This window comes from Heptranchias perlo, chromosome 14, assembly GCF_035084215.1.
Source record: "Heptranchias perlo isolate sHepPer1 chromosome 14, sHepPer1.hap1, whole genome shotgun sequence".
Lineage (NCBI taxonomy): Eukaryota > Metazoa > Chordata > Chondrichthyes > Hexanchiformes > Hexanchidae > Heptranchias > Heptranchias perlo.
This window is the reverse complement of record NC_090338.1, coordinates 13800917-13873005: the sequence shown is the minus strand read 5'-3', so window position 1 is coordinate 13873005 and position 72089 is coordinate 13800917.

Here is a 72089-nt window from a genome sequence, read left to right as displayed (position 1 = left end):
TCTTGACCAGTCTCCTGTGGGGGACTTTATCGAAGGCCTTACTGAAATCCATGTATACCACATCCACTGCGTTACCCTCATCCACACGCCTAGTCACCCCCTCAAAAAATTCAATCAAATTAGTCAGACATGATCTTCCCTTGACAAAGCCATGTTGACTATCCCTGATTAATCCTTGCTTCTCCAAGTGGAGACTAATTTTGTCCTTCAGAATTTTTTCCAATAATTTTCCTACCACTGATGTTAGGCTCACTGGCCTGTAGTTCCCCGGTTTTTCCCTACTCCCCTTCTTGAATAATGGTACTACATTAGCGGTTCTCCAGTCCTCTGGCACATCCCCTGTGGCCAGAGAGGTTCTGAATATCTGTGTTAGAGCCCCCGCAATCTCCTCCTTTGCCTCACACAGTAGCCTGGGATACATTTCGTCCGGGCCTGGGGATTTATCCATTTTTAGGCCTGCTAAAACCGCCAATACCTCCTCCCGCTCGATGTTAATATGTTCGAGTATATCACAGTCCCCCTGTCGTATTTCTATGTCTACGTCGTCCTTCTCCATAGTGAAAACAGATGCAAAAAATTCATTTAGAACCCCTCCTACATCTGCCGGCTCCACACACAGATTGCCATTTTTGTCCCGAATGGGCCCTATTTTTTCCCGAGTCATCCTCTTACCCTTTATATACTTATAAAACATCTTAGGATTTTCCTTTATTTTGCTCGCCAGTGTTATTTCATGGCCCCTCCTTGATCTCCTAATTTCTTTTTTAAGTATCCCCCTGCACTTTTTGTACTCGTCTAGGGCTTCCTCCGTCTTTAGCCTTTTGTATCTGCCAAAAGCCCTCTTTTTTTTCCGAATCCATTCTCGTATATCCCCTGACATCCAAGGTTCCCTGGAGTTCTTGGAACCACCCTTGACCTTTACGGGAACATGTTGCCATTTTATGGTCTCAATCTCCCTTCTGAAAGACTCCCATTGCTCCGATGCGGATTTTCCTACAAGCAGCTGATCCCAGTCCATTTTGGCCAGATCCTGCCTTATCCTATTAAAATCGGCCTTCCCCCAATTTAGAACCTCTATTTCCGGCCCCTCCCTATCCTTTTCCATGACCACCTTAAATCTCACCGAATTATGGTCACTGTCACCAAAGTGCTCACCTACTAGCACTTCTTCCACTTGGCCGGCCACATTCCCTAGAATTAGGTCCAGAACCGCCCCCTCTCTTGTAGGACTTTCTACATGCTGGCTCAAAAAGCTCTCCTGGATGCACGTTAAGAATTTTGTACCCTCTAAGCCTTTTACACTCTGAGTATCCCAGTTAATATTGGGGAAGTTGAAATCCCCCACTATTATTACCCTATTATTTGCACAATTTTCTGAGATTTGCCTACATATCTGTTCCTCTATCTCCCCCTGACTGTTTGGGGGCCGATAGTACACTCCCATCAAAGTGCTTGCCCCCTTTTTGTTTTTAAGCTCCACCCATATGGCCTCATTAGAGGAACCTGCTAATATATCATCCCTCCTTATGGCAGTAATTGATTCTTTAATTAATATTGCGACCCCCCCTCCTCTTATACCTCCCCCTCTGTCTCGCCTGAAGATTCTGTACCCTGGAATATTGAGCTGCCAGTCTTGCCCCTCCCTCAACCATGTCTCTGTGACAGCAACAATACTATACTCCCATGTGTTTATCAACACCTTCAGTTCATCCACCTTATTCGCAAGACTCCTTGCATTAAAATAGATGCCATCCAGCCTTGCCCTCACATATTTGCCCTGTCTTCCAAGCTGACTTGTTTTTTTCTCTATATTTGGCTGCACATCACCCCCTATTGTAGCTCCACTCTGTATCCCATCCCCCTGCCAAGTTAGTTTAAACCCCCCCCAACAGTGCTAGCAAACCTCCCCGCAAGGATATTTGTCCCGCTCTGGTTCAGGTGCAACCCGTCCGACTTGTACAAGTCCCACCTTCCCCAGAAGCAGGCCCAGTGATCCAGGAAACTGAAACCCTCCCTCCTGCACCAACTCTTTAGCCACGCATTCATCTGTTCTATCCTCCTATTTCTATACTCACTAGCCCGTGGCACTGGGAGTAATCCAGAGATTACAACCTTTGAGGTCCTGCTCTTTAATCTGCTACCTAGCTCCCTAAATTCTTGATGCAGGACCTCATCTCCCTTCCTACCTATGTCGTTAGAATTGTTGCAAAGTGGGTTTGTGCTTCACGCCTGTGCTATATTTGTAGTAATGCACCCTAAAGTAGTTATTCTTTTAAATCAAGGAAAGTCCAGCTTATAGCTCAGAAGAAAGTAACAATCATGGGCTCGATTTTCAAAGCAAAAAAAATGGGTGGGTTGGGGGCAGTGGGGGGCATTGAAAATTGCCATGATTTCAGACCCGCCTGCAACCCACCTCCAACCCACTCATTTCCAGTTTGCACCGGGGTGGGACCAGGGGCGGGCGGCCATCCCACACCCAGGAGGCAGGTTGGGCCTTAATACCTTTCAAGGAGGCTTCAAGCTTCCATTTTTAATTAATTCCCCATTTCAACCCCGGGGAGCCGAGATTCCCGGGCCTTCTGTCTTACGCCACGAAAAGGCCTGAGACTGCAGGTAAGTGCCTAGAAAGGCACAGCTTGTGGGCCCGGAGGAGCAGGAGCGCTTTCCCCAGGCCCAATAAGCCTACCTGCACCGACCCCCCCACCCCGATCACGGACCCCCCCCCCCCGCCGATCGCAGACCCCCCTCGATCGCGGACCCTCAACCCCCGACCCCAATCCTCCCCCTCTGACCCCAATCCTCCCCCTCCGATCTAGGCCCTGATTCTCCGACCCCCGACCCGCCTCCTCAACGATCGCGGACCCCCGTGATGATCCCCGATCCCGCCACCCCGTGACTGACCCCCAATCCCATCCCCCGTGCTCACCTACGCCCACCCGTCCCACCCTTGCCCACCCGTGCCCCTTGCCCACCCATGCCCTTTGCCCATCCATGCCCCCCTCCCCCCCCCCCCCCCCCCGCCCCATCCATGCAACCAAAGATTTACCTGCAGACTTATCTGCAGACATCCTCTCCCTGGCTGGTCTCCCGTCCGACTGAGACCAGCCTGACAATCAGCTGGTCAGTCGGACGGGAAAATAATAAAAGACGTCCTTACGTCAAAATCTTAAGGACGTCCGGGAAACCCGAACTAATGGGTTTCCCGACCTCAAATTGAACCCCCCGGCCCCCTTCCTGGCTCCGTTTGAACATTGTCTCTCCCCGCTGATTAAATGATCCAGTGGTTTCAGAGATCTCACCCTGAACCATGCACATTATCTTCCTCTCACTTTCTTGAAATTCCTTGGACTGAGCAAAATCCTGCCCTCACCCGCTATCAATTTCATGCCCTTGCCTACTCAAGCGTGGGAGCCTTGCTTTGATTTTTTTTTACCCCTCTCTACCCTGAGAGCATTGAGTGTTCCACTTTTACTAGAGCTGAGATCAGTTAACTCAACTACGTCTGCAGATTGAGCCTGACACATTGCTGATCCGTATACCATGGTTATACACCAAACAGTGTCGTTACCCACTGAGCATTGGAGTGCTTCACAACTTATTATTTTTAATGTAATTTTTATCTACCTTCATTTTTCCAACAAGTAGCTATTAAAAAATTTAATTATTTAATTTTTACTTTATGTTCAAGGAGTTAGTTAATTAAATAATTTGCATTTATATAGCATCTTTTGCACCCTCAGTTCATCACAAAGCACTTTACAGCCAATGAATTACATCACTTGGCACTTAAATTAATTACTTTTGAAGTGTAATCACTGTTATATTGTAGACAAACACGACAGACAATTTGCTTAGAGCGAGCTCCTATCAACAGCAATGAGATGAAGCACAGACACGATGGGCTGAATGGTTTCCTTCTGTGCTGGATGATTCCATGCACGGCCAGTTCATCTGTTTTTCTCGTTTGCAGGATGAATGTTGGTCAGGGTGAACCCCCTGCTGTTCTTTAAAAAACAAGTGCCATGGGATCTCTTACATTCAGCTGAGCAGGAAGACAGGGCCTTGGTTTAACAACTCATCCAAAATAATAGTACCTTCAACAATGAAACAATCCCTCAGTGCTGCACTGAAATGTTAGCCTCGGTTATATGCTCAAGTCCTGGGGTGGAGCTTGAACCCACATACTTCTGACTCAGAATTGTGCCTTTTACGACCACAGGATATCCCAAAGCACTTTACAGCCAATGAAGTACTTTCAAAGTGTAGTCAATTTCGAAATGTAGGAAACATAGCAAACAATTTGCACACAGCAAGGTCCCACAAACAGTAATGTGATAATGACCAGATAATGTTTTTTAGTGATGTTGGTTGAGGGATAAATATTGGCCAGGACACCGGGGAGAACTCCCCTGCTCTTCTTCGAAATAGTGCCATGGGATCATAGAATCATAGAATCATAGAAGTTTACAACATGGAAACAGGCCCTTCGGCCCAACATGTCCATGTCGCCCAGTTTATACCACTAAGCTAGTCCCAATTGCCTGCACTTGGCCCATATCCCTCTATACCCATCTTACCCATGAAACTGTCCAAATGCTTTTTAAAAGACAAAATTGTACCCGCCTCTACTACTGCCTCTGGCAGCTCGTTCCAGACACTCACCACCCTTTGAGTGAAAAAATTGCCCCTCTGGACCCTTTTGTATCTCTCCCCTCTCACCTTAAATCTATGTCCCCTCGTTATAGACTCCCCTACCTTTTGGGAAAAGATTTTGACTATCTACCTTATCTATGCCCCTCATTATTTTATAGACTTCTATAAGATCACCCCTTAACCTCCTACTCTCCAGGGAAAAAAGTCCATCTTTTATGTCCACCTGAGAGGGCCTTGGTTTAAAGTCTCATCCGAAAGGCAGCACCTCCGGCAGTGCAGCACTCCCTCAATACTGCACTGGGAGTATCAGCCTAGATTTTGTGCTCGAGCCCCTAGAGCGAGGACTTGAACCCATAACCTTCTGACTCAGAGGCGAGAGCACAACAAAACAGAGCCACGGCTGACAGAGGCAACCAGCCCGGCATTCAGTGATAAATCCCCTAATTCAATCCACGCTTGCTCCCTCCATGGTGTTGGTGAGCGTGTTTTTACCATCGCTGAATCATGCATTACGCGGGAAACAGGGTCAAGATGCTTAATCCACCGATGACTAAAATCACGATACCAAAGAGCTACTACACTTGTGAAAAAGTGTATATTTATTTGATGTCTCTTACTATTGATTGCTGCAAATTACAGTGCAATCTTGAATTTTGTAGGCTAATGGTAAGGAAGCTCTCACTCATAGTTGGTATTGAAATTCTATGGATAACTGAGAGCCCCCTATAATTAATCTGACACAGTGAGGTTTAAGTTTCTGATTGATCTATCTAAATTACCTCATCAAGTTCCCAGCATGTACAGCAAAAGCCCACTGTCAAATCTCATGATTTTTGATCTTTTTTTCCCTGCACAGTAAGGATTGAATTATATTTAAGTGTTGAGTTTTATGAAGAGAGATATTGGGAGAAATTTTTACGCAGAGGGTTGTTAGGACTTGGAATGTACTACCAGAAACATTGATGGAAGCAAAATCTATAATAGCTTTTAAAAGGGAAATGAACAAATGTTTGAAAAATTAAAAAAAAGGGTTGGGGAAAAGGCAGAGGAATGGGATTAAGTGGATGACTCTTTCAGAGATCTGGCACAGGAACAATGGGCCAAATTACCTCCGTGCTGTAAAATTCTACGATTTAATGCTTCTATGACTGCTGCTGGTCTCCTGGATCTGAAGTTCTGACTCCTACTAGTCTTCCAGACCTGAAGCTCTGAATCCTGCTAGTTTCCTGGATCTGAAGATAAATAAGTACTAGACGTGCAGGTAAAAACCTACTTATCCTGCTGAATCAAGAGCCCAGAGTTTGTGAAAAATCAATTAAAAAGATACAATCGCATTTTACCTGGTTTATGTTAAATTAAACTCCCAACTCCCACAACAGTTCTCGCAGATAATCAAATGTGTGGATAATGGGACTGTAGATAATTAATGTTCCACTATAAGAATATTGTTTATTTTACAGTATTCAATTTCAACCTTACATTGTGTTTCATCCAGCATCTTTCCTCATTCAAATGGACCTTCAGTTAAATGCAGCTGAGCTCCTTTTGCTTGCTCATATAACGTATCTTAACTCCAAGATAAGAATGGAGCCGTACAACAGCAGTATGACACTTAAGTCACATAGCAACCAAGCATGGTCGCTCTTGGTCAATTAGTGCTGAATTATAGGTTGCTATGGGTTGATACTGCCCAATCTCATTTTACCTTGGACACTCAACAACCAACCAATGGAGAGAGACTGTCATCCTCTCTGCCAAGCCTTGAGTTCTCACTATGGTCCAGAGGTGAAACAATGATGAAGTTCTAAAATCCTGTGCTCCTTATCTCACAAAGAAGTTGTTCATCATTTCTTTCTGGGTTGCTACATAGTGCATTCCACTTATGGCCCGTAATTGGATAAGCCAATCAAACTGCGCCTGCCAACGCAAACACAGGAATACCCAATTATTTTTCTGGACAGGATTATCAGTTTGTACAGAGAAACCTTAGGAATGAACTCAAACCCAGCAGTGCTGGCTGGGGCATTTAAAGGCTTTTTTTAAATGATGGTAGCATAGTGGTAGCAAAGTGGTTATGTTACTGGACTAGTAATCCAGAGGCCTGGACTAATAATCCGGAGTCATGAGATCAAATCCCACCATGGCAGCTGGGGAATTTAAATTCAATTAATTAAATAAAATCTGGAACTAAAAAAACTAGAATCAGTAATGGTGGCCATGAAACTACCGGATTGTGGTAAAAACCCATCTGTTTCTCTAATGCCCTTTAGGGGAGGAAACCTGCCGTCCTTACCCGGTCTGGCCTCTATGTGACTCCAGACCCACAGCAATGCGGTTGATTCTTAATTGCCCTCTGAAATGGCCTAGCAAGCCACTTAGTTGTAAAATCTCACTAAAGAAAGTCATAATAAGAATAAAACTGGACGGATCACTTGGCATCGGACCAGTAGGCACCGGACACGACAACGGCAAACCAAGCCCAGTCGACCCTGCAAATTCCTCCTCATTAACATCGGGGGACTGGTGCCAAAATTGGGAGAGTTGTCCCACAGACTAGTCAAGCAACAGCCTGACATAGCCATACTCACAGAATCATACCTTTCAGCCAACGTCCCAGACTCTTCCATCACCATCCCTGGGTATGTCCTGTCCCACCGGCAGGACAGACCGGTACCAGAGGTGGCAGTACAGTGATATACAGCCAGGAGGGAGTGGCCCTGGGAGTCCTCAACATTGACTCTGGATCTCATGGAATCAGGTCAAACATGGGCAAGGAAACCTCCTGCTGATTACCACCTACCGTCCTCCCTCAACTGATGTTGAGCACCACTTGGAGGAAGCACTTAGGGTAGCAAGGTCACAAAAAGTATTCTGGGTGGGGGACTTGAATGTCCATCACTAAGAGTGGTTTGGTAGCACCAATACTGATCGAACTGGCGGAGTCCTGAAGGAAAAAGCTTCTAGACTGGGCCTGCAGCAGGTAGTGAGCGAAACAGCATGAGGGAAAAACTTACTTGACCTCGTCCTCACCAATCTACCTGTCGCAGATTCATCTGTCCATGACAGTATTGGTAGGAGTGACCAAAGCACAGTCCTCATGGAGATGAAGTCCCGTCTTCGCACTGAGGACACCATCCAACATGTTGTGTGGCACTATCACCGTGCTAAATGGGATAGATTCAGAACAGATCCAGCAGCTCAAAACTGGGCATCCATGAGGCGCTGTGGGCCATCAGCAGCAGCAGAATTGTATTCGAGCACAATCTGTAACCTCATGGCCCGGCATATTCCTTACTCTAACGTTACCAACAAGCCAGGGGATCAACCCTGGTTCAATGAGGAGTGTAGAAGAGCATGCCAGGAGCAGCACCAGGCGTACCTCAAAATGAGGTGCCAACCTGGTGAAGCTACAACTCAGGACTACATGCATGCTAAACAGCAGAAGCAACATGTTATGGACAGAGCTAAGCGATTCCACAACCAATGGATCAGATCAAAGCTCCACAGTCCTGCCACATCCAGTCGTGAATGGTGGTGGACAATTAAACAATTAACAGGAGGAGGAGGCTCTGTAAACATCCCCATCCTCAATGATGGCAGAGTCCAGCACGTGAGTGCAAAAGACAAGGCTGAAGCGTTTACAACCATCTTCAGCCAGAAGTGCCAAGTGGATGATCCATCTCGGCCTCCTCCCGATATCCCCACCATCACAGAAGCCGGTCTTCAGCCAATTCGATTCACTCCATGTGATATCAAAAAACGGCTGAGTGCACTGGATACAACAAAGGCTATGGGCCCCGACAACATCCCGGCTGTAGTGCTGAAGACTTGTGCTCCAGAACTAGCCGCGCCTCTAGCCAAACTGTTCCAGCACAGCTACAACACTTGCATCTACCAGATATGTGGAAAATTGCCCAGGTATGTCCTGTCCACAAAAAGCAGGACAAATCAAACCCAGCCAATTACCACCCGATCAGCCGACTGTCAATCATCAGCAAAGTGATGGAAAGTGTCGTCGACAGTGCTATCAAGCGGCACTTACTCACCAATAACCTGCTCTCCGATGCTCAGTTTGGGTTCCATCAGGACCACTCGGCTCCAGACCTCATTACAGCCTTGGTCCAAACATGGACAAAAGAGCTGAATTCTAGAGGTGAGGTGAGAGTGACTGCCCTTGACATCAAGGCAGCATTTGACCGAGTGTGACACCAAGGAGCCCTAGTAAAATTGAAGTCAATGGGAACCTGGTGGAAAACTCTCCAGTGGCTGGAGTCGTACCTAACACAAAGAAAGATGGTAATGGTTGTTGGAAGCCAATCATCTCAGCTCCAGGACATTGCTGCAGGAGTTGCTCAGGACAGTGTCCTAGGCCCAACCATCTCCAGCTAGTTCATCAATGACCTTCCCTACATCATAAGGTCAGAAAGGGGGATGTTTGCTGATGATTGCACAGTGTTCAGTTCCATTCGCAACCCCTCAAATAATGAAGCAGTCCGTGCCCGGATGCAGCAAGACCTGGACAACATCCAGGCTTGGGCTGATAAGTGGCAAGTAACATTCGCGCCAGACAAGTGCCAGGCAATGACCATCTCCAACAAGAGAGAATTTAACCACCTCCCCTTGACATTCAACGGCATTTCCATCGCCGAATCCCCCACCATCAACATCCTGGGGATCACCATTGACCGGAAACTTAACTGGACCAGACAATAAATACTGTGGCTACAAGAGCAGGTCAGAGGCTGGGTATTCTGCGGCGAGTGACTCACCTCCTCACTCCCCAAAGCCTTTCCACCATCTACAAGGCACAAGTCAGGAGTGTGATGGAATACTCTCCACTTGCTTGGATGAGTGCAGCTCCAACAACACTCAAGAAGCTCGACACCATCCAGGACAAAGTAGACCGCTTGATTGGCACCCCATCCACCACCCTAAACATTCACTCCCTTCACCACCGGCACACTGTGGCTGCAGTGTGTACCATCCACAGGATGCACTGCAGCTACTTGCCAAGGATTCTTCGACAGCACCTCCAAACCCACGACCTCTACCACCTAGAAGGTCAAGGGTAGCAGGCACATGGGAACAACACCACCTGCACGTTCCCCTCCAAGTCACACACCATCCCGACTTGGAAACATATCGCCGTTCCTTCATCGTCGCTGGGTCAAAATCCTGGAACTCCCTTCCTAACAGCACTGTGGGAGAACCTTCACCACACGGACTGCAGCGGTTCAAGAAGGCAGCTCACCACCACCTTCTCAGGGCAATAAGGGATGGGCAATAAATGCCGGCCTCGCCAGCGAAGCCCACATCCCATGAACGAATAAAAAAGAGGCCGGGTTGAAGTGATTAAAATAAATCTCGGACTTGCCAACATCTGGGAAATACCAGGTAGTGAGACTGGGAGAGTAAGGGCTGCTACTGTGTGTAGGAGAGTGTTGAGATGAGAACGAGTGGGATGCAGAGGCTTGCAGTTCCAGGTCCACAACCAAGCTGATTTGTCTAACTTAAAGAGGACATCAGGTCAACTGGACGGATCAAGTCTCCATCGATAAATCCATAAGTAGACTTCACTGCACTACTATTTTGGGTTGAGCAAACTTTGCAAGAGATGGCACATATTAATGGCCCTCATCTGTAGTGTTACCCCCTCCCCCTGGACGAACATTATGTTTTCCAATTGGTTCTGAACAGTAGGTAATAAAACACCTTCACAACCATTATCAGCATCAAGTATTTGCTGGTCACAAATAGTACTAAGTGGATGTTTTTCAATGTTCCCTAACCACTTTCGGCACTATGTACCGTAACCTCATTGTGCACATCACTCCCCATTAGCAACAGTTGCAGACAACCTTTCTGGCTGAAATCGTCCTCTTAATGCTGTGGACGTATGTCCACCAGGAACTTGATTAAGATTATGGATGTCAGCCTTGCTCAGTGGTAGCCTCTGAACCAGAAGATCATGGCTTTATCCCCACTTCACAGACATGGGCACATAAAAGGCTGACACTCCAGTGCAGTAGTGAGAGAGTGCTGCACTATCGGAGGTGCCATCTTTCAGATGAGGTATTAAACTGAGGCCCCATCTGCCCACTCAGGTCGATGTAAAAGATTCAATGGCACTGTTTCAAAGGAGAGCGGGGGAGTTCTCCTAGTATCCTGGCCAATATTTATCCCTCAACCAACATCACTAAAAGAGATTCTCTGCTTATTTATCTCATTGCTGTTTGTGGGACCTTGCTGTGCGCAAATTGGCTGCTCTATTTCCGTACATTACAACAGTGACAACACTTCAAAAATACTTCATTGTCTGTGAAGTGCTCTGGGGGTGTTCTATATAAATGCAAGTTGTTTCTCTTCTTTATAAAACCAAAAACAGCCGATTGAGAGACACTCATTATGTCTACCTGCTTGAATTCAAATTAGATGCAAAACTATAACATTCTGGCGTCTTGTAAACTGTTGGAACTCTGTTCTTTGTGTTGATGTATTCAGTTTCTATTGAACAGTTTCTACAGTCTATACACTGTAGCAACCAGGCCTTCAGCTCAATGTCTGAAGCTTAACATTCTTGTACCCTTAAGTAGCTGCAGCCTTATTTATTTAACACAATGTCATGCAATCCCCATTCAAATGCTGTATGTTACTGAATGGCTGATAGAAGGTCAAAGATTCCTGTAGCAAGCATTCTGTGAACAGATGTTGCCGTTCAGGTGGGACAGAGTTGGCAGGTGGTATTCGCAGGTAAAAAGAGTGTATCATCACATTCCTATGAACAGCTGATCCAACAGCTACCTGACCCAGCATTTTACATCTTGCTAATACATCATTGCACAAAGACACCAGAACCAGAGCAGACAGCCTTTCAAGCTGAAATTCTCTGAATACGAGGAAAAAAAATCCTACTGACGCAGTCCAGGAGAACTCTCAGCTGATTTTAATGAGTACGTTTTGTCACAAATTGCTGATTATGGGATGTTGAGTAGAACCAGCCGGTTGAATGTTAAAAGAGCCCGTCTTCCCAAAACTGTATGCGGTATTCCAGGTGCGGTCTCACCAATACCTTATATAACTGCAGCAATACCTCCCTGTTTTTATATTCTATCCCCCTAGCAATGAAAGCTGAGAAGGTCAGATATTGGAGGACCATGCAAATTATGATATCCTCCTGAATTGCTGCAAAGGACACAATAACCCTATATGGTGCTGGAATGCATTTACAATATGTACAGATAGCAAAAATATTTTTTTAAAAAGATCTGAGATCTGTTTTAGGTATTGGTTGAGGGATAAATATTGGCCAGGAAAGCAACATGCATTCACCATAAATATATGAATCAAATTGTATTTGAAAATAAAGCTCCTGCTATTGAATTGTCTATGTCATTTGCATTCTGTGACATTTAAAAACAAATATTTTGTACTAAATATTTGGGATGTTTGTTGGTAATTTTACCAGACGAATGCAGGTAAGACCACACTTGGAGTATTGTGCGCAGCTCTGGTCTCCATATTATATAAAGGATGTGGAGGCATTGGAGAGGGTACAGAAGATATCCACGAGAGGATATCCTTACATAAGAACATAAGAAATAGGAGCAGGAGTAGGCCAATTGGCCCCTCGAGTCTGCTCCGCCATTCAATAAGATCATGGCTGATCTGATCCTAACCTCAAATCTAAATTCATGTCCAATTTCCTGCCCGCTCCCCGTAACCCCTAATTCCCTTTACTTCTACTTCTATCCTTATTAGGAAAGGCTGAACAGGCTAGGACTCTTTTCTCTGGAAAGGAGAAGGCTGAGGGGTGACCTCATAGAGGCCGTTAGAATAATGATAGGGTTTGATAGGGTAGACGTAGAGAAAATGTTTCCACCTGTTGGGGCGTCCAAAACTAGAGGTTGTAAATATAAAATAGTCGCTAATAAATCCAATAGGGAATTCAGGAGAAACTTCTTTACCCAAAGAGTGGTAAGAATATGGAATGCGCTACCGTAAGGAGTAGTTGAGGCAAATAACATAGATGCATTTAAGGGGAAGCTAGGTAACCACATGAGGGAGAAAGGAATAGAAGGGTATCCTGATAGGGTTAGATGAATTAGAGAGGGAGGAGGCTCATGTGGAACATAAACACCAGCATAGACGAAGTTGAGTCGAATGGCTCGTTTCTGTGCTGTAGTTTCGATGTAAGAGACTAGAGAAATTAAAGCTTGTTTCATTAGAACAGAGAAGATTAAGGGGCGATCTGTAAATGGTGGTTTAAAAATATTAAGGGTTAGATGAAATAGGGTGGGAGGAGGCTCGTTTGAAGCATAAACACCGACACAGAGCAGTTGGGCTGATTGGCCTGTTTCTGTGCTGTAACTTCTTCCACATAAGCTATTTCTGCTGACTGGTGATTCAGTAAATGGAGGGCAGAAATTGAAGATCAACACCAAGAGGGCGAAGGGAAAGCTTAGGACAATTAAGTCTTTTCCTGTCGGTCTCCCTGGACCCAAAATCCTGCATGAAGAAAGGGACTGGGAGAAACTTTTACGCAGAGGGTTGTTACCGTATGGAATATCCAACCAGAATCTGCAATAACTTCGAGAAGAGAAGTAGATATATATATTTTTTTAAATTCAAAAGCATGGGGAAAGGGATGGGGAATTGGAATGGCACGATGGGCGAATGGCCTTCTTCTGTCCTACAGAATTCTCTGATTCTATGTTCCCAGGTGCAGTTTAACAAGACTGATTGGGTCGAGTGGTGAAATAGTTCCAGAAGGTTATGGTCAGTGTCAGTTGTAGGATTTTTCCTCTACAGGGAAAGGTTTGACTTAATCTTTTCTTTCCCCCTCTATCCCCACTAAATATTTGTTAAACACAGCAAAGCACTGTTTGGGTGCATAAAGCCAGTTTATAGTGCCGACCCTGATGAAATTGAATGGAGGAGCTCTGAGACACTAGGTTGTGGTGTAGACAAGTTGCATAGCAAAATTGGAGGCAAAATAATATTTGGTAGGGCAACTTGCAATTGTACCAGATTAGTGATCCAGAGGCTGTAAATTGGAAAAGTGAATTCAATAAATCAGTTAGTATGAGAGCTGGCATCAAGAAGAGCATGAAAACTGCTGTATTCCTGCAAAGATCCAAATGGTTCACTAATATGCTTTAGGGAAAGGAACATGCTCTGGCCAAAATGTGACTCAATCCACACAATGCGGTTGAATCTTAATGGCCTCAGAGCATCTAGAGATAGGCAGTAAATATGGCCTTACCAATGTTGCCCACATCCCAGGAACAAAAATAAATATACTCCAGGGTTTTCCACTCGTGTACTCAGCAGCTTATCGTTCCCTCAATCGTTTTAATAGGAAAATCGGGAGCTGTCGAGCACAGAAGCAGAAAGTTAAGAGGCAGGTTGGAGGAGTACTTTGTACAAAAAATTCTCTGCATCATCTCCCGCAACCCCACCCCCCCTCACCACCGAGCCCTCTTTTCCCCTCATAACAATGATAGCTCACAGTTGGCACGGGAACGCCATTATTGACACCATCAGGCTGATTAATAAGGAGGATCAAAGCACACACAAAGAGAAATACCCATGTTCTCCCTTCCTGTCTCACCGCCCAAGTTCAGGGTCATCAGCCCCACATCTCCGGTCTTACCATTACAAGGATCTTGTTGTGCTTCACGCTTTTTTCTGAAAAGTCTTCTTTTAAGATATGGGACCGAAATTGGGGAAAGTGCAGTTTTATTTTTTCTGCATTGTGTGGTGTGCAGGTTTTAGTCAAGGTCACTGCTAATGCAGGTTGGGCTGCTGTATAAATAAATCACTATGAAACGCTGGCATTCAACAATACAGGCTGTTTATGAGCTATTTTGCAGAATTGCTTTTTTTCTCCGTCATTGATGGTACAAATAAAAACCCAGCAACAATTATGCTCCATTGGTCAGCATTCTCCTTCAATATATTGCTGCAATACTGATATCTTTTATCCATTGAATGGAAAAGCCTCTTATTGTACGAGGAACCACATTTGAAATAAGGGGACTTTTTCCATCCATGAAATTATTCATTTACCAGTCTCAAAAAAAAAATTCAGAATGTGCTGTTTCTTTTCCTTGCGTTCCCAAATGCAATTTGATCAGAGTACTCATAAGCATTCTTTTCTATGGTGCCAGCTGTGGCTCAGTGGTAGCACACTTGCCTCTGATGTTAGAAGGGTGTGGGTTCCAGGACCTGGTCCAGAGATTTGAGCCTAAAATCTACTTTGAGGGAGTGCTGCACTGTCGGAGATGCCATCTTTTTGACGAGGCGTTAAACCGAGACCCGTCTGCCACCCCCCCCCAACCAGGTAGAAGTGAAAGATCCCACTGTACTATTTCGAAGAAGAACAGGGGAGTTCTTCCCGGTGTCCTGGCCAATATTTATCCCTCATATAAAAAACAGAAAACACTCAGCAGGTCAGTTAGCATCTGCAGAGGGAGAATTAGAGTTGACGTTTCAGGTTAATGACCTTTCATCAGAACTGATACAGCCTGACCTGCTGAGTGTTTCCAGCATTTTCTGTTTTTATTTCAGATTTCCAACATGTGCAGTCATTTGCTTTTGTTTTAATATTTATCCCTCACCCAACAGAACTAAAACAGGTTAGCTGGTCATTATCTCATTGCTGCCTGTGGGGCCTTGCTGTGCGCAAATTGGCTGCCACATTTCCAACATTACCACAGCGACTGCACTTTGAAAGTACTGTGCTGTAAAGCGCTTTGGGACGTTGTGAGGTCGTGGAAGGCACTATAGAAATGCAACTTCTTTCTTTCAAAACAATTTTTGAAACAAATATCCTGACAGAACTTAAAATGCGAGAGCAACGTATGTGCTCGTTTCTTTGTCCTCCACCCCCCTGCCCACCCCTGTCCCCCGCCGCCCAATGACTTGCACCAAGGCAGAAGGGGTTATGAAAAGAATTCCAGAGTGAAGGGCTTATTATCGATGGTGGAGCAGTGGGGATGCACTCAGAAGAAGGTGAAGATGTAAACTGGAACATAGTCCTGTGATCACTGTTTTTTTAGTGATGTCCATTTCAATCTCCGCTGCAAGAGACGTGTATTGTTCCACCTTCATCTCTTTCTTTCTGCAACTTAGCCTTTTTAAAACCTTCCCTCTTAGTGAGGGTGGAGCAAGGGATTTTTAAACAAGAACCAAAATAGCAGCTGCATCTCTACAGATATCTAGATAAAGGGAGAACTTTTTGCATGCACAGCATCTAGAAAACATTCGATACTGGCGCCAGATATCATCCACCTTTTAAAGATCACATATCTCTGTCACTAGCCACTGAAACAGGTACCCACAGGAGATAAAGCACCTTCTCACTTCTCAGAAATATCTGAAAGTGCTTCAGGTACAATGAATTACTTCAAAGTGCAGAGGCTGTAGTTGTGTAGGTAATTATGACATCCTTTTTGTGCATAGTAAGAGTGCCTGTTTCTGCGAGCAGCAACCTTGGCTCAGTGGGTAGCACTCTCGCCTCTGAGTCAGAAGGTTGTGGATTCAAGTCTCACCCTGGAGACTTGAGCACAAAATCTAGGCTGACACTCCTGTGCAGTACTGAGGGAGTTCTGCACTGTCAGAGGTGTTGTCTTTCAAATAAGATGTTAAAATTGAGGCCTTGCCTTCCTTCTCAGTATAGGACATAAAAGATCCCATGGCACTTTTCAGAGAAGAACACTCAAGTTCTCCCAGTGTCCTGGCCAATATTTATCAATCAACATCATTAGAACTGGTTATTTGCCTTCATACAATTTGTGGGGCCATGATGAGAGCAAATTTGCTGCTATATTTTCCGACATGACAACAATGACGACACTTCAAAAGTATTTCATTAGCTGTAAAGCACTTTGGGACGTCCTGAGGTCGTGAAGGGTGCTATATAAATGCAAGATCTTCTTTCTTTCTTTCCCCGAATCTGCTCACCTCAGAATCCTTTTCAGCAAGATTCACTAGCTAACGATTGGAAGCGGGAAGACTTTGTGAATTTTTCCCCCCCATCCTTAGCCAGGAGCGCTGAATATAATTATAGCACTCTATCACCACCCTGGATGAGGTCAAGCAGACCAATCATCAGCCCTGAGACCCTCCTCCCCTGTATCACACTGAGTAGTGCATTTACCCAGTGAGCTAAACTGGAAGCTGCTCTTAAAAGGGGAATAGAAACAGAAAATGTGGGAAACACTCAGCAGGTCAGGCAGTATCTGTGGCGAGAGAAACAGAGTTCACGTTTCAGGTCGATGACGTTTCTTCAGTGTAAGTGGTTTTCTCGGGCGTACCGAAAACACACTCTTACTATAAGTTCTGGAACGATAGGGATTATAAGGACCAATCAGACTCGGACACATGTTTTTGGGCTCAACCGTATTGTGTTTAATAAGATTAACATTGACACTAGTAAACTGTACAAACAGTACAACCCTGGCTTGTCCAATAAGCCCTACCGTGCTAAATTACCACGGCCTAATAAGAGAACCCTCCCATGAAATAAACTAACACTGGACCCCGCCATCCCAAGCACTAAAACCCTCTAAGGTTTGGTTGGGACTTACAACCACCCCCTCACACAGCTAAGTGGTCTTGTGGATGTGTAGGCGCACGCAATATGCTCACTCCGATTGCCCATTGTTGCTTGCAGCTTCTTCCTGCACGTCTCGCTCCTGGTTCCGTACCGCCGACGCAGTATCCAAGTTCCAGTTTGAGTCGAGGTCCGTTGATGAGGGATGAAGAGCAGCGCTCAGCTTCTGGTGGTGTTCCGTTGAATCGAGCGGAACCCCAATCGGGAGACTCGCTGTAGATTGATGCTGAGGAGAAGAGAGAAGACACCAGAGCGCAGAGCAGAGAGCAGAGCCCAGCACAGAGCCGAGCTAGGAACCATTGCCAAATGGCTCCTTATATCCTCAAAACCCATCACCTTTACTCCCGCCAATACTGCTCAATGTATTGACTCAGGTGATCTGTCTGGACCCTGTGGCCTGGAGTGACTTATAACCTTTGAAATCTTTGTGAAAAATGCTATTTCGTTTTTCCGCTCCCAGGCCTTACACCTGGAGAGACAAAGGGTGCTGGTTACTGGGTGTCTGTCGTTTCCTGAGTTGATGGCCCCCATTAGCAGGTAATGGGTTTCGATCTCAAACCGATCTTGCTTAACTGGCTTCTCTCCTGGAAGACAATGGCCCGGCCATATCCTGCCTTCCATCAGGAGACTGAGTGTCTCTGAGTTACCTCTCGGGGTATTGATTCCAGTAATCATGTTAAATGGTGATGACGTCAATCGGCCTGGGTTCCCTTCCACCCAGCCTGTCAGTGTGAAATGTCCGTTTGTATATGAATGCACCTTAGTCAGGTTGGCCTGGCTCGAAACTCCTGCCAGTCAATCCTGTTCTCTGACCCACTCCCACAAGCTTGCCAAACAGTACAGTTCTTGCTTGGGGATAATGGATTTAAAATATGATTCATAAAAATGGCCAGAACGTTGGTGCTACATCAGAAAAGGGAAGTTGCCTCACAAATTTAGTTCCAAAGTTGATTAACTAACTGGGACAAAAAGTTCTAATAGATAGAGGATAGTTTGTTTCTAACTGCAGAACGAAAGTGTCTGGGGGAAAAATTTGATAGGGCCTAATATTGGGTGTAGGCGGCGTGATCTGCTATTAACCCAGGCCCAACGGCCCGTGCGCAGGCAGGAAGAGAACTTCGTCCAGCCTGAGTACTCACTGTCAATCTGTGTTGAAATCCAGGCCTTGCATGTTGATTCAATGCAATTCGCACTTTCCTCCAGCAGGGGGAGCCCCAACCTCTTAAAGGGAGGATGTCGTAGCCAGTACCTGTTATTTATTAAAAATAACAGTCTGCTGTCTGCACAGAGTCTGAACAGAGATCAGACATTGCACACATAAAACTCAGATGCAGGTCCCGTTCCTGTGTTTACACACTGATGAGCTATGTTAAAACATTGAATAAGGGTTGCGCACTACTAAATCCCACATCCTCCAATCTGCATGCCAGAACTCACCAATCTGCCAATCTGAGTTTGCACCAGGCCTGCGAGAGACCGTGCACCAAGGTTCTCTGCTGATGCACTCCAGGCCTTGGTGCATGAGGTGGACCGAAGGAGGAACATCCTATATCCGTGCGGGGGTGGGGGGAGGGGGCAAGAGGCCCTCCAGACGTATGGCCAAAAGGCAGTGGGAGGCAGCGGGGGTCAAAGTCAATACGAAGCACACAGCACGACGAACATGGATGCAGTGCAGGAAGAAGTTCAATGCTTTGACATGAGTGGTCAAGGTGAGTGAGGTCAACTGTCAAGTGGTGTCTCCTACCAACTGCACCACTAGCCGCATCCACTGCTCCACGCACTACACCCCCCCATTACCCACATACCAACCAACTCTTTCAATTAGTACTCAATTCTTCCAATCGGATGCTTCCTCTCACCCTCACACATTACCACTGTTGCAAGCCACCCACCCACAACTCACAGGCCACATACACTGGCAGCTATTCAACCATGACAGGCACATCACCCAGACACATGTCCCGCTTTCTTGCAGAAGAAGGTGGCGTATAACAGGAGGCAGCAAGTGGCAGTGGCATTTAGCCTCTCAAGCCTGTTCTGCCATTCAATGAGATCATGCTGGACCTGTGACCTAACTCCATATTCCCGCCTTAGTCCCATATTACTTAATACCCTCGGTTCACATAAATCTATCAATCTCAGATTTAGAATTCACAATTGAGCGAGTATCAACTGCCGTTTGCAAAAGAGCGTTCCAAACTTCTCCCACCCTTTGCGTGTAGAAGCGTTTCCTAACTTCACTCCTGCACGTCCTGGCTCTAAATGTTAGTCTATGTCCCTGCGTCCTAGTATTCAAGTATAGGAGACCTCCCAAAACAGTTACAAATGTATCAGCAGCCAGAAGCAATAATCCAGCCACTAACCTGTAAATCCTGCATGGTCCCTTTAAATAGTGAGGGTGGGGATCCTCCAGACACTCAGATGGTGGTGGTTGAGACTGTGCGTTGAGTTGAGGGTTAAGTGCCAAAATGGTGTCTATCACTTTAAATCAGCATTGCACACTGATTGGATCCATTTTCTGCTTACTTAACATGCTTCCGGCGTTCGGTATTTGCGCCTGCGCTAACTCCTATACCAAGATGGCATCCGGCGCAAGCCACGCTGGAAATGTGCGTGCGCAGCCAAGACGCCATCGTGGATGTTCGAGAGGCCGCGTAGCGCAGTAACAACGGGTGCTACACGGCCCAATTTAGCGCCCTCTATGTGTAAAGTGTGAGGGACGTAAGATATTATGGAAGCCCTTTGTGTTTATAGGTTAATGTTCTTTAAAACAAAAATTCATATGAAATGACTATAACTCCTCCACCAAACAGAAGCACTACATTTAATTAAATGTCACTTCTGATGTAAAAAAAACCCAAAGGATTTTAATGCTATAGAATTGATAAGACTCCATGATGCAAATGTAAGTTAGTGCATGTGTGGGAGTGTGGTGGGTGTTTGTATTTTGTGCAGTGTTCAGGAAATAGGACAATGATTCAAATCCTTCATTTTCTGTTTGACATAAAGATATTTATACTTCATATCTAATGCATCTGGTTTTCAGACAATAGGATAACTTCACTGCAGTCCTTTATCTCAGCCAACGTCAAGCAAGTAAAACTCCAAATGTCTAATTTTAATAACCAGCAACAAATCTTTACTGTAAAATTGAATAACCGTTGAATTAGAAGGCAATGTAGCAATATTATTTCAGTGGGCAGTAATCATTGCGAACTCAAATGAAGCGCGTCCAGTAATGAAATGTTTAGGAATGAGAATGGCTATAATGCCTATACCAAATGACATCCATTATCAGCCTCAGAACTGCATCATTTTCTGTCATTTGAATTATTGGTCATCAGTTCTTTGTAAATAGAGAGAGACTTGCATTTTTATATTGCGCCTTTTACGACCTCAGGACGTCCCAAAACGCTTTACAGCCAATGAAGTACTTTTGAAGTGTAGTCACTTGTTCTAATGCAGAAGACGCGGCAGCCAATTTGCACACAGCAAGGTCCCACAAACAGCTATGTGATAATGACCAGAGAATCTGTTGTTAGTGATGTTGGTTGAGGGATAAGTATTGACCAGTATAGTGGTGTAGAGATCCAGTTTCAACATGTGTAGGTCCAGTTAAGTCACTTGCACATTGTCACCACAATGACTCAATGGGCAGCATTTTAGCACCCACTATCGGGTGCGTTCCTGGCGGGGGGGCCCCTAAAATCGGGAAATCCCGGAGCGGGACCGGAGCCCGCCTCGAACCCGCGCACTTCCGGGTTCCCCGCTGATGCGCTGGCATGCGCGCGCAGCCCCCGCTGGTGGGAATCCCGCAGGCAATTAAAGCCAGCGGGATGCCACTTGAAGGTATTTATTTGGCTTGTTCAGGTCATGAACTGACCTGATGAAGGGATTATGTGAGGAGGGGTGGGATTTTAGAGCAAACTGGGACTGTTTCCCACACTGGGGGAAACACTCCCAGTTCAAATGGACCCGTTGCAGCCATCAGCCTGTGGCAGCTGCAAAGGTCAATTTGACAGTTGTGGGGGGAGACCCTCACTCATTGCAGGAGGCCACTCTGTCACTTGGGACAAAGTTTGGGCTCCACCACCCTCCTCCTGACAATCAAAGTCACCAACTTGCACACTTACCCCAGGGTCCAGCGACATGTACCTACTTTGCGGACCCCCTCAGATGTACATCTTCTGGATGGGGGCCACCGTAGCTGCAGTCATGACCTCCTCGGAGGGCGAACAGCATCACCAGCCTCACCAGCCTCGCCATCCATGCCGTCCTCCTCTGACACGTGGAGCTCCGCAACAGAGTGCTGTAACACATCCACCTGCACAGCAGGAGGGAGGGCAACCGCAGAGAGAGATGCGTCGCAGAGGGCTCTACCCTTGCCACAGGGTCCACAGACCGAGGCTCAGCTTCCTGGACCTCTCTGAGCAGCAGTGCACACAGAGGCTCAGATTCACTCGACATGTAGTCGTGGACATCTGCAGCCTCCTTCATGCCAAGCTACTCCTGGCTGGCCCGAGCACCATCTTCTTACCTGTCACTGTCAAAGTCACCACTGCCCTCTACAACCTCTCCTCCGCATCCTTCCAGGGTGCAACCGGGGACATCGCCGACGTCTCTCAGTCGTCTGCACAGAAGAGCCCTGCAAATACACCTACACCCACTCTGCAGTGACACAATGGGTGGCATCAGTTGTGGGTCTTCATTGTGATCCTCAGGAAAGGGCATTATTGCACAGACCAGACAAGATTCGCGAAGACATGGCAGTAGTGGTGCCAATATAATATGTAATGTGAGTTGGTCAGAAATTCAATATAAGTAACAACCATGACAAACCCTCAAACACCCTTGTGCATCCCCTTCATGCTCACGACACGTTTGCCTTACGCTTCCTACTGCACATATGTGATGCATGCTCTGTGGCTGCAGCACAGGTAGTGGCAGGTTGAGTGAGGCTGGCCATGAAAGAGATGCACGAGAGGGTGAGTATGAGATAGAGCCATGAGATTGTATGAGGATTGGGTTGAGTGGTAGTGGTGGGATGAGAACTGGCGAGGTGAGTAAGTGCAGGTAAGATGAGGATGAGGTTTGAGTGGGTGTGAGGGGTGACGTGACAGAGTAGTGTTGGCAGTGCAGAAGGAGATGTGGGGTGGGGGCGGTGATGTGGCAGATGGAGTGTAGGGGAAAGAGTAAGTGTACTCACTTTGGCTGACCTACTTAGGTCATTGGAGCGCCTCCTGCACTGTATGCAGGTGGGCGATATGTTGGTGGTGCTGGTGACCTCCTCTGCCACCTCGAGCCAGGCCTTCCTGGTGGCAGAGGCAGGCCGCTTCCTCCCGCCCGTCGGGGGGAAGATCTCTGTCCTCCCCCCCTCCTCACCCCATGTATTGATACCTGGAGTGAGGCATCATTAAACTGGGAGCAGCCTTCCCCCTGGGCTGCTCCATGCCATGATTTTTTCTGTTTGTTGCAGCATCTGTCAGTGGAGGACTGCCCCTTTAAATAGAGCTCCTCCAGCTGACAGATCTTACTGCGCATGCTCAGCCCGCCCGCCGCGCAGATCAGCAGTGGGGAACCCGGAGGAGTAGGTAAGTGGATCCAATTATGCTACGATCGCGCGGGGAGCTGACTGATTTCGCCAGGCGCGTTACCCACGCGCCCGATAGCACCCCCGCCGAGAACCCGCAGCCCTGGTAACATCGGGCCCAATGAGTTTATCCAGTGTGGAGCTGAGCCAAAGAGATCAGGTGAGAGCCCAGGTTCAATGCCTGATCCTTGATGAGTTAGTTAACCTCAAAGCCTTTAAAGGTTCAGCAGCTGGCCTTGGGGAAGGGGGTTAATTCAGCCTCAGCTCCCTCTTTTGATTGAAATTAGGGACCCCTGCTGGCAGTGAACTGGAGTGTGGACAGATTCAAGTGCTGCTGGAATACCCCTTGCAGGCAAAGAACCCACTGATATTTCCAAGACTCAGGTATTAATGAGCGCCACTGTGGATGAAGTACCAGAGAATAACAGGCATCTGCAAAACCCCGGCAGAGCATCATTGTCATCAGGAAAATAGGAAGAGGTGGAGGAAACGAGTAAGAAAAGTCACCGGTATGTGTTCCCACCAGAAATATGTGTTCAACCTCTGTTGTGCTAAAGCTCTCAACAACCCGTGAAGCCAAAGTCATACATTTTGCTGCCCATTCACATCCTCTACGGACCGATAGACAATGTATGTAGACTAAACAAGGAATATAAAGGAGAGGCGAGAGGGGTGGAACAGGGTGAGGTGCTTGAAAGAGGAGAGGGTGCCAGAGGAGTAGGTCGTTTGTTTTACCATTGTAAGTAGAAAGCAGTCAAAACTGTAGTTCTGCCATAACTGCTACTTCTTAGATAGAAGTACTTAGAATCATACAGCACAGAAGGAGGCCGGTTGAAAGAGCTATCCGATTAGTGCCACTCCCCCTGCTCTTTCCCCATTGCCCTGCAAATTTTTCCTTTTCAAGTATTGATCCAATTCCTTTTTGAAAGTTATTATTGAATCTGTTTCCACCACCCTTTCAGGCAGTGCATTCCAGATCATAACAACTCGCCGCACAAAAAAAACATTCTCCTCATCTCCCCTCTGGCTCATTTGCCTCTTACTTTGGTGAGGATTTCCTCCCTTTCCCCCAAATTTCTATCCTCCCCTCCTGAAGATGTTGAGGCACTGGCTGCCCTCTGGTAACTCACACAAGGGGCTTAGCCAGTGAATGATCATCCACTCGCTGTAGGAGTTATCACACCAGGCCTAGGCCTGTCTCCGCTCCGCATCCATAAATGCACTTCCCAGCAAAACTCACTGGATAACAATCATTAGCAGGCACTGGGCTCAATTATAGCTCCTCTGCTACTACTGTGGTTGAGGTGAGTTAGCTCAACACAAACTGGGGACTGAACCCTGGTCTGAGTGCCTCAATTCCACAATGGACAGCACACCGAGCATTTGAGGCAATAGGGAAGCTTAGGGGGAGGATTTCTACAGGGTTTTTTAGCTCGGTTAGAAACAATTTTATATATGGGCCATTTTAATAAAAAGAAAATCAGCTGGATTCTCTTTCTGAAGCGCACTTCAAATGCTGGTGAAGCCTGATTGCTTCTCCGTAGTGATGTTACAGAACCAACTAACACTCTCTCTTGTGATTTCACTCATTCTTATTCTATTAAAAAACCCAAATGCAGCCTCATGAAAAGTTGATGCTTTGCCCAAGATAAGTACAGCCAATCGCTTGTTAAAAGCTAGTGAGTATTAAGTATGGTGGCTTTTATTTGATATTCAGTTATACACTGTTATTCATTAATGTCGAAAGGAGTAGATAAGAGGTTTGTTGTTCTGAATCCATTCGATTTTCGTTGCTTGTGCAAATTGAGGAAATTTAATTTAATAAAAGTAAGGAAACCATTATTAGATACTTGGCAGCTTGACATCTCATCACAGTCTGTGCTATTTTAAAACAGCTTTTAATCATAAGGAAGAAATGGATGGAATTGTGCAATGTGATTTCAAAACAATATCAGGAATCCCATGTAGCAAAAACGGAATTTGACTTATTCGGTCCCCATTATCCAGTGTGCTTGATTATACGGTTCAGTGGTCTCTTTGCATATTACTAGCAGATCATTGTATTACAATTTTCATGGGAAATTGGACAGAATCCTGGAATCCCATATAATAAAAATGAAATTCAGTCACTGTAAATCAGTAGTCTTGACAGTAAGCCATTAACACATCTGTAGGCTTTTATATGGCCAAAGGGATAATGGATGTCTAATAGCACATAAATGTTAAGGTTTGCCATCAGCAGCACTTATGAAGTCAACAGCAGACTCAGAAAGTAATTAAAGAAACATTTCTGTTACAAAAGGCAGTGCTCATCACTAAAGCCAGTGTAAATACTGCCAGTGAAGGCAGAGGCAGACAGAAATCATGGCTGCCAGCAGCCGAGTGAGTGAAACTCTCTCGCCCAACCGATTCAGTGCAGCAAAGTGCTTTCCTCTTGCTCATCCCCGCTCATCCATCGCTCCTCCATTGGCGGCTGTGCCTTCAACTGTCTAGGCCCTAATCTCTGGAATTCCCTCCCTCTCCGCCATTAAGTCGCTCCTTAAAGCCTATCTCTTTGAGCAAGCTTTTGGTCACCTGTCCTAATATCCACTTATGTGATTCGGTATCAAACTTTGTCTGATAACGCTCCTGTGACGCGCTTCGGGATGTTTTACTATTTAAAAGGCGCTATATAAATGTAAGTTGTTGTTCTGTTGTCATTCGCATTTGTGAGTCACTCACAAGTTTTATGTCATTAAGTCCCTGAGGTGAGACTATGACAGAGACCAACATAAACTTAAACACGCTGATTTATTCAATTATCAAACAACAATATTATACAGTCGATGTGCTTATGCTTACGACTGCAAAGTACAATCCAGAACATGGGCAGATCAGGCCTTTGTTCTGAGAGAATCGAATGACTACCTTCCTTGTACGACGATGTTGCTTGCAGATCGTTCTCAGCATCGAGCAGTTAGTTACTCCGAGTCGACATTATTTTGTTCTCCCCCCATCTTCCCAGCTCATCCTCCATCTATACCGTAAGTTATTACCAAATAAGGCAATGTTCTTTGCTACCATATAAGGAGTTGTTTTTCTCCGCTCTGTCCTTGAGATTAAGGGTTCTGCTTTTGTGATTATGGGGACGCTAGATAGGTACATGAAGGAGAAAGGAATAGAAGGATGTGTTGATAGGGTGAGATGAAGTAAATTGTGTTGGGGGAGGCTCGTGTGAAGCATAAACACCGTCATGGACCAGTAGGGCCGAATGGCCTGTTTCTGTGCTGTGCATTCTATGTAATTCTATCTAAATTCTGAGTGAACTGCCAGTTCAGCAGTGCTCTAACATTGTTCACTATTGTAATTTTACAATACCATCATCGAGTTCCTACAGTATCAACATTGCTCGTTATCGTGATAAATCCGTGTTCTTACACAGTTTCAACAGCTCTGCCATTTTAGTTTAGTCCTGGTTCTTACACAGCTATTGGGAAAGATGCTGATACCAACAAGTTGCATACAGAAAACAACTTAAAATAAAAATGTTTGTCCTCAAGCACACACGTATGCAGTTGGTTTGGATGCAATAGAAACTGTGCTTCAACATAAAGGCAGCAGATTGCATCGTATGAGTGTAGAGGACTGAGTTTTGAATAAAACGGAAAAGAAATTTAGTCCAATTACAAGACTACTATGTTGGTTTTATTCCCTCAGCAGTACATGTCCTTACTTATTGATCCTCTTCATCTCATCCAAAAGTCTTACCAAATAAGTAACAGAATTGTAGTTATGGTACTGGACTAGCATCCGAAAGGTCATGAGTTCAAATTCCACCATAGCAAGTTGTAAAAGTGAATGTAAAAGCTCTAACAATTTGCCAGCTGGCCCCAGATTGTCATTAAAACCCAACTTGTTCACTAATGTCCTGCAGGGAAGGGAACTTGCCACCTCTACCTGATCTGGTCAACATGTGAATCCATTTCCAGACTATGGAGGTGATTTTTGTCTTGCTAACTTCCTGATTTCCCGATGGTGGAGGAATGAAAATTCTGCGGAAATCAGGTCCACCGGCTTCCTGCTTGTTAACGGCTCTACTCGATCTTCAGGTCAGGCCCGGGGCGGGGGTCTGAAGCTCCAACCTGAAGCAGGCAGGAGCTTCATTAAGGTATGCAGAAGGGATTTTGGAAGGGCTCCAGGCTATTTTTGGCCCCGGGGGTAGGCTGGATGGCGAGTCTCCAGAACACCAAGGAAACCTAGCAGGGGACAAGGCTGCAGGCAGCAAGGCGTTTAACAGGCCCACACACTTTCAAGTCGAGTGCATTAGGCCTTTTAAAGGCACTTCTTGTAGTTTTATTTTGTTTCCAGATGGTACTTCGGCTTTCATGAGCCTCAGTGCCAGATGGAGTTATTTATTTCATAGAGTCATACAGCCATTCGGCCCATCGTGCCTGTGCCGGCTCTTTGAAAGAGCTATCCAATTAGTCCCAATACCCTGCTCTTTCCCCATAGCCCTGCAAATTTCTCCTTTTCAAGTATTTATCCAATTCCCTTTTGAAAGTTACTATTGAATCTGCTTCCACCACCCTTTCAGGCAGCGCATTCCAGATCTTAACAACTCGCTGCGTAAATAAACTTCTCCTCATCTCCCCTCTGGTTCTTTTGCCAATTATCTTAAATCTGTGTCCTCTGGTTACCGACCCTTCTTCCAGTGGAAATAGTTTCTCCTTATCCACTCTATCGATTTATTTTGCCTCAAGTTCCTTTTATTGGTACCAGGAGGTTTACCACCAGGAATCCTTCGGGATGATGTGTTTGGAGGAATAGAGGACTATCCAATGAATCCCAGGCAGGACAGGCTGTCCAAGAGGTGATTTGTGCCCTCACCCGCACCTCAACATCTGAGGGGAGAGGTTGGCAAACGTCACTTTGGCAGATGTTGTTGGTGGAAGCTCTGCTGCCCAATGACAGCTGTGTGCCAGCAAATCCCCTCCCCCACAGTGAGATGTGACTGTCTGCCTTACCGTTACTCTGGAAGTTTCTTCAGAATCCTTCTATTCACGACATGTAATGCCTTACATGGGATTGCATGGAAGAAGATGTGCCAGGATGATCAGGAACCAGAATTGCCCATTTGGCTACACCTGGCTAGATGCCACCAACCACATCCGTGGACCGTGGCAAAGCCACCTGGGAATGAATGTGATAACTTTGTCTTCTCCGAGTCTGGATCAGAAGAGAGGAAGTTGCCAAGCTCTGCAACCTTCTGCAAAAACACCCGAGGCTACCTTGCAGCATAGAGCTTGCACATGTGCGGGGACAGCAGCTGAATGAAACAAAAAAGGAGAGGGGAGAACAACACGCAAAGTTCAGCTGATCAAATATGCTAAATATCAGTGGAAAGGAGAAGATGCTAATGGCTTTAATAGCTTGGGAATGGATTTTTTCTTTTGAACTGGAAAGCGATAAATACCAGGTGCGACTCAAAAGTCAACTTTGTCAAGCTGTGATAAGGCGTGAGAAAGACAAGAGGTACATAAAACAGTTCCAAAATGGAAAGCAGTAAAGTGGAATCCAATTGGAAGAAACAGTCAAGAAAATGAGGCGGCAGTTCTGACAGGTGTTGTTGGTGGGAGAGGATGAAAGAAGAAAGGAATAGAATTGTTTCTGCACCAGATATTGCTATCTTAGATTCGTGTTCACATTTACCAGATCAAACAATGACCAAATAATTGCCTGGTTAAGGCAATAATTAAAGGATATATATTAATTAAAAGTTTCCTTATCACCCACATGGGAAATCCTCAGGCTAGTCTGCACAGATGTTCGGGAACATCTTTCATTTTAGAAAGTTGCAACTAAGATTAAATATTTATTTGGTTTTATTACAAATTGTGATGAATTATTAAGAAAGATTGTCATATTCATATTGCAGCTTTACAAATATGCAGATTTTAAATAGGCCAAAGTGTAACAAAAAACGAGATACTTTAGCATCCATCATACACCGAGATATTTGCCCTGATGGTGATACTACAAAAACTTCTTTACTAGGTGATAAAGCGCTGAATGGCAGGCTGATGATTTTTTTCTCTCAACTCCACCTGCACAGCCTCTCTGTTTCTAAGCAAGATAATATTTATGGCTAACTAGTCTCAGAGACAAGTGAGCCAAACACAACAAGGACATGCAATATATATATATATATATAAAACACCTTTAATGTAGAGAAATAGCTCAAAGTGCTTGACAGAGGTGTGATCAAAAAATGGACACGAAGGCAAAGAGGGAGATATTAGGAGGGGTGACCAAAAACTTGACCAAAGAGGTATGTTTTAAGGAGGGTCTTAAATGAAATGAAGAGGCAGAGGGATTTAGAAAGGGAAATGGAGGAAATGCACAAGAGGCTGGAATCGGGAGTTCGGAGAGCTATAGGGCTGAAGGAGGTGACAGAGATATGGAGGGGTGAGGCCATGAAAAAATTTAAACCACAGGATGAGAATTTTAAATCTGAGGTGTTGAGGTACTGAGAGCCAAGGTAGATCAGCGAGGACAGGGGTGAGTAGGGCATGGTGCTGGATAGAATATGGGCAGTAATGTTTTGAATTGGCTGAAGTTTATAGAGGAAGCAAGATGGTATGGCCAGCCAGGTGAATAAGGGCTGCTGGTTAGGCTGCTCACTGCCCGGTACAATTGGGCAGAGTGTACACTGTGCATGCTCTGCCCATTGGAACTGAAAATTACAATCATGGTCCGAGCTAGGATTTTGATTTGAATATTGCAAGTAGCCTCGCACATGAAACAGGCTGGTGCTCCATCCGTCTATCTCAGGACACGACCCAAGATGACGGTGGCCAGAGCAGCAGTGTAAAAGCGGCAGTAAATGACCTGATGCCAATTTCAGTCCGTTACCACTGGGGGGAGTTAAAATCGGCCCTACAAATGCAATGTTCTGCTCAAAATTAATACAAATTATAATAACTTACACTGAGTGGGAATCAGTCTAAGCCTTACCTCCAATCAACAAATAAGCAGACTGATTGATTAGGTTAGAGGATGAGTTTTTATATTAAGAAAAGAAACCCTGACTTGAGAAAATATTAAACTAACTTTTAGGTTTCCGATTTCACCAAACATCTTTGCAACATGACATATTGTTATTAAAGAGCTCCTGCTTCTACACCATGTCGAAATTTAGAATTTCCCATTCAGACCTCTCTTCTTTACTCAAATGAAGGTACAGTACTTCTAGGGTTTCTCTCCTTTATGTTAACCCTTTCTCTGTTGTTTTTGTTTCTGTATTGTCTCTTAGCTACAGACAGACATACAAAATAGCAATTCAACCACGCGAACCACAAAGAACATTTTAATGAGTAAATACGTGATTCAAAAATTTCACTTGTCACATGACCTCAGGCATGTTGCAAGAGTTCGGATTCAGGGGAGGGAATGAATGAGAGAGAGAGGGAGTGACAATTGAGCAAACCGCTGCTTGAGATTGTGGCTAGTGACTTATAAGAAAGGTAAATTTGAAACTCTACTCTCACCATTTGTGGAACTAATGTGAATTCCTTATTAAACACAGAGCTCAAAAGCAGATGAAGACAATGACCTCTGTCAAATTGTTCCTTAAAACAGCAACATTAAACAAGGTCTTTCCCTAGACTTTTCCTTTATTTGCCTAACAAGCACAGGCTACCTTCCAGTACTGGATAGTTTAGTTGCTTTTATGTGCAGCTTCAGGCTATTGTTGGTACATCAATTTCTATGATGTTCTGGGTGCCCTCAGTCAACCTGTAGTAATATGTCATGTTTATGTAATAGGTACATACGAACACTGGGAACAGGAGTAGGCCATTCAGCTGCTCGAGCCTGTTCAACCATTCAATTAGATCAAGGCTGATCTGTACCTCAACTCCATTTTCGAGCCTTCGCTTCATATCCCATGATACCCTCACCTAACAAAAATCTATCTAGCTCAGTCTTGAAAGTTTCCATTGTCCCAGTATCCACAGACTTTTGGAGCAGAGAATTCCAGATTTTGTGAAAAAGTGCTTCCTGATTTCACTCCTGAACGGCCTAGCTCTAATTTTAAGATTATGTCCCCTCGTTCTTGATTCTCCCATCAGAGACAATAGTTTCTCTATGTCTACCCTATGGAATCCTTTTAACATTTTAAACACCCCAATCGGATCACTCCTCAATCTTCTATACTCAAGGGAATACAGGCCAAGTTCATGCAACCTGTCCTCATAATTTAACCCTTTTAGCCCCGGTATCATTCTGCACCTCCACCCAAAGCCTCTTTATCCTTACTGAGGTGTGGTGCCCAAAACTAAACGCAATACTCCACATGGTGTCTGACCAAGGCTCTATACAACTGAAGTGTAACTTTCTCCCCTTAGTAATGCAGCCCCCTTGAGTACATTTCACTTTCTTGTTCCATTACATAGGGGACGATGAGACTAACAAGTATAGAAATTGAGGGTTTTCCAGTTCCTTTTAAAAACCATAGAATAATAGCAGGTACAGCACAGGAGGAGGCCATTTGGCCCATCGTGCCTGTGCCGGCTCTTTGAAAGAGCTATCCAATTAGTCCCATTCCTCTGCTCTTTCCCCATAGCCCTGTAAATTTTTTCTCTTCAAGTATTTATCCAATTCCCTTTTGAAAGTCACTATTGAATCTGTTTCCACCGCTCTTTCAGGCAGTGCATTCCAGATCATTACAACTCGCCTCATAAAAATGTTCCCTCATGTCGCCTCTGGCTCTTTTGCCAATCACCTTAAATCTGTGTCCTCTGGTTACCGACCCTTCTGCCTTTGGAAACAGTTTCCCCTTATTTACTCTATCAAAACCGTTCATGATCTTGAATACCTCTATCAAATCTCCCCTTAACCTTCTCTGCTCTAAGGAGAACAACCCCAGCTTCTCCAGTTTATCCATATAACTGAAGTCCCCCATCCCTGGTCCCATTCTAGTAAATCTCTTCTGCACCCTCTCTAAGACCTTGACATTCTTCCTAAAGTGTGGTGCCCAGAATTGAACACAATACTCCAGCTGAGGCCGAACCATTGTTTTATAAAGGGTTAGTATAACTTCCTTGCTTTTGTACTCTATGCCTCTATTTATAAAGCCAAGGATCCTGTATGCCTTTTTAACAGCCTTCTCAACTTGTCCTGCCACCATCAAAGATTTGTGTACGTAAACCCCCAGGTCTCTCTATTCCTGCACCCCCTATAAAATTGAACCGTATAGTTTATATTGCCTCTACTCATTCTTCCTGCCAAAATGCATCACTTCACACTTGTCTGCATTAAATTTCATCTGTCATGTGTCCGCCCATTTCACCAGTCTGTTTATGTCCTCCTGAAGACTGTTACTATCCTCCACATTGATTACTACATTTCCAAGTTTTGTGTCATCAGCAGCTTTGAAATTATGCCGTCCATACCCAAGTGCAGGTCAAAAATATCTATCAAAAATGTTCTCAACAATTCCCTGTTCTTATCAAGACATCCATTCTTCCCTTGGGTATGGTTTCACGGGCACTAGCTGAGCTCCTGTACTTCACCCTTGGCCATTATACATATACACATATAGATACTGAGAGGGGAAATCACAGTTGAGATTGATCACGTCTTCGACCAACGTTTCACATTTACATTGAATAACTCGGGTGGTACCCTGGTCGATTTTTCCTTGCCTAGCTGTAGCTGTGCAATGCTGTCCTGACTAAAATCGGCTCACTCAGCACAGACCGGAGGATGAATCTTGGGAACATGCTGATTTGTAAGCTCAGCTACTAATTACTGGATAACCTCCCTAAGCCATCTCGGATCCTCAATTTTTCTCGTTTCACACAGCTGACAATGTGTATCGGTATCTGAAAAACAGATATTGAGCTCAACTTGTTTAACTAGTGATAGTTTGTTATAAAAGCAGCCTTTCTATGTATGTGCAGATCACCATTCATCCAAATTGGTGAGTGGCAACCTAGGGTGGCAAATCTAGCTTTGAATCCATCTGATTTTTCTTTAATTTAAGTGGCAAGATCCAGGCAGAAGTTATTATAATAATAACAGATGTTTCCTGTATGGGACATAGTGGTTGATAAGAACACACAAAGACCTGTAGAAAATCTACTGGGGTGTCAATCGGCAAGTCATAGACTTCTTATAGATTAATCTATCATCCCAGAACCTTGGTTCAGCAAATATTGGCTCAGAAATCCAGGTGCGAACACTCAGGTGGAGGAGAGTGAAGTGAATTCTTCCTTTAGTATGCAAGGCTTCATCAGTACACATTTGTATTTTTGATGGGTATTGTTGCTCTGTGGATTAAGATCTAAAATGTTGAGGTGCAGTTATAGCAGCCCCTGCGTTCCTAGCGTAAGGTTCTAAGCACTCACAACTTTGTTGGCATCTCTCTGGAAATGATCTTACCAAGTACTGACAGTCTGGCAACATCTCTGAAGTTGCTAACAATGTAAGGAATCTTACAACACCAGGTTATAGTCCAACAGTTTTATTAGAAAATCACAAGCTTTCAGAGGCTTTCTCCTTTGTCAGGTCAGTGTGGGATTCCATGAGAGGTACTGCATATATAGTCAGAGAACAATGCCTGGTGATTACAGATAATCTTTCCAACTGCCCATTATCAAGGCAATCAAAGGAATTGAATAGTGTTCAGACAGAGAGACATTACATACAGGACTACTGAATATACAAACGGTCAGAACCTAAAGACAGAGAGAGAGAGAGAGAGAGAGAGAAACATCTGAAAGGAAGAGAAAGAGAGAGAATGACCAGTTGTATTAAAAACAGATAACTCTTTTTTCGCTGGTGGGGTTAAGTGTAGCGTGACATGAACCCAAGATCCCGGTTGAGGCCGTCCACATGGGTGCGGAACTTGGCTATCAATTTCTGCTCGACGATTTTGCGTTGTCGTGTGTCTCGAAGGCCACCTTGGAGAACGCTTACCCGAAGATCGGTAGCTGAATGTCCTTGACCGCTGAAGTGTTCCCCGACTGGAAGGGAACCCTCCTGTCTGGCGATTGTTGCGCGGTGTCTGTTCATCCGTTGTCACAGTGTCTGCATGGTCTCGCCAAATGTACAATGCTCCGGAGCATCCTTTCTTACAACTTATGAGGTAGACAACGTTGGCCGAGTCACAGGAGTATGAACCATGTACCTGGTGGGTGGTGTCCTCTCGTGTGATGGTGGTATCTGTGTCGATGATCTGGCATGTCTTGCAGAGGTTGCCGTGGCAGGGTTGTGTGGTGTCATGGACGCTGTTCTCCTGAAAGCTGGGTAATTTGCTGCGAACGATGGTCTGTTTGAGGTTAGGTGGCTGTTTGAAGGCGAGTAGTGGAGGCGTGGGGATGGCCTTAGCGAGGTGTTCGTCGTCATCGATGACATGTTGAAGGCTGCGGAGGACATGACGTAGTTTCTCCGCTCCAGGGAAATACTGGACGACGAAGGATACTCTGTTGGTTGCGTCCCGTGTTTGTCCTCTGAAGAGGTCTATGCAATTTTTCGCTGTGGCCCGTCGGAACTGTCGATCGATGAGTCGAGCGTCATATCCCGTTCTTACGAGGGCGTCTTTCAGCGTCTGTAGGTGTCCATCATGTTCCTCCTCGTCTGAGCAGATCCTGTGTATTCGCAGTGCCTGTCCATAGGGGTTGGCCTCTTTGATGTGGTTAGGGTGGAAGCTGGAAAAGTGGAGCATCGTGAGGTTGTCCGTGGGCTTGCGGTAGAGTGAGGTGCTGAGGTGCCCGTTCTTGATGGAGATTCGTGTGTCCAAGAAAGAAACCGATTCTGAGGAGTAGTCCATGGTGAGTTTGATGGTGGGATAGAGCTTGTTGATGTTATTGTGTAGTCTCTTCAGTGATTCTTCGATGTGGGTCCATAGGAAGAAAATGTCGTCGATGTATCTGGTGTATAGCGTTGGTTGGAGGTCCTGTGCAGTGAAAAAGTCCTGCTCGAACTTGTGTTGGCGTATTTGGGTGCAACCAACCAACAGAGTACCCTTCGTCGTCCAGTACTTCCCCGGAGCGGAGAAACTACACCATGTTCTCCGCAGCCTTCAACATGTCATCGATGACGATGAACACCTTGCTAAGGCCATCCCCACACCTCCACTACTCGCCTTCAAACAGCCACCCAACCTCAAACAGACCATTGTTCGCAGCAAATTACTCAGCTTTCAGGAGAACAGCATCCACGACACCACACAACCCTGCCACGGCAACCTCTGCAAGACATGCCAGATCATCGACACAGATACCACCATCACACGGGAGGACACCACCCACCGGGTACATGGTTCATACTCCTGTGACTCGGCCAACGTTGTCTACCTCATACGTTGCAGGAAAGGATGCCCCGGAGCATGGTACATTGGCGAGACCATGCAGACACTGCGACAACGGATGAATGGACACCGCGTAACAATCGCCAGACAGGAGGATTCCCTTCCAGTCGGGGAACACTTCAGCAGTCAGGGAACACATCAGCAGTCAAGGACATTCAGCCACCGATCTTCGGGTAAGCGTTCTCCAAGGCGGCCTTCGAGACACATGACAATGCAAAATCGTCGAGCAGAAATTGATAGCCAAGTTCCGCACCCATGAGGACGGTCTCAACCAGGATCTTGGGTTCATGTCACGCTACACGTAACCCCACCAACGAAAAAAGAGTTATCTGTTTTTAATACAACTGGTCATTCTCTCTCTTTCTCTTCCTTTCAGATGTTTCTCTCTCTCTCTCTCATTCTCTGTCTTTAGGTTCTGACCGTTTGTATATTTAGTAATCCTGTGTGTAATGTCTCTCTGTCTGAACACTATTCAATTCCTTTGATTGCCTTGATAACGGGCAGTTGGAAAGATTATCTGTAATCACCAGGCATTGTTCTCTGACTATATATGCGGTACCTCTCATGGAATCCCACACTGACCTGACAAAGGAGAAAGCCTCCGAAAGCTTGTGATTTTCAAATAAAACTGTTGGACTGTAACCTGGTGTTGTAAGATTCCTTACATTTGTGCACCCCAGTGCATCACTAGCATCTCCACATCATTGCTAACAATGGGCTGTGGAACATCTTCATCCAGTGCACAAATTTACATAGCTTTGAACTGAACTGAGTGCAGGAGTAGTCTGTTGCCTGCCAAACAATGCTTTGTTTGCACTTATGAATGTATTTCATCAATAGGCAGATATAATCTTAGTAGGATACTGAAGTTGTTTAAGTGTGATGAGTAGCGCCGAGCTCTTACAGTTCTCTTTTGTTCTCACTTGTTTCTCCTAACATGGTTCGACTTTGATAACCAAAGAAAATAGTGAAAATTTGTGAATGAAAAGGGCTTGGACCATGCATGAGAGGGATATGTAGACAATGTACCTGTCAATCTTCTTTCTGACTTAGTCTTCTTAGCACTGAAGTTCAGATTATATCATGCGCACAATTGTTCAAATGCAAAAGGGTGATACAGCCTTCTCTCTTAACTCTCTCCAGCTGCCATTGAAGAAATGTAAGTAAAATGAAATTAGTGAGTTGTGCATGTGTACCTTTGAGGTACAACGTGTTCTAATTTAGTTACAGACATTCCAAGAATACTGCACTAAGAATAATGAAAAAGAGCTAAAGGTTGAGTATAATCAAGGCTGTGTCACCCTTTCATGTTTAGATGACTGTACAGATGAAATCAGCGGAAATCATTGGAACCCCTTGAGTTTATTGCAGCCTCGTAACAGTTGCTTGGATACTGTTTATTCCCTATTTAGTGAAGAAGGTTATAAACAGGACGGGGTGCTTAAACATCGCATCATAGAAGCTTTAGGTCATCTCTCTCCAGAAGCAACAAACCGTTATTTTGAAAATGGTTTTAATGTGGATTGAATATTAAATTCCTAAGATCTCAAATAGAGTCATGAAAATGATATGTAAAAAGGCAAAAAATAAATATATTGAAGTGTTCATATTGTCGACTGTATGGAAGGAGAATAAAATCGACCTGAACTCTGCACAACTATCTATAAATGTAATACTGTGCCACTTGATAGTACATTTCTGTGGATTATAGAGAGGTTTAAGCTTTATAGTCAAGAAAGGAAAAGGTTAAGTCTGGTCCTCCTTGAGGTATATGAAGTAATTTAATGGTATAGATAAGGTGAACGGCAATGCTACAGGCGATCGTGGTTGATGTTATATATTTTGATTAGGTATTGGGCAAGGTCTGTCATAAAAGACGTACAGAAAGGGTGAATGGCGGTGGATTCAAAGACAAAGTGGCCAATTAGACAGAAAATTGACTTGATAATAGGAACTCAAATTATAGCCATGAAAGAGAGCAGTAAAAGGGTGGAAAACATGACTTGAAGAATCTCAAAGGGATATGCCCTTAGACATCTGTTGTTAGAACATAAGAACATAAGAAATAGGAGCAGGAGTAGGCCAATCGGCCCCTCGAGCCTGCTCCGCCATTCAATAAGATCATGGCTGATCTGATCCTAATCTCAATTCTAAATTCATGTCCAATTTCCTGCCCGCTCCCCGTAACACCTAATTCCTTTTACTCCTAGGAAACTGTCTATTTCTGTTTTAAATTTATTTAATGATGTAGCTTCCACAGCTTCCTGGGGCAGCAAATTCCACAGACCTACTACCCTCTGAGTGAAGAAGTTTCTCCTCATCTCAGTTTTGAAAGAGCAGCCCCTTATTCTAAGATTATGCCACCTAGTTCTAATTTCACCCATCCTTGGGAACATCCTTATCGCACCCACCCGATCAAGCCCCTTCACAATCTTATATGTTTCAATAAGATCGCCTCTCATTCTTCTGAACTCCAATGAGTAGAGTCCCAATCTACTCAACCTCTCCTCATATGGCTGCCCCCTCATCCCCGGGATTAACCGAGTGAACCTTCTTTGTACTGCCTCGAGAGCAAGTATGTATTTTCTTAAGTATGGAGACCAAAACTGTATGCAGTATTCCAGGTGCGGTCTCACCAATACCTTATATAACTGCAGCAAAACCTCCCTCTTTTTATATTCTATCCCCCGAGCAATAAAAGCCAACATTCTGTTGGCCTTCTTGATCACCTGCTGCACCTGCATACTAACTTTTTGATCTTCTTGCACTAGGACCCCCAGATCCCTTTGTACTGCAGTACTTTCCAGTTTCTCGCCTTTAAGATAATAACTTGCTCTCTGATTTTTCCTGCCAAAGTGCATAACCTCACATTTTCCAATATTGTATTGCATCTGCCAAATCTCCGCCCACTCACCCAGCCTGTCTATATCCTCCTGTAGGTTTTTTATGTCCTCCTCACTCTCCACTTTCCCTCCCATCTTTGTATCATCTGCAAACTTTGATACGTTACACTCGGTCCCCTCCTCCAAATCGTTAATATAGATTGTAAAGAGTTGGGGACCCAGCACCGACCCCTGCGGAACACCACTGGCCACTAGTTGCCAGTCCGAGAATAAACCATTTATCCCAACTCTCTGCTTCCTGTTAGATAACCAATCCTCCACCCATGCCAGAATATTACCCCCAATCCAGTGATTCTTTATCTTGAGCAATAATCTTTTATGTGGCACCTTGTCGAATGCCTTCTGGAAGTCTAAATACACTACGTCCACTGGTTCCCCTTTATCCACCCTGTACGTTATGTCCTCAAAGAACTCAAGCAAATTTGTCAGACATGTCTTCCACTTCGTAAAACCATGCTGACTTTGTCGAATTAAATTATGTTTATCCAAATGTTCTGCTACTGTGTCCTTAATAATAGATTCCAAAATTTTACCCACCACAGATGTTAGGCTAACTGATTTATAATTTCCAGCCTTCTGCCTACTACCCTTTTTAAATAAGGGTGTTACGTTAGCAGTTTTCCAATCTGCCGGGACCTTTGCCGAGTCCAGAGAATTTTGGAAAATTATTACCAAAGCATCCACAATCCCTACTGCCACTTCCCTCAAGACCCTCGGATGTAAGCCATCAGGTCCAGGGGATTTATCCGCCTTGAGTCCCATTAATTTACTGAGTACCAATTCCTTAGTGATTTTAATCGTATTAAGCTCCTCCCCCACTCGAGCCCCCTGTTTGTCCAGTGTTGGGATATTCTTAGTGTCCTCTACCGTAAAGACTGAAACAAAATATTTGTTCAGCATTTTTGCCATTTTCATGTTTCCCACCATTAATTTCCCGGTCTCATCCTCCAAGGGACCTATTTTTGCCTTTGCCACCCTTTTTCTTTTTATACAACTGTAGAAACTCTTGCTATCTGTTTTTATATTTTTTGCTAATTTATTTTCATAATCTATCTTCCCTTTCTTAATCAATCCTTTCGTTACTTTTTGCTGTCTTTTGAAGACTTCCCAATCTTCTATCCTCCCACTAAGTTTGGCAACCTTATATGTCCTTGTTTTTAGTCGGATACTATCCTTAATTTCTTTACTTAGCCACGGATGGCTGTCATTTCTTTTACACCCTTTTTTCCTCAGTGGAATATATATTTTTTGAAAGTTGTAAAATAACTCCTTGAATGAACACCACTGCTCATGTACCGTCTTACACTTTAATCTATTTTCCCAGTCCACTTTAATCAATTCCGCTCTCATACCATCATAGTCTCCTTTATTCAAGCTCAGTACGTTTGTTTGAGAACCAACCTCTCACCCTCTAATTGGATATGGAATGTAACCATGTTATGGTCACCCATTCCAAGGGGATCCTTAACTAGGACATTATTAATTAATCCTGGCTCATTACACAGGTTCAGATCCAAGTTTTCTTGTCCCCTTGTAGTATCAGTTACATACTGCTCAAGAAATCCACTCCTAATACACTCAATAAACTCTTCCTCAAGGCTGTCCTGCCCAATTTGATTTGTCCAGTTAATATGATAGTTAAAATCATAATTATAGCTATTTCCTTATTACATGCCCCGACTATTTCCTGATTAATACTTCTTCCAGCAGAGTTGCAACTATTAGGAGGCCCATATACTACGCCCACTAGTGTTTTTATTCCCCTTATTATTCCTGATCTCTACCCAAACTGTTTCATTATCCTGATCCTTTGTCCCAATAACATTTCTCTGTATTACAGTGATTCCTTCCTTTATTAACATCGCCACCCCACCTCCCCTTCCTTCCTGCCTGTCCTTCCTGATTGTTAAATACCCTGGCATATTTAATTCCCAGTCGTTGTCACCCTGCAGCCATGTTTCTGTAATGGCCACAAGATCATACCCATACGTAGTTATTTGTGCCATTAACTCGTCCATTTTGTTACGAATGCTACGTGCATTCAGATAAAGAACTTTCAGATATGTTTTGTGACACTTAGTTCCTGCTTTTTCCTTTTTTAACACTTTACCTTTTACTCCATACCTTCTGTCCCTTCCTGACACGCTTTCCTCTGTCTCCCTGCTCAGGATCCCAACCCCCTGCCACAGCTTTGATGCTGGGTTAATCACCTTACGCCTTCTAGTTTTTATTTTTTCTGTCGTGCCTAAAGTACACTTTCTTTCCACTGCTCTACGCTTTTCCCTTTCACTTGTTCTTGAACAACTGTTTGTACTATTTGTATTGTAGATTTCCCCTGGGTCTTCCCCTCTCTTGCTGCTCTCAATTTTATTCCCTTCTGACTCCCCGCTCAGGTTCCCATCCCCCTGCCACTCTAGTTTAAACCTTCCCCCCGCGAGGACATCGGTCCCGGTCCTGCTCGGGTGTAACCCGTCACGCTTGTACAGGTCCCACCTTCCCCAGAACCGGTCCCAATGTCCCAGGAATCTAAATCCCTCCCTCCTACACCATCCCTGCAGCCACGCATTCATCCTGTCTATTCTCCTGTTCCTATGCTCACTAGCACGTGGCACCGGTAGTAATCCTGAGACCACTACCTTTGAAGTCCTGCTTTTTAATTTATCTCCTAACTCCTTAAATTCGCCTTGCAGGACCTCATCCCTTTTTTTACCTGTGTCGTTGGTACCAATATGGACCACGACTACTGGCTGTTCACCCTCCCCCTCCAGAATGCCCTGCATACTATGTATCGACGGTGTCTGTGAACATAGTATAATTAAAACTTTTAGGATATCAAATTGTGTAGAAAAATGACATGCTGAGGAAATAAGATATAATTAGATGAATTCGTGAAGACTTAGCACCTGTGCAGATTACTGGCAAATGACATTCAGTGATGATAACGCATACAGGTGCTAAAAATAATAAATGAGTACTTAATGTGGACTATAGATAATGGAGAACAAGAAGACTTGATGTTATAATTAGCTGATCATTGCAAATGCATCCACATTGTGATTCAGGGTTTAACCATGGAGCATGGATTGAAAACAAAAGTAATGTTAACGTGGGAATACAGCATCCGATTCTACTCACAGGCGATGCTGAAAGTTTGATTTACTTTGGCATTTAACATCAAAGTCAACTTTTGGCAAGCTCAAAGCTGAAGTTAAGAACGTAAGAAAAGATCAAGGATGAGAAAAGGCCATTCAGCCCAACGAATCTCATTCCACTCGTCTGCCAACTCACTCAGCCAATTTCCCAACTGCATTTTGGACTCCCCCAATATTTTTCATTCCACTATAGTACCTCGTATTCCAAATGTTTATACCACTTTTTTCTATGACCTGTTTTAAATTCACTTTTCACTAATTCAAATTTATATCCTCTTATCCTACTGGCCGAACTCTAGGTTCACCTCATCTATACCATTAAATTACTTCATTCATCTCAAAAAGGACCAGACTTAACCTTTTCCTTTTATAGTCCTAAATGAACTGCAATTCCCTCCAACATTGGGAAGACCGAAGCCATTCACTTCAGCCCATGCCACAAACTCCATTCCTTAGCCATTGATTCCATCCCCCTCCTTCATCACTGTCTCAGGCTGAACCAGACTGTTTGTTACCTCGGAATTTTATTTGACACTGAGCTGAGATTCCGACCCTATTTCCTCTCCAACATCATGACGGCCTACTTCTACTTCTCTACTATCACCTGTCTCTGCCCTTGCCTCAGTCCATCTGCTGATGAAACCATCATCCATGTTTTTGTTACGTCCAGACACAACTATTCCAATCTCTTCTGGCCAGCTTACCATCATCCACTCACCATAAACTTGAACTTATCCAAAACTGGATTGGCCTAAATTGGCTCCCGGTCCGCCACTGCCCCAACTTAAAACTTTCATTTTCATGTTCAAATTCCTCTATGTCCTCATCCCTCCCTTTCTCTGTTACCTCCTCCAATCTACAACCCTCTAAGAACTCTGCGTTATTCCAACTCTGGACTCTTATGCGTCCCCCACTTCCTACGCCCCACCATTGGTGGCCTTGCCTTCAGCTGTAGAGGCCCTAAGTTCTGGCATGCCCTCCACAAACCTCTTTGCCTCTTCACCTCTCTCTCCTCCTTTAAGACTCTCCTTAAAACATACCTTTTTGACCAAGCTTACCCCATTTAATAACTCCTTCTTTGGCTCGGTGTCAATCTTTGTCTGATTACACTCCATTGAAACACCTCAGGATATTTTTCTACGTTAAATGCGCCGTATAAATGCAAGTTGTTGTTATTTTTTCCTCAGTGCTCGATGCCGTACACTTGGAATCATTCTTGTTCTTTTTTTCACCCTCTCCAACGTATTTGTGCTTCTTTTCTCCTTAGGTAGCCCAGTGTGTAGCACTGGAAGTAATACTGAAATTACTACCCTTTCACTTTAGCTTAGATCACAGCTCATCAAAGTCCCTCTTACAAGGTCTGGTATTGTATTCTTTCTTTTGCCATTGGTTACAATATGAACCATGACTTCTAGCTTATTGTGCTCCCTTTTCAAAAGCTTTTCCGCCCATTCTGTTATGTCCCTTGGCCTGGCACCAACCAAGAATCCCAGTGGTGGATGCTAAAAAATGGCCATCCATTCCCCCTATTTCTGGAAAGCCTCACAGCCAACTGCTCTCCTCATTACTGTATAACCTTACAGAAGAGGCCCACACACGCTGAAGAGCATTGATAAGAATTGGTGTTACTTTTGAGTTATTTTCTTGAGATTGGATGGATGTGCCACTCCAACATGTTCACCCACCATAGAGCGCCAAGGAACAAGCAAATTCACTGCTATTGGATGAATTCATATCTGTATATTAGACTACCTACATTAATCTTTCAGACGACACGTTAAACTGAGGCCCTATCTGCCTGTTCAGGCCGACGTAAAATGTCCCAAGGCACTATTTGAAGAAGAACAAGGGAGTCCTAGGGCATAATTTTAACATGGCGGTGAGAAGTTAGCAGGAGTGGGGGAGGGGGTTGAATAGTCGCACGGGAAACCCAGAAAACTTTTCTGCGCGTCGGCTCGAGCGATCGCGCCTCAATTGAAGGCCCTTAATGTAACTTCCGGGTTTCACATTTCCAACCTGCGCAGCGGGCGTACCGCGCACCCGAATGATGTGCTGTGGACCAGAGTATTTAAAAGGCCATTGCAACCATGGATTTTGAAGGAGAAAGGAGGAAGGTTGAAAAATGCAGCATCACAGGTCTAAGGCAGCACCCCGTTTTAGCGACTCCTCTCTTGAGTTGCAACTGGCTAATGTCAGGAACAGGAGGGAAATACTATATCCTGCTGACTGGAGGAAGTGCCCTGCTTCTGCCACCAAGCAGGCGTGGCTGGAGGTGGCAGAGGAAATTAGCATCAGGAACATGGTGGCAAGGTCATGGGTGCAGTGCAGGAAATGCTTTAATGACCTAACCAGGTCAGAAAAAGCGAGTACAGTTACTGATTCACCTACATCCTGTGGTGTACAATACCCCCCTCCCACTCTGTCCTGCCAAGCCTACTCCATCACATCACTCCTCATACCCACCTAAGTCTCATCATCAACTTACCTTCACTTTCTGTGCACTTCCTCACCTCCCCATTTGTGAACCCACCATTCCCACTCACCCCTGATGCAATGTGATGAATCTGTCTGATACTCACGCTCTGATGTATCTCCTTCGTTGTCAGCCTCGTCCAAAGCAATGCATCCATCGGAAAATGCAAGAAAGAGGAGTAGGACTGGAGGGGGGCCCACCACAAATAGTGCCACTGTCAGACGCAGAGGAGGTAGCCTTGGAGCTCAGCCGCACGGTTCAATGCCTGGCCGTCGGAGATGGCAACCCGCAGACGGCTGGTGACAGAACTTTAACATCCTTCACACACATCATGAATTGACGTTATCAATGATTCACCTGTTGCACACCTCAGTATGCTCATTGCAAACTAATTTCTGCGATGATTTTTTAAATATTGCTTTATGTTCTCTTCCAGGGCCTTCAAGGATTGATGAGGAAGCAGCCGCCATGGAAGGTAGGGCAATTCCTCAGAGGAGCCCAATCCTTCTGAGGAATCACATCCAGCCATGCACCAGCGCAGATACTGGCACTTCGATGGGTCCAGTTAGGCAGATAGTTGGGTTGTCAACCGGTGCTTCACCACTCACAAGTGAGCATGAGCAGACACTGGTGGCAGGGGCAGCTGTGGAGAGTCCGTGTTGGGGGGGGGCACACTCCTCTCCAAGCTCTGCTCAGCTGGACGCAGATGATGAACCCCGTGGGACATCATTGAGAGTGAGAATGATTGAGGTACAGCTCCACCTTTGCGAGGTAATGGAAAAGGTGTCACGCAGACTCTCCACAATAGCGGAGAGGATGGAAGAGTTCAACTCCATCGCTAGTGGATTGGTGACGCAGGTAATTGCGGAAATGTCTTCAATGGAGAGAGAGGCAGCCTCCATTGAGCTTCAGGCACGGCTCCCCAATGAGTCCATGCAGGCCATGACAGCGGCCATACGGACTCTAGATGCCAACATGTCTGCTACCTTAAATAGGCAGACAGAAATTTCATCCTTGGCCTTATAACACGGCACATGTGCTCACCAGGCTGCTGTCCAGCAGAGTGGCAGGAGTGATGTTGTGCCGGCCCGAGAGAAGGATGATGACGAAAGGGGACATGGAAGTGATTACTCCACTCAAAGTGCTCCCATGTTTCACCTGGTTTCCCCCCCCCCCCCCCCCATCCAATCAGTACCCGCAATGTTGCCTCCTTTCCCGATGGCCGAGTCTGCTCCTGTACAGGTGCAGGTGGAGCAGTCTTTGGCGGGGCCTTCATAGGCTCCAAAACCCATAGGTCAAAGGCCGTGAGCATCTCAGCAGTCAGGGCATGAATCTGAGGAGCCTGCCACTGCCTCTGCTGAAGCCATAGGGGATGCACCACGTAGAAGTGGTAGGAAAAGGAAGGCTAAGGTTTTGTAATCACCAAGGGTAAGCACATGGGTGTCTGACGGAATGTCATGTTTTTCATTCATATTTGTTTTTAGTTAAATGCACATTACATGTTATAATTCTCACCATCACTGCCACGTCTTACCCATTGTTGAGTCCCTTTTGTGCTAACGCCCTTTCATGTGCTTGATCATGAATGCCAAGATATGATGCCACCCATTGGGCGCGTTTACAATGGGTGTATGCATGGTTGAAGAACTGTTTTGTGCAAACGGAGGGGGATAGCTGGTGTTGGTGGTGGTGGTGGTTGTTCCAGGCGGTCTGAGTAGTTCATTATCTTCAGTTTGCAGATCTCCCTTATGAGAACCTGTTAGATATGAGTGACTCCCTGGCATCATGAGCAGCCATGTGTGCCGCTGCTCTGGCGATGGGTTGCCCATCTTCGTCCTCATCCTCCTCCTCCCCCTCATCAACATCCTCATCATCTTCTTCAATGTTGCCGGCAGATGAGGATGCTTCATGAGCGCACTCGAGCACCACAGCCTGTAACCCTCTCGCTGAGCGATGTTGTGCAGGACGTAACACACGACTATTATTCTACACACCCTCGCCGGTGAGTACTGAAGGGATTCCCCACATCAATCCATGCACCTGAAACACATCTTGAGCATTCCTATGGCTTGTTCAATGACAGACCTGGTGGTGATGTGACTGTCGTTGTACCGTTGCTGTGCCTCATTAGTGGGGTTTCCCAGGGGTGTCATGATCCATGTCAGCAAGGGGTATCGCTTGTCTCCAAGGAGCCAGCCTTAAGTCTGTCTTGTGCGTGGAAGAAAGCCGAGATGTTGGACTTGTGCAAAATGAGAGAATAATGGCAGCTGCCAGGGAATCTGGCACACACCTGCAGAAATCTCTTCCAGTGGTCGCAAACCTGCTGCACATTGATAGAGTGATGTCCCTTTTTGGTTGATGAACAGTCCTGGCTCATGTGGAAGTCCTCGGATTGCTATGTGTGTGCAATCAATTGCATCCTGTACCCATGGGAAGCCAGCCAGAGAGTTTAAACCCAATGCCCTCTCAGTCTGGCTGACGTCATCGATGGGGAAGCTGATGTAGTCAGATGCCCTGGCAAACAGGCCACCGTGACCTGTCGTATACGCTTATGTGCAGACGACTGAGAGACCCTGGAGATGTCTCCGGTGGCGCCCTGGAAGGAACAGGAAGCAAAGAAATTGATGGCAGTGGTGACTTTAACTGTGACAGACAATGCGTGGCCACCAGGCACAGCTGGGAGCAGCTCTGCATGAAGGAGCGTGACTCGATCTGAACCTGCATAGGCTCTGCTCCTCAGAGAGGTCCTGGATGCTCAGCTTCTCACTGTACATGCTCTTATGGGGGGTAATGCCTCCTGCAACTTTGGCCCCTCCTTTGGTCCCCTCTCTGCTGTTCTTCAGGTCCTTGTGGTGCACCTCTGTCATGTGGACCTGTAACTCCCAGAACTGCACGCCATGACTGCCGCAGATGGTGATATGCCTCCTCCTCAGATGTATTGTTGAAAAATCCATTGCACACCCGCCCCCCCCCACCCCCCATCCTGATGGTATCAGTTTGAGGGGGTCCAAAATGTAGGTAAATTTGTCTGAACACAAGAATTCTGAGTGTGAACCAAGAAATCTCAGTCTAAACACAAAGAACTCCCAGCCAAAGGTTTGTCTGGGAGAACTGATTGGCCGGTGCAAAAACTCACCTTTTCTTCACACGTATCAATCATTGGTTTAAAGATCCAAATGAGGGTCAGCTGCAACTCGCTTCCGTTTCTATGGCGTGTTTCAGAGGCCAAGGGAACATGTTCAGGGAAAGTTAAAATGGTTTGTGTGGCTTAATACGACCATGCGACCATGCGGACACCGCGACAACGGATGAACGGACACCGCGCAACAATCGCCAGACAGGAGGGTTCCCTCCCAGTCGGGGAACACTTCAGCAGTCAAGGACATTCAACCACCGATCTTCGGGTAAGCGTTCTCCAAGGCGGCCTTCGAGACACATGACAACGCAAAATCGTCGAGGAGAAATTGATAGCCAAGTTCCGCACCCATGAGGACGGCCTCAACCGGGATCTTGGGTTCATGTCATGCTACACGTAACCCCACCAGCGAATAAAGGTTATCTGTTTTTAATACAACGGATCATTCTCTGTCTTTCTCTTCCTTTCGGATGTTTCTCCCTCTCTCTCTCTGTCTTGTGTTCTGGCCGTTTGTATATTCGGTGGTCCTGTAGGTAACACCTCTCTGTCTGAACACTTTGATTGCCTTGACAACGGGCAGTTGGAAAGATTATCTGTAATCACCAGGTATTGTTCTCTGACTATAAATGCGGAAACGTTCAAGGAGTCCCACGCTCACCTGACGAAGGAGATAATCTCCGAAAGCTTGTGATTTTCAAATAAAATTGTTGGACTATAACCTGGTGTTGTAAGATTCTTTACAATTGTCAACCCCAGTCCATCACCGACATCTCCACATCATTAATACACAAACATTTCACCGTCTTAAGTGGTTTAAGTACGTTAATTGGTTCTTTGAATATCGTCCCGCCGGCTTTAAGGGCCGACAGGACTTCCAGGTGTCAGACGTGTGCACACATCCAAATGCGTCTGGGTCAAACCCGGAAGTGGGCGCATTGGAACCGGGGCGCACTCCCACTCCAAATTCTTGTAGTTTTCAATGCCCACCCGCCCCCAACCCACCCGTTCTTGGGGGGGTTAAAATTACCCCCTAGTCTCTGGACTGACATTCCTTCCTCATGATGAACCTTTATAAAACAACTGGTTCAGCCACAACTGGGAGTATTGTGTCCCATTCTGGGCACTGCACTTTAGGAAAGATGTGAAGGCCTTAGAGAGGGTGCAGAAGAGATTTACTGGAATGATTCCAGGGATGAGGGACTTTCGTTACGTGGATAGACTGGAGAAGCTGGAGTTGTCCTCCTTGGAACAGAGACGGTTGTGAGGAGATTTGATAGAGGTATTCAAAATCATGAAGGGTCTAGACAGAGTAGATAGGGAGAAACTGTTCCCATTGGCGGAAGGGTCAAGAACCAGAGGGCATAGATTTAAGGTGATTGGCAAAATAACCAAAGGTGACATAAGGAAAAACCTTTTTACACAGCGAGTGGTTATGGTCTGAAATGCATTGCCCGAGGGGATGGTGGAGGCAGATTCAATCATGGCCTTCAAAAGGGAACTTGATAAGTACTTGAAAGGAAAAAAATTTGCAGGGCTATGGGGATAGGGCGGTGGAGTGGGACTAGCTGGATTGCTCTTGCATAGAGCCGGCGCGACTCGATGGGCCAAATGGCCTCCTTCCGTGCTGTAATTTTTCCATGAATCTATGAACCATCACCAACAAATAATTTATCTCATTGATGTTTGTAGGACTTTTCTGTGTGCTGATTGGCTGGTGCATTTACCCACATAGTAACAATGACCTCACTTTAAAATAATTAATTGGCAGTGAAGCACTTTGCAATGTCTTGAGGATGTGATAAGACACTATATAAATTCTAGTTTCTTTTACCGAGGATCAGACATAATCAGCCAGCCTCAAGAGGCTGCCAGGTTGGTTGGCATATCTTTTTTAACTTCAAAACAAATCTGACTATCTGTTACTTTCTTACGCTCTCATGTGCATATTGAATTTCAGTAGGGTAATGGTTAAACGCATGTGATACACTTGTGGGCTGGTTTGGCATCAGAATCTTTTAAATACTGCACCGGTAGGATAATCAGGAACTTAAACTAAAAACAAGAATGAAAAGCTCCAAGAGGAAACTTAATACTGTAATCACACAAAATTCACAATGTAATGGCGACGTGTTTGTTATTGGATCCAATATCAGTTTTGACATTCAGTTTCACCTTGTACTGAAACACTGATGTGTTTAAACCAGGTATAATCGTCCAGTGCTTTGACGGTTTCAACTTCGAAACTCCGAACATTTGGATATTTGCACAACCAATGAAATTCAACACTACTTTTAGAGTGTCAGGAAAATAATCTCTTCAGGTTTTGTCCATACTGGCCTCAATCCAGCTCATTACACTTGATCAGTGTTGTCAGGCAGACAATGAATTATTAGTATGGGCGCTCTATGAATTAGGATAACATTTGGTTCATTTGTTGCGTGTTATTTGTCTAACATGCTACATGATCTTTTCTGACTGTTGGATGTCCCATAGGAATTTAAATCAAGGTTTGTTATGTCTCCATGCTCTTAATGAACATGTACATGCTACTATGTAACTAATTTAGCAAAATTGGAGAGCCAAAGGAATATTAAGTAGAATTTCTAATAGATCTTGGGTGCCCGGTGTAGTAATGAGCAGACCATAGAATCAAAGGTATTTACAGCACAGAAGGAGTCTATTCGGCCCATCAGGCCTGTGCTGGTTCTTTGCTTGAACAATTCAAAACTAATCCCAATGACTTGTTCTCTCTCCATTACCCTACATCTGCTTCAAATATTTATCCAATTTTCTCTTAAAAGTCACGATGATCTCTGCCTCAACTATTCCATATGGCAAAGCATTCTATGCTCCAACAACCCTCTGCATAACAAATTTCTCCTAACTGCCCTCCTCAATCTCTAAGCAAAAATTTTAAATTGATGACCCTTCATCACTAAGTCCCCATCCAAAGGAAATAGTTTTTCCTCATTCACTCTATCAAAGCTCTGCATCATTTTAGAAACCTCTACTAAATCTTCTCTTAGCCCTCTCTGCTCAATTTGAAATAATGTAAGGAATCTTACAACACCAGGTTATAGTCCAACAATTTTATTTTAAAATAGTCCTAGTAACTCAAGTCTCTCCTCATTACTGTAGTTTCTGACCACTGGCATGACCCTGGTGAATCTACGACAACGTTCTGAAGTTTGATCCCTTTGTTGTCCTAAGTTAGTTGATCTCAGCTAGCGTATCAGTTGTGGTGTGACAACTAGCCTCATTGTCCATGGGTTCAGAAAGGGAAGAGAAAATTGATCTGTCTTGGAAAGTGTGCTTCTGTGGACATCAGCTGAAGACAAGATAGGGTTCAACTGTGATATCCTGTATTGGTGCCTTCCAAAATTCACCACCAAGGCTAGCACCTAGAGGATGGTCACTTGGACAAAGTACCAACAAGCTGCCAGTGCTGCTGAAATCATACTGAAAGCATTAGTTGGCATTTTCAGAGAGGAAGGTTGAAAACTGGGAGGAAAGAAATACTATTAAACCTTGGATGGGGTCAACATGGACTGATCATCGTATTGCGGCAAAGAGAGACTAGCAACTGCTACCCTGGGACCGCCACAACTTCAACATGTTATCCTGGGTCAATTGTTATGCAGGGTGGGCTCCTGGTACTCTTTGCATCACCAAGACGAAACCCGCCACCAAGAGGGAGCAAAATCTAAGCGGTGCCGCAGCACCAGAAGAGGTGGTCATGAGTTTAAAGGGGACGACAGAGCCTTAAAAAAGATTCTTTTAGGCCTCAACTGAAAAGGGATGCCTAAAAAAAATGATTGCATTAGGCTATTTTGGAGAGAACAGTGAGCGCTACCAAGCCGTTTCTTTCTCCTTCCAGTAGAAGAATGATGGAGCCTCATCGCTCCTACCCTTAGCCTACCACCAGCTTCTTCCAGCCGTTCCTGGGGAGCGGGAGGCAGAGAGATAGTTGGCAGCAAACATCAGCCAGAAAGCTGGGCCCGCCCCCCCCCTCCCCCACTGCCGGCACTTACATATTGTTGGGCGAGCAAGGGTTGGCCGGCAGGGGGAAGGGACGGAGGGATGGGAAAGGTGCTGGGGTGGGAACTCGGCAGTAGATCCTTTTCTGCCACTATCCCGCCCAATTTCAGGTGGGGTAATGGGGGTAAATCCAGCATGCAGTGTGAATGAAGCTATTTATCAGGGTTTGGAGTGAAGTGGTCTCTTCTAGTTCTGTACATTCTCATGATGCCAGATATGGATCTGTGGATCTCCATGTTTATAGGCTGCTTTATGAACAGGAAAAGGTCATTCAACACCAGACACCTGTCCCTTTTTTTTTGGTAGATCTCAACCTCATTTTCCACCTTGTCAGAAGGTTGTGGGTTCAAGCCCCACTCCAGAGACTTGAGCACAACATCTAGACTGTGTGCAGTACTGTGGGAGTGATGCACTGTCGGAGGTACAGTTTTTCAGATGAGATATTAAACCAAGGCGCCGTCTGCATTCTCAGGTGGACATAAAAGATCCCATGGCACTATTTCGAAGAGCAGGGGAGTTTTCCCCTGTGTCCTGGCCGACATTTATCACTCAAGCAACATCTCTAATAAACAGATTATTTGATCATTTATCTTATTGCTGTTTGTGGGGTCTTGCTGTGTGCAATAGTTTGGCTGCTATGTTTCCAACATTACAACAGTAACTACACTTCAAAAATACTTCATTGGCTGTAAAGCTCTTTGGGATGTCTTGAGGTCATGAAAGGTACTATATAAATGCAAGTCTTTCTTTCTTTCTTTCTTGTCCTCCTATCACATCAATGAAACAGAGTTAAAAATCGATAACTTATCAAGTCAAACTCTGCAAGAGGAAAGAATGCTGCAGAGCAAAAGAAATTCAGGCTGAAAAATTCTTTTTTCTATTTTCGATAACAGGGCAGCTTAGGACTGCTTATAGAAGTTATACTGTGATATTCAGGAAGGCGAGACTCAATCAGACAGTGAGAAAAATTGCAATCCATGATAATACGTGACAGTTGATTACTTATCATAAATGGATGTACAAGTTATTATTGTATTTTGTAGTCTTTCCAGCTCAATTCCAGTCACTGTTGACCTATTTTTCACCAGATGTTTTAATAAAATTTTGGTTGTGTCATATTCTTTGTTGAAATGAAACAGCAAGACCCCTGGTATTAGAGTCATAACAATGAAAGTGTCTATTTGTATAAGGGGATCTGGATTTCTTGAGTTAAAGATACCCAAGAGCAGGCTGGAATGTCAACAGTTATCTAATCTTACAATGTCACAAACATATTGGGCCCGATATTAAGAGGGAGGCGGGTTGGCAGCGGGGGGTCGACTGGGCACGTGGGTAACGCGCCCAGTGAATTTGGGGTGCTCCGCACGCGATCACGGCCTAATTGAAGGCACTTACCATGGCTTCCGGGTTTCCCGCACTGCGCACCCGCATCACAGGCTGTCAGCAGTAGGAGCCCTATTTAAAGGGGCAGTCCTCCAATGCTCCTCTACCAGCAAAGAACCAATTTAGGAGCATGGAGCAGGCCAGAGGCAAGGCTGCTCCAAGGTTCTCTGACTCCTCACTCCAGGTGCTGCTCGATGGGGTGAGAAGTAGGAGGGATTTTTTTTTTCCATCGGGTGGGAGGAAGTGCCCTCCCTCCACCACCAAGAAGGCCTGGCTGGAGGTGGCCGAGGAGGTCAGCAGCGGCGGCAATGTGTCCAGAACCTGGGTCCAATGCAGGATGAGATTTAATGACCTAACCAGGTCAGCCAAAGTGAGCATACTTACGCATTCTCCCACACTCCGTGTTCCACATCACCTCCACCACCACACAACTCCTTCTGCACTGCCACCACAATGCTCTCGCATCACTCCTCACATCCACTCAACCATCATCCTCACCTGGCCCTGCACTTACTCACCGCCCCAGTTCCCATTCGAACACTACCACGCAACCCAATCCTCATACAATCTCATGGCTATGTCTCACATGCACCCTCCCATGCATCTCCCTCATGGTCACCCCCACCCACACCAATGCATGCAGTGGATCACCATGCAACCATCACTCAATCACGCCTCTGTGTTTTGCCTTGATAGGAGAAGAGATGCCAGAATGCCCAGGAGAGGGCCAGAACCAGAGGGGGCCCGCCACACTAGGTGGTCTTAACAGATGCGGAGCAGCAGGCATTCTAGATAAGCCGGACGCTGGAGTGCCTGTCCGTGGCAGACGCTGAGACTGGGAGCGCACAAGCGGCTGGTCACAGAAATCTAACACTCAACACTCATGATAGTGAATGATCTTAGCATCACTTGGCATCTGCAGCACCTCAACATCTGTCCACATGCTTAATGTTGCTTTCTGTTCTCTTGCAGGGACATCTGCGAGCGCTGTGACGGTGGAGGGTGATTCCTCAGAGGACCTGCCGGCCTCTGAGGGTGCATCGTCACATCTGAGCCAGCCATCCACCAGCGCAGATACACCCATCTCGGTGGGTCCCCGTCCTCACTTAGTTGGGCTTGCACATGGTGAGTCACCACGCACATGTGAGCGCGAGCAGACCCTGGTGGCAGGGGCAGCCGTGGAGAGTCCACATCGGTGGGAGCACTCTTCTCTAGGCTCTGCTCAGCTGGACCCAGATGCTGAACCTTGGGGGCCAGCCATGAAAAGGAGAGTCATTGAGGGCCAGCAGCACATTGCCGAGGTACTGGAACAGTTGCCACGTGCACTCTCCACAATCGTGCAGAGGATGGAGGAGTCCAACTCCTGCATGCGTGGAGTGGTGGCACAGGTACAGGAAGGTGTCTCCGAGATAGTGTCACAGGGACGTGAAGGCTTCTCTGAGATAGTGTCGCGGATAGGTGTGGGAATGTCTACGATGGAGGAAAGGCTAGCCTCCATCGAACTTCAAGCATGGCTGAACAATTAGTCCATTCAGGCCCTGACAACGGTCTTACGGATTCAGGGTGAGCAACATTCTGCTGCCTTAACCATTACAACTGGCCTTCAAAGGCTTCACACAAGTCCTCCAAACTGTCGTCCATCAGGATGGAAGGAGTGATGTTGGCCTGGGCCAGGAGAGGGATGATGGTGAAAGGGGACATGGAAGTGGGGACGCCACTCAAAGCGCTCCCACGTCTCACCCATTGCCCCTCTCTCAACCAGTACCCGCAATGCTGCCCCCTCTTCAGGTGGCCAAGTCTGCCCCTGCACAGGTGCAGGTATAGCAGTCTTTGGAGGGGCCCTCACAGGCACCGAAACCCAGAGGGTGTCCGCGCAAAGCATCTCATCAGTCAGGGCATGGTCAAGAGAAACCTGCCACTGCCTCTGCTGAAGCCACAGGGGTAGCACCCGTAAACGTAAAGCGAAGGTTTTGTGAGCACAAAGGGGATGCACAAGGGTGTAAGACAAAATGTCATGTTTTTGATTTACTTTTGTTTGTTTTGCAAAAAAACATTAAAAATTGTTATCACCACTACTGCCACGTCTTTGCAAATCTTGTCTGGTTTGTGCAATAATGCGCATTCCTTAGGATCACCATGAAAACCCACAACTGATGCCACCCATTGTGTCACTGCAGAGTGGGTGTAGGTGTATTTGCAGGGCTCTTGTGTGCAGACGACTGAGACACGTCGGCGATGTCCCCAGTTGCACCCTGGAAGGATGCAGAGGAGAAGTTGTTGAGGGCAGTGGTGACTTTGACAGCGACAGGTAAGAAGATAGTGCTTGGGCCAGCCGGGAGCAGCTTGGCATGAAGGAGGCTGCAGATGTCTATGACTACATGTTGAGTGACGCTGAGCCTCCGTGTGCACTGCTGCTCAGAGAGGTCCAGGAAGCTGAGCCTCGGTCTGTAGACCCTGTGGCGAGGGTAGTGCCCTCTGCGACGCATCTCTCTCTGCGGTTGCCCTCCCTCCTGCTGTGCAGGTGGATGTGTTACAGCACTGTGTTGTGGAGCTCCACGTGGCAGAGGTGGACGGTGTGGCCGGTGAGGCTATGCTGTTCGCCCTCCGAGGAGGTCATGACTGCAGCTATGGCGACCCCCATCCGGAAGATGTACGTTTGAGGTGGTCAGCAAGGTAGGTAAATGTGTCTGCACACCGGGGTTTAGGTTGCAAGTTGGTGATTTTTTGTGTTAGGAGGAGGGCGGTGGAGGCCAGACTTTGTCCCAAGTGACAGAGTGGCCTCCTGCAATGAGTGAGGGTCTCCCCCCCACCCTACCTGTCAAATGGACCTTTGCAGCTGCCACAGGCTGATGGCTGCAACACGTCCATTTCAACTGGGAGTGTTTTCCCCCAGTACTAGAAACACTCTCAGTTGACCTGAAAATCCCACCCCTCCTAAAATATCCTACAAATCAGGTCTCCTAATGGCCTGAAATATCCAATTAATTGGTTTAAGTGGGATCCCGCTGGCTTTAATTGCCGGCGGGAGTCCCGCACGCGGGGGCTGCGCGCGCATCTAAGTGTGTCATTGGGGAACCCGGAAGTGGACGGGTTGTAGCTGGGCTCCGCACCCGCCCCGGGAATCCCCAATTTTCGGAGCTCCCCCACCACGAACGCACCCGCTGGGACATCAGAAAATCGAGCCCATTGACTCGTCTATGAACTGTCTGGATACAGGAGGCCGTCAGTGAATATACTCGTTCAGCAGAGCTCCTTTCATGTTTGATGGGTCAAAGATTGACTTGACCCAACCATATCAATAGTTTCATTCTGACTTGTTGATTGGCTGAAACAAAAAAAAAAATCACCTTTAAACCCTATCGGCAGACCAATGAAAACCTTGTTTATTGAAAGATGCTCCCATCTCCAAAATGGAGGATGAGAGGAAGAAAATAAGTGAAAGCCTTTTATAAGAAACATGAGATCTTAAAAAAACATATAGTAGGTTAGCTTTGGTCACAAAAAGGTTAAAGTTGAACAGATAGCCATGATGTGGAGATGCAGGTGATGGACTGGGGTGGACAAATGTAAGGAGTCTTACAACACCAGGTGAGAGTCCAACAGCTTTATTTGAAATCACAAGCTTTCGGAGCTTTGCTCCTTCGTCAGGTGAACCTGACGAAGGAGCAAAGCTCCGAAAGCTTGTGATTTCAAATAAAGCTGTTGGACTCTCACCTGGTGCTGTGCGACTCATAGGGCAGAGAGAGGAATGAAGGGACAACAGCGCAAACAGAATCTAACTAGGTGCCCTCCACTATCTCATCCCAGTGGCCATTCTTCACATGTGAACTCAGATGATGTCAGTAGGCCATTTACTCATGGAAGGAGGTAAAATTTCTGAGGATAACCCTGCCCTCGCCCGATGTCTACCTGCGCTAACTTCATACTGTTGGAGGAGCTTAGACAGAACTTTTGATTACGTCACAGAGTACTTACGCTATCCATAGATTAAGATGATACCCAACAGTTTCCTGATGTAATTTGCACCATGTGAGGACATTTGGAAGGCCGGAGATAAGCATTTTACAATTATTCAAAATACTGCACATGCTGGAAATCTGAAATAAAAACAGAAAATGCTGGACACACACAGCAAGTCATGCAGCATCTGTGGAGAGAGACAAAAGAGATGTCTCCTTCCCCTCCCATGTCTCTGGCCCCACACATGTCTCTGGCCCCTCCCATGTCTCCAGCCCCCTCTGATATCAACAGTATAAAGTTAGCGCAGGTAAACATCGGGCGAGGGCAGGATTATCCTCAGAAGTTTTACCTCCTTCCATGAGTAAATGGCCTACTGACATCATCTGAGTTCACATGTGAGGAATGGCCACTGGGATGAGAAAGTGGAGGGCACCTAGATAGATTCTGTTTGCGCTGTTGTCCCTTCATTCCTCTCTCTGCCCTCTCTGATGTCACCGACCCCCAATGATATCCCAGTATTTCCAGGTTTCCCGGCCTCTACACCTCCCCCTATCCCCCCCACCTCCCTCCCTGCCTTCCCGTAAATATTGGGGACAATGATTCAGTTCTGATAAAAGGTCATTGACCGGAAACATTAACTCTGTTTCTCTCTCCATAGATGCTGCCTGAACTGCAGAGTGTTTCCAGCGTTTCCTGCATACAATGGTGAATGTAGCCTACGTGTTACAGTGAGATTTCACCAGACAAATGCGGTACATCACCCAAGTTTGAAAACACAGCCTCTCGAGCAACGAGTTTACCTGATAGGCAACACTGGTGGCTTGATTGACAACCCACAGGTGTATCTGTGTAAGATGGACCAGGCCTTTCTTGCCTCTTTTGGCCTGTCTCCTAAATGAATCAATATTTTATGAGTCTGTCTGAATTTCTTGAGGCAGCAGCTCTTTAGGTGATTGAAAATTTCTAGTTGTAAATTGTACTTGCCATGTCTTGTCATTGTAAGGTTTTAGTTGAAAGAGTCGGCCCTACTCTATTGCCACAGGCTGAGTAGAGTTTCTGAGTTGTGTGCTTTGCTACCTGTTGCCTTGCTGCAATTAATCTCTTTCAGCCTACTGTATCCACAATGCATGAAACAATTAAGGAGATCTAACTTTGTAGGAAGAGGATTGGGCCATGAGCTCAGACATTAGTTACAACTTCAAATCGCCATTAATCTACCTACTTACTTTGAGAATTCGTTGGAAACTTAGGAATTGAAAAAAAAGTGACAGAATGCTTTACTCTCACTTTGGGGCAGAAATGTTGAAAATGATAATAAAAGGTCTCTCTATGCTGTGCGTATAGAGTTTTCATTCGTCTTGTAGTTAAGTGAATTCCGGTAGACAGCGATTACCAGTAAAATGGTTCAGGAGATGGAACACGAAAAAAGGAAGAGGGAAGTTGAATATTTTAATGATAAGATCAGCGTGCAATTTGGATATGGAGAATTTCAATTTTCTGTGCACAATGGTGTTGTCCAAACTGTCACAGGGTGATGTGTTTTGGATCTGCAGATGCTATAAGGGACTATCTAAAGTCTGCTATAGACATTAAAGAGTAAGACTCCTCTTCATGTAAACAAATTATTTCAGAAGAGGACTGTAGGCAATTTTGCTGCAGTGCTTCCAAAAATATTCAAGATGAGAATTTTCAATTTTCTACAACATCCTGTGAAAGAACTTTTCTGCAGCCTTGTATATTGTTCTCGTTATGTATTATAACATCAACCGTTGCCCTTGAGGAAGTGGGTTGTGTAGAAGGTCAAAACACTAAACTTTCACTTCTGAAATCTGGGTGCAAACTCGACTCAGATTAATGAGATGGATTCTCTTCTCTCTAATGGGGATGCGATTGCTCAGTTAATAAGCGTATTTGAAATTGAGCCTTGCAGGTTAGGAAGGTTCTAAGTCAACTACTTCATGGTCAATGCTGATTTAGTTGATCACCACCAACGTAACAATCGAGGGCTCTACAACTGGCCTAAGTGCCCTTGGCAAGAAGGAGAAAATCAGTTGGGGTCCTGCTCCTGATCATTATCTAGTGATCCCCGCTGGAAGATGGAGAGGGCAGCCAATGTTCGTGGAGCAGTCTTCCAACATAAGTCAACACCTTCAGTAGATCAGCGATAGGTTCAAAGTTCCAGACAAAAAGTAAGCCAAAATTTCAACTTTTACATCAAAACTTCAAAAACTATAAAATAGGAAAAAATAGAAATGCACTGGTATACATTAATAGAAAACTGACACAGTTAATAAAGAAAGATTTGCATGTTTTTGCACCTTTCACAACCTCAGGATGTCCCAAAGCACTTTACAGCCAATTAAGTATTTTTGAAGTGCAGTCACTGTTATAATATAGGAAACCTGGCAGCCAATCTGCACACAGCAAAGACCTACAAACAGCAATGTGATAATAACCAGCTAATCTCTTTCAGTGATGTTGGTTGAGGGATAAATATTGGCCAGGACACTGGGGAGAACTCTCCTGCTCTTCTTCAAAGTAGTGCAATGGGATTTTTTTTTACATCTCAAAGTGGAGAATGTTCATGTTGGGGAATGGAAGTATTCTTATTTCAACCATCAAGTGTTAGTATCCAGGTTATGTGTAGCATAGCCAGATACAGAGGCAGGGTCCTTGACCCACTCTCAGAAGATGAACCCTACGGTAGTATTCCATTTCCACTTTATTGTCCATCTCAACCATTCTGTGTCCTCTCTTACTACCAAATTAGGGACAAATTTGTGCTGTAGGCCCATATGCATTAGGAACTGGATTCACTCTGCTCAAATGCATTTCACATTAGAACCCTTACAACCAGAAGATAGGAAAAACTTTCATTCCATGGGTCTGGGCTGGATTTGAAACCAAGACTCAAATATGAAAAACCAGTGTCAAACTCATTGCACCATCCAGTTCCTCCCCCTCCACTTTCTTTTAATAGAAGAAAACATTGAATCAGAAAAGGTAACTTGGCTCATCAAACCCATCTTTTTGCAGATCATATGCAATTTATCATATCGTGCAGTCTACTCCAGCCATTTATCTCATGAGAAAGAAAAATGAAGAAAGGCTTACATTTAAATAGCACCTTTTATGACCTCAGGATGACCCAAAAGCGCTTTACAGCCAACGAAGTACTTTTTGTTGAAGTGTAGTCACTGTTGTAATGAATGAAGTTTTTGCATGCTCCCTTACCCCAGAATTATATCTTGCAAAGAGGAACTAAATAGTGGAAAGAAAAGATTTAAAGAATTCCTAGTGCTTTCCCGATGGTTTGGTAGGCCAGAAGACCAAAAGGTCCCTATTCCATTACGGGACTGAGCAGAGTTAGCCAATCTCAGCTATGGCACCAGTTTGGACAAAGTTTGCCTTGGTGCCCCAGAGCTATGGATGAAATGGAATCAGCTAGGGTTGCTGCTTCTGTTGCCAGAAAGTACATTATGTGCATTTGTATATCGGGTGAGGACGAGATTAGACTCAGAAATGGTGGACTCCATGAACGGCCTGCCAACACTCGCTCTCTAGACTCAGTGGGGGGGAGGCTACTGGAGGATTGCCAGCACCTGTGGATCCTTCGGGAAGAAAAAAATGGGAAAAAAATCCCTTCCTTCCATTTTTCTCTCCTATTGTATGTTGCAGATCTTTCGTACTATGCTCTACCTTCAGCTGAGGGATTGGGGCATTCTGATCTCCAAACATTTTCATGATTGCCTTCAACGTTGCCCTAGTAGCATCCCTTTGCGCTTGTGTACTGTTTCCTATTGCTATGCTTATTACCCTTGTGCTACCTGCTGTGATACTGATGGATTAGCAACCTGACTTGACATTTTTGTTCTGTGGGCTCATTAGTTTGAGATTATCCAAGATAATTTGAATTAAGTCCACAGAAAGCAGAGATGTTCATCCCTTGTGTCTCAAACCAGTTCCCAGAGTCAAGAAGACAGCTCACCAATAATCTTGAAATTCTTATTGCAAATGTGGGTTTTTATGAAAAATGCCAACATTTTGGATTTTATGACAGCAACAGATCCCTTGTATATTTAGATTAACATCTGTAAGACATTTACATCACAGTTAATAGCTACCTAACTGGAAAACCCTTTAGTTATCAGTGTAATGGGCTGTGTGCTATAGTTAAAGGTCCCTGTCTATCAATAAAGATTAATACCATCTATATTTACTGACAATGCCTCACAAACAATGTTTCAAGGGTGTTCTGCCTCTGCTGAAACCTATTCATGAACAGATGGTTGATCGAAATACAAGAGAATTGCACCATTGTTTCCATGGGAACATGTTTGTTGTACCACCATATTTCTGATGTTGGTCATTGAAGACACTCACTGAGGTCTTTAATGTTTCCCAAACAGCACTTCACAGGATCACAAGATACTTACGGATAAGGGAGTCCATTTGGCTCATCTTAAGTCACCCAAATAGAAAAACCCTACTCTCCTCCCATTGTTGCATCTAATTGTTTCTTAAATGATTTCAAGGTTTTCGTCCCATCACTCAGCCTGGAAGTCCGTTCCTAGTGCATGAAGAAGAAGCTTTTAATATCAGTTCCAAAGGGTTATTGTTTACTTGTTTGAACCTGTGTCCCCTTGTCCTGCTCCCACTGTTTAATTTAAAGTGGTATTCCTGATTAACCATTTCCGTACTAGTTGCTATCTTATATACTTCTATAAGATCACGGGGTAAATTTTAACATACTGGTTGGAACTCAGCAGGGGACAGTCAATACGTACGTGGGAAACCCGTAAAAAAATATGTGCCTTTTCTCAAGCAATTGCGACTCAATTGAAGGCCCTTAATGTGACTTCTGGGTTTCGAGTCTCCAAGCTGTGCAGTGGGCGTACTGCACACCTCAATGACGTGCTGGGAGCTGGACTATTTAAAGGGCCATTGCAACCATGGATTTTGAGGGAGAAAGGAGGAATTTAAAGCCAATGGAGCAACAAAGGACTCTTCTTTTCAGTTGCTATTAGCTGGTGTGAGGAGCAAGAGGGACACACTGTACCCGGCTGACAGGAGGAAGCACCCTGCCTCTGCCACCATAGGCCTGGCTTGAGGTGGCAGAGGAGCTAAGCAGCAGAACCCTAACCCTAACCCTAATGCACCTTCTCAAGGGCGTGGGTGCAGTGCAAGAAGCGCTTCAATGACCTAACCAGGTCAGCAAAACTGAGTACAGTTACTGATTCACCTACATCCTGTGGTGTACATTAACCCTGCCCCCCCCACTCTGTCCTGCCAAGCCTACTCCATCACATCACTTCTCACACCCACTTAAAGCTCATTATCAACTTACCTTCACTTTCTGTGCATTTCCTCACCTCCCCATTTGTGAACCCACCCCTCCCACTCACCCCAATCTTGATGTAATGTGATGAATCTGTCTGATGCTCACCCTCTGATGCATCTCTTTCATTATCAGCCTCACCCAAAGCAATACATCTATCAGGTGACCCTTTCACCCTCACTCACTCACATCAGTTCTTTCTCCCCTTGTAGGAGAAGAGAGCACAAAATGCACGGGAGAGGAGTAGGACTGGAGGGGAGTCATCACAAATAGTGGACCTGAGGATGCGAAGGAGGAGATCTTGGATTTGAGCCGAACGGTCAAATTCCTGGCCACTGGAAATGGTGAGACTGGCGACCGGCAAACAGCTGGTGACAGAACTTTAACATCCTTCAAACACAGCATGAATTGATATTATTAATGATTGACCTGTTGCACACCTCAGTATGCTCATTGCAAAATAACTTCAGCGATGATTGTTAATATTGCTTAATGTTCTTTTCCAGGGCCTTCAAGGATTGATGAGGAGGCACCATGGGCGAGGGCGATTCCCCAGAGGAGCTCCATTCCTCTGAGGACGCACCTTCCCATCATACCCAGCCATACACCAGTGCAGATACTCACACTTTGGTGGATCCTATTAGACAGTTAGTTAGGTTGCCACCTGGTGATTCACTACACACAAGTGAGCATGAGCAGAAGCTGGTGGCAGGGGAAGCTGTGGAGATTCCTCTACAGGCTCTGCTCAGCTGGATGCAGATGCTGAACCTCGGGGGCCATAGTTGAGAATGAGAATGATAGAGATACAGCTGCACCTTTGTGATGTACTGGAAGACGTGCCACGCACACTGTCCACAATGGTGGATAGCATTAGTGGAATGGTGGTGCAGGTAAGTGTGGGAATGTCTGCAATGGAGAGAATGGCAGCCTCCATTGAACTTCAAGCATGGCTCACAAATGAGTCCTTTCAGGCCCTGACAACGGCCGTATGGACTCTGGATGCCACCTTTTCTGCTGCCATTATCAGGCAGACAGATACTTTTGCAGTGGCCTTACAATGCATCACAGATGTGCTCCAAGCAGAGTGGAAGGAGTGATGTGGCCGTGGCCCTTGAGAGGGACGATGGCGAAAGGGGACTTGGAATTGGGGACTCCACTCAAAGCACACCCACGTTTCACCCATTCTCCCCCCCTCCTCAACCAGTCCCCGCAATGGGGCCTCCTCTCCCGACGGCCGAGTCAGCCCCTGCACAGGTACAGATGGAGCAGTCTTTGTGGCGGGGCCCTCACGGGCTCCAAAACCCAGTGGTCGTAGGCAGAGAGAATCTCAGCAGTCAGGGCAGGGACCTGAGCAACCTGCCACTACCTCTGTTGAAGCCACAGAGGATGCACCACATAGAAGATCTAGGAAGAGGTAGGCAAAGGTTTTGTAATCACCAAGGGTATGCAGATGGATGTCTGACACTATGTTATGTTTTTCATTCATATTTGTTCTTTCTTACATTCACATTACATGTTATAATTCTCACCACCACTGCCACGTCTTGTCCATTCTTGAGCCCCTTTCGTGAAAGCGGCCCTTTCATGTGCTTCATCATGAACGCCAATATATGATGCCAACCATTGGGCGCATGTACGATGGGTGTATGTGTGGTTATAGACCTGTTTTGTGTAAGCTGTTGGTGGGGGGGGAGCTGGTTGTGGTGATTGTTCCAGGCGGTTTGAGTACTCCTTTATCTTCACTTTGCAGATCCCCTTATGAGAATCTATCACATAGAGTGACTCATTGGCATCGCGAGCAACCATGTGCCGATGGGTTGCCCATTGTCCTCTTCCTCCTCCTCCTTCTCCTCCTCCTCCTCGTCTTCTTCAATGTTGCTGGCAGTTGTGGATGCTTCATGAGCACATGGGAGCTCCTCCACCTGTAGCCCTCTCTGCTGAGCGATGTTGTGCAGAACGCAACACATGACTATTATTCTGCACACCCTCACCGGTGAGTACTGGAGGGATCCCCCAGATCAATCCAGGCACCTGAAGTGCATCTTCAATATTTCAATGGCTTGTTCAGTGACATACCTGGTGGTGATGTGACTGTCGTTTTACCGCTGCTGTGCCTCATTGGTGGGGTTTCTCACAGGTGTCATGAGCCATGTCTGAAGGGGCTATCCCTTGTCTCCAAAGAGCCAGCCCTTAAGTCTGTCTTATGCGTGGAAGAGAGCCAGGATATTGGACTCTCGCAAAATGAAGGAAACATGGCAGCTGTCAGGGAATTTAGCATACACCTGCAGAAACCTTTTCTGGTGGTCACAAAGCAGCTGCGCATTGCTGGAGTTGACGAACAGTCCTGGCACATGTGCAGGTCCTCGGATTGCTACATGTGTGCAATCAATTGTGCCCTGCAACTGTGGGAAGCCAGCCAGAGATTGGAAACCCACTGCCTTCTCAGTCTGGCTGATGTCGTTGCAGGGGAAGCTGATGTAGTCAGACGCCCTGGCAAACAAGCCATCCATCACCTGTTGAATACACTTACGTGCAGACAACTGAGAGAACCTGGTGACGTCACTGGTGGCATCCTGGAAGGATCCTCAGGCGAAGAAATTGAGGGCAGTGGTGACTTTAACTGGGATGGACAATGCATGGCCACCAGGCCCAGCCGGGAGTAGCTCTGCATGAAGGAGGCTGCAGATGTCTGCGACCACCTGGCGACTCAATCTCAGCCTGCATAGGCACTGCTCCTCAGAGAGGTCCAGGAAACTCAGTCTCTGGCTGTATACCCTCTCACGTGGGTAGTGCCTCCTGCGACCTTGGCCCCTCCGTTGGCCATCTCTCTGCTCTTCTGCAGGTCCTTGTGGCGCACCTCTGTCTTGTGCACCTGCAACTTCCACAACTGCACGCCGTGCCTGCCGCGGAGGGTGATGTGCCTCCTCCTCAGATGTACTACAGAATAAATCCATTGTGCCCCCTACCCCCACCCATCCTGATGTTGTCAGTTTCAGGGGGTCCAAATTGTAGGTGAATATGTCTGATCACAAGAATTCTCAGTCTAAACACAAAGAACTGCCAGCCAAAGGTTTGTCTGGGAGAACTGATTGCCCTGCTTCAAAAACTCCCCTTTTCTTCACGTGTCAATCATTGGTTTAAAGGTTCAAATGAGGGTCAGCTGCAACTCGCCTCCGTTTCCATGGTGTGTTTCAGAGGCCACGGGAGACACATTAAGGAGTAGTTAAAGTGGCTTGTGTAGGTCAACACACAAAAATTTAACAGGTTTAAGCACTTTAAGTATCTCAATTGGCCCTTTAAATAGTGTCCAGCGGCTCTAAGTGTCGGTGGGACCTTGAGGTGTCAGAAGCACGCGCCTCCAGATGTGTCTGGGTCAAACCCAGAAGTAGGCATGTTGAAAACGGAGAATTTTTACTCTCCACCCGCCCCCAACCCACCCATTCTTGGGGATTAAAATTTGCCCCCACATCTCAGGTGCCTCCCTCCCAGGTTCAAAATCCCAAGCCTCTCCAGTCTTTCCTTGTAACTTAAATACCCAACACCATGGATCAACCTTGTGGTTCTTCCCTGCAGTGCAAATTTGACCAGTTTGCATTGAGTCTCTCTCAACTCTCTGGGATGAGTACATCAAACCATGAACCTTTATTTATTTGTTTCAGTTTATCCACACCTTCCAACTTATTTATAGCAAAATCCTGAATTTTTTTGAAGAGTGCATGTTGTTCATTTTTTCCCTTGTCAGTACTTGGAAGAAATAATCATTCAGAATATTTACTTTCATCTGCTCACCCCGTGTTTCAATTCCAGTTGCATCATTTAATGTTCTCACCTGTTCTCTGACAATCTTCTTGCTATTGTAGTACTGAAATAATTTTTTACTCCCATGTTGTGCCTCTGCAGCTATACTATTTTCTACGTCTCTCTTTGCCCTCTGATCACTTGTTTAACTTGTTTTTTCATGATCCTATATTCATCCCATTGAGTCCCTTCTCCATTCTCCGTGCAGGATTAGTACAGATACTTATTAGATACCATTTTGAAATAAGGGGTGAAAAAATATGATTTTACCTTTGGGAACTCCAGAATGTGAGTATTTGTGAAGTCAAAACCTGATCCCAGTAACCTAGAGTGGAACATAGGCACTCCTACAACCCAGTACTGCTGTACAAGAACATAAGGAACTGAATGCATTCCTACAATTATCTCTTCTCCCCACATTCCCAACCAAACTGGCAAGGCCGCCAGGCAGCATAAACATAGATGTCTCACTAACCCAGCTAGTAATGCATTTTCTTTGTCAATTTATATTGAAGAACCATTTCTTGAAGACTGTCTCCTGTGCCAACTCCCAGCCTGATTGCAGAGGGGCAATATAAATGGGGCGGAAGAGATGGCCAACTGAAACATGACCACCACCAAGCATGTACAGATGTTCTGAAATGGAAATATGCATCTATTTTCTTCTGTTTCAACCTCATCCACAATAACAATAGCAACTCGCATTTATATAGCATCTTTATATATTAAATATAACGTTAAATATAGGTAAACACCATGGCAAACCCTCAAACACCCTCGTGCATCCCCGTCATGCTCACGACACGTTTGCCTTACGTTGCCTACTGCACATACGTGATGCATGCCCTGTGGCTGCAGCACAGGTAGTGGCAGGTTGAGTGAGGCTGACTGTGAAAGAGATGCATGAGAGGGTGAGTATGAGATAGAGCCATGAGATTGTATGAGGATTGGGTTGAGTGGTAGTGGTGGGATAAATACTGGCGAGGTGAGTAAGTGCAGGTAAGATGAGGATGAGCTTTGAGTGGGTGTGAGGAGTGACGTGATAGAATAGTGTTGGCAGTGCAGAAGGAGATGTGGGGTGGGGGTGGTGATGTGGCAGATGGAGGGGAGGGGAATGAGTGAGTGTACTCACTTCGGCTGACCTACTTAGGTCATTGCAGTGCCTCCTGCACTGTATGCAGGTGGGCGATATGTTGGTGGTGCAGGTGACCTCCTCTGCCACCTCGAGCCAGGCCTTCTTGGTGGCAGAGGCAGGCCGCTTCCTCCCGCCCGCCGGGGGGATGATCTCTGTCCTCCCCCTCCTCCTCACCCCATCCAATGATACCTGGAGTGAGGCATCATTAAACCTGGAAGCAGCCTTTCCCCCTGGGCTGCTCCATGCTGTAATTTTTCCTATTTTCTGCAGCACCAATCAGTGGCGGAATGCCCCTTTAAATAGGGCTCCTCCAGCTGACAAACCTTGCTGCGCATGCGCAGTCCGCCTGCCGCGCAGCTTACCAGCGAGATACCCGGAAGCACAGGTAAATGGATCCAATTAGCCTGTGATTCCGTGCGGAGCAGACTGATTTCACCGGGCGCATTACCCACGCGCCCAGTCGACCCCCCGCCCTGCTAATATCGAACCCATAGACAGATTAAGTGAGTGGGCAGATGGAGTATAATGTGGGAAAATGTGAGATTATTCACTTTGGTAGGAAGAATAGAAAAAACAGAATATTTTTTAAATGGTGAAAAAGTATTAAATGTTGGTGTTCAGAGAGACTTGGGTGTCCTCGTACAAGAAACACAAAAAGTTAGTATGGATGTACAGCAGGCAATTAGGAAGGCAAATGGCATGTTAGCCTTTATTGCAAGGGGGTTGGAGTACAAGAGTAAGGAAGTCTGACTACAGTTGTACAGGGCTTTAGTGAGACCTCACCTGGAGTACTGCGTACTGTTTTGGTCTCCTTATCTAAGGAAGGATATACTTGCCTTGGAGGCGGTGCAACAAAGGTTCACTAGAATAATTCCTAGGATAGGAGGGATAGGAGGGTTGTCTTATGAAGAGAGGTTGAGCAGTATGGGCCTGTATTCTCTGAAGTTTAGAAGTATGAGAGGTGATTTCATTGAAACATATATGATCATATAAATATATAAGGCTTGACAGGGTTAATGTTGAGAGATGGTTTCCCCTGGCTAGAGAGTCTAAAACTAGGGGGCATAGTTGTAGAATAAGAGGTTGGCCACTCAAGACTGAGATGAGGAGAAATTTCTTCACGCAGAGGATTGTGAATCTTTGGAATTCTCTGCCCTAGAGGGCTGTGGATGCTGAGTCATTGAATATATTCAAAGTTGAGATGGATAGATTTTTGGACTCTAGGGGAATCAAGGGATACGGGAATCGAGCGGGAAAGTGGAGTTGAAGTCGAAGATCAACCATGATCTGATTGAATGGCGGAGTAGGCTCGAGGGGCCGTATGATACGCTCCTGCTCCTATTTCTTACATTCTTATGCTCTTAGGTAGGTTTTAAAGAACATCTTAAAGGAGAGAGAGGTGGAGAGGCAGAGAGGTTTAGGGTCGGAATTTCAGAGTTTAGTGTCTAGGCTGCTGAAGGCATGTCCTCCAATGATGGAACGGAGAAATGTGCAAGAAGCCAGAATTGGGGGAGCACAGAGATCTCGGTGGGTTGTAGGGCTGGAAGAGATTACAGAGATAGGGAGGGGCAAAGCTAATTTGAAAACACTTCTTTGAATAGCGCCATGTCTCGTTCAATGTTTCATCTGAAAGACGGCACTTCCAACATTGCACTTTACTGCAACGTGTTGCACTAAAGTGTCAGTCTAGGTTGTATGCTAAATCTTTATAAATCACTGGTTAGGCCTCACCTGGAGTACTGTGTCCAATTCTGGACACCACACTTTAGGAAGGATGTCAAGGCCTTGGCGAGGGTGCAGAGGAGATTTACTAGATTGGTACCAGTGATGAGGGATTTCAGTTATGTGGAGAGACTAGAGTTGCTGGGATTGTTCTTCTTAGAGCAGAGAAGGTTAAGGTGAGATTTAATAGAGGTGTTCAAAATTATGAGGGGATTTGATAGAGTAAATAGGGAGAAATTGTTTCCATTGGCAGGAGTGTCGGTAACCAAAGGACACAGATTTATGGCAATTGGCAAAAGAACCAAAGGGGAGTTGAGGAGAATTTTTTTTTACGCAGTGAGTTGTTATGATCTGGAACGCATTGCCTGAAAGGATGGTGGAAGCAGGTTCAATGGTAACTTTCAAAAAGGAATTGGATAAATATTTGAAGGGGAAAAAATTGCAAGGTTGTGGGGAAAGAGCAGGGGAGTGGGATGAATTGGATAGCTCTTTCAAAGAGCTGGTACATGCACGATAGACCGAATGGCCTCCTTCTATGCTGTATGATTCTATGATTCTATGAAGTCTCTGGAATGGGGGTTGAACCCACAACCTTCGAACTCAGAGACGTGAAAGGGGGGATTAGATACTTTAGTTGTGTTTTTAACTGAGGTGAGGGGCGAGTGCAAGGGGCTAGTGCGAGGGGCGAGTGCGAGGGACGTGTGTAAGGGGCTAGTGAGAGGGGTGAGTGCAAGGGGCGTGTGTAAGGCTGGCTGAATGAGCTGACGTGAGACCCAAGCCATTTTAAATCCTGGGCCTCATTTAAATATACCAGGCCTGACTCTGCCCAAACCCGGCCTCAATGTCTCATAGGATACCGACATTTACGTAGTAAACGAATATTCATAGGTAGTAAATAGTATATGCCTTAAAATCTTTTCCATGCTTCTGACATGTTTAGAGGTGCAAACTGTAATGCTCTGAACAAAATCAGTACAAAATATAAAGACACTGAGCAAATTCCGAGTCACCCACAAAAGCCAAACAAAAGGATTAATCCATTGGGCCAGAGGATGGGTTTTTATACTAAAAATTAATAACCCAAAAGTAAAGTAAATAAGAACTAACTGACAGCATTCCCTGCTCACCAATATTTCTGCAACAGGGCTTATTGGCATTGTCGAGCTTCTGCTAGTGTTCCACGTCTAAATGCAGGCCTTTATTATACACAGCCAACCTCTTTATTTGAATGATAGTACAGTCCTCTTTTAAATTAACCCTTTGTCCGCTCCACTTGTTTTTTGGATTCTCCATACATGTCAACCTTAAAAGCTACCATAAAGTGAACAATAGCTTCACACAAACTGACATATGACCAGGAAAAAATGACAACACAAAACAGCCCAGAATGCAGGCCTTGTGACACATGAAGACAAGGGATAGCATTGAAAGCGCAGTGGGACATGGGCAGGTCATGACTGTAGAGAAAAAAATCCTAAAGTACACAGCAGTGGTGAATTTAAATGCTACTAAAGGGGGTGTGAGTACTAAAGGTGTGAATTTTATTTTTGATGAGAATCGGTGACAGGAACCCCGGACGGTTTTGATTTTTAAGATTTTTATTTTGTGCACTTTCCAGCATTTTGCAGCCTGTCAAGCCGAAATTACTGTCTCCTGGAAGTGTTAGAGGTATTTTAAATTTGAAATTAAAAGTAGTGTTATGAATTTCAATACAACTTCACAGGTCAAAGTTAAAATCAATAGGTTAATGCCCTCCCATAAAAATAGCATTAAACAATCACTAGTATTCAGCCTATGTGGCTCTTTTGAACCCATCAAAAATGTTTATTTAAAAATAATCACATGTGGCAATCATTAAAAAAAGTAAAGTATCCAAAAAAAAATGTGGTTGCTGGAAACATGAATATTGTGCTCTCAGGTGTACCTGACATTGCCTCCAGCCTTGAAATGGGAATTGATTATCGGGGGAAAACTCTCCAGTGGTTGGAGTCATACCTAGCACAAAGGAAGATGGTAGTGGTTTTTGGAGGCCAATCATCTCAGCCCCAGGACATTGCTGCAGGAGTTCCTCAGGGCAGTGTCCTGGGCCCAACCATCTTCAGCTGCTTCATCAATGATCATCCCTCCATCATAAGGTCAGAAATGAGGATGCTCGCTGATGATTGCACAGTGTTCAGTTCCAATCGCAACCCCTCAGATAATGAAGAAGTCCATGCCCGCATGCAGCAAGACCTGGACAACATCCAGGCTTGGGCTGATAAGTGGCAAGTAACATTCGCGCCAGACAAGTGCCAGGCAATGACCATCTCCAACAAGAGAGAGTCTAATCACCTCCCCTTGACATTCAACAGCATTACCATCACCGTATCCCCCACCATCAACATCCTGGGAGTCATCATTGACCAGAAACTTAACTGGACCAGCCACATAAATACTGTGGCTACAAGAGCAGGTCAGAGGCTGGATATTCTGTGGCGAGTGACTCACCTCCTGACTCCACAATGCCTTTCCACCAAGGCACAAGTCAGGAGTGCTATGGAATACTCTCCACTTGCCTGGATGAGTGCAGCTCCAACAACATTCAAGAAGCTCGACACCATCCAAGACAAAGCAGCCCGCTTGATTGGCACCCCATCCACCACTCTAAACATTCACTCCCTTCACCACCGGCGCACCGTGACTGCATCCGCAGGATGCACTGCTACAACTCCCCAAAGCTTCTTCAACAGCACCTCCAAACATGCAATCTCTACCACCTAGAAGGACAAGAGCAGCAGGTACATGGGAACAACATCACCTGCATGTTCCCCTCCAAGTCATACACCATCCCGACTTGGAAATATATCGTCGTTCCTTCATCGTCGCTGGGTCAAAATCCTGGAACTCCCACCCTAACAGCACTGTGGGAGAACCTTCACCACACGGACTGTAGCAGTTCAAGAAGGTGGCTCACCATCACCTTCTGAAGGGCAACTAGGAATGGGCAATAAATGCTGGCCTTGCCAGCGACGGCCACATCCCATGAACGAATAAAAAAATAGTCTTACTAATCATTAACATCTCTCCTCACACTTCCTTATGGATGTTGATCATTCTAATGTAGGTGATGTGAGCTCTTTTGATGGTTACTCCATGGTAATTAAAAGATCTCAACCACACACGTGGGAGAAAAAAACTAAAACAGTCACTATGGAATATAATCAGGCATTGTGGCTCACACATAGGAACATAGGAACAGGAGGACGCCATTCAGCCCCTCGAACCTGTTGTTGTCATTCAATTAGATCATGGCCTATCTGTATCTTAATTCAATTTATCAGCCTTGGTTCTATAATCCTTAATATCCTTGCCTAACAAAAATCCATCAATCTCAGTTTTGAAATTTTCAATTGATCCTCAGCCTCTACAGCTTTTTGGGGAGAGAGTTCCAGATTCCCACCACCTTTAATGTGAAGAAATGCTTCCTGACATCACCCCTGAATGGCCAAGCTTTGATTTTAAGGTTATGCCCCCTTGTTCTAACCCTAACCGTAACCCACCAGAGGAAATAGTATCTCTCTAGCTACCCTGTCAAATCCTTTGGTCATCTTAAGCACCTTGATTAATTGTCTATATTCAAGGGAATACAAGCCTAGTCTGTGCAACCGGTTAATAATTTAACCCTTTTAACCACAGTATCACACAACAATGGTCTTCATCTCGCAGAAATTGATAATGAGGGAGAAAATTGAAAATGAGAGTAAACTAGCAAGAAATATAAGAACAGATTGTAAGAGCTTCTACAAGTATATAAAAAGGAAGAGACTAGCAAAATTAAACGTGGGTCCCTTAGAGGCAGAG